The sequence below is a fragment of the Rhineura floridana genome, chromosome 4 (genome assembly GCF_030035675.1).
Source record: "Rhineura floridana isolate rRhiFlo1 chromosome 4, rRhiFlo1.hap2, whole genome shotgun sequence".
NCBI classification, from domain to species: domain Eukaryota; kingdom Metazoa; phylum Chordata; class Lepidosauria; order Squamata; family Rhineuridae; genus Rhineura; species Rhineura floridana.
In genome coordinates this window covers 177,654,027-177,726,115 of record NC_084483.1, presented here as the reverse complement: position 1 = coordinate 177,726,115, position 72,089 = coordinate 177,654,027, and the positions used below count along the sequence as shown (strand labels likewise).

The 72,089-nt window shown below is 41.7% G+C and overlaps 1 protein-coding gene and 1 non-coding gene across 2 annotated transcripts; one reads left to right on the top strand and one right to left on the bottom strand.

Annotated features, from left to right (window-relative positions):
* Window positions 1–41,655: 41,655 nt before the first annotated feature.
* LOC133384506 (E3 ubiquitin-protein ligase TRIM71-like) lies at window positions 41,656–43,975 on the top strand. Its single transcript, XM_061626451.1, has 3 exons — window positions 41,656–41,898; window positions 43,688–43,769; window positions 43,867–43,975. The coding sequence occupies exons 1-3, from the start codon at window positions 41,709–41,711 to the stop codon at window positions 43,880–43,882; spliced, it is 288 nt and encodes a 95-aa protein (XP_061482435.1). The 5' UTR covers window positions 41,656–41,708; the 3' UTR covers window positions 43,883–43,975.
* A 17,221-nt stretch (window positions 43,976–61,196) lies between these two features.
* On the bottom strand, window positions 61,197–61,315 carry LOC133384761 (5S ribosomal RNA). The gene has a single exon (XR_009762690.1). It is a non-coding gene; the product is annotated as a 5S ribosomal RNA (ribosomal RNA).
* Window positions 61,316–72,089: the final 10,774 nt, after the last annotated feature.

Sequence of the window (72,089 nt, the reverse complement as noted above, 5' to 3'; positions counted from 1 at the left end):
AAAACTGTCCGGAAATTACAACTGATACAAAATGCGGCGGCTCGACTACTTACGAATAGTCGCCGCCGAGATCACATCACACCTGTGTTGTTCGACCTACACTGGCTACCAGTTGTTTTCCGAGCCCAATTCAAGATGTTGGTATTGACCTTTAAATCCCTACACTGTTCCGGCCCAGTTTATCTCACGGAGCGCCTTCAACGCCACCAATTATGCCGCCCGACAAGATCGGCCACACAGGGCCTTCTCTCAATCCCGCCAACAAAAACAGCCAGATTGGCGGGTACAAGAGAGAGGGCATTCTCAGTGGCGGCCCCCACTCTTTGGAACTCCCTCCCACAAGATCTCCGGCACGCCTCTTCTTTAAATGTATTTCGGAAAGCCTTAAAGACCTGGCTCTTTCAGCAGGCCTTCGGGGTATCCGGGGAGGGTTAATTGTTATAACTGAAATGCCTCCTGCCCAGTTTTAATATTGTTGCTGCAGATGTGTTGTTTTTTACATTGTATTACTGTATTTTATCAAATGTATTTTAACAATTTTGTAAGTCGCCTAGAGTGGCCATTGGCCAGATAGGCGACGAAGAAATTAAATTTATTATTATTATTATTATTATTACAATCAGTTAATCTTAACTTGAAAATCTGGCAACAGTTAATGCTGGCAAGGCATTAACATTCATGTTCTTTTTTATTATTATTCATGAGAAAATGTATACTATCATTGCCTATTCAACAAACAGCATGCAAATACAGGTGAGCTTCATCAGATCAGTCTGTGTGTCTTATATGATAGAAATAAATCATATATGCAAAGTATGTATCAAAGTCATGAAACAAACTACCAGAACTACAGTAAAAGCCAAGTGTTAAACAAACACAGAGGTGTGCATGAATTGTGCTGTTTGCCTGAGGTTCATTTGGTCTAGGAGCGGGATGGGGAACCTGTGGTCCTCGGTATGTTATTGGACTGATAGCCAGGGTTGATGGGAGGTGGAGTCCAACAATATCGGCGTTGCAACAGCCCTAGAAGTCTGAGAGAAATTGTGAATGGAACTGTAGTTTCCCATGAACTGGAAAGCCAGCAATGGAGAAGCTTCATGTCATTTTCAAGCTTCATTTTTTTCAGCACACATTGGGGTTCTAGTTCAACATTATATGCCTCTGATTTTGTGAAACCAACAGGACAGCTGTTCCTTGGAAATAGCCTGTCACATGATTTCATTTCTCCCCCATTAGGTTTTTTCATTCTTCTTTTTTTAAAAATAAAAATATTTTTTTACTCATTTAACTGGGGTGCCAAAAACTGTCTAGAATGACATCTCTCCTATGGTAAGGAAGACAGCAATCACAAGATTTCCTTTTCTGTTAAACTCATTAGCCTGCAAGGAAAAATGAACCACTTTTGTGCCAGTCCACTCGATTCAATTCAGTGAAGACCATTTACAGAATGATGAATGATGTTATCATCTTTTTATAAACATTTTGCCATTGCATGAACATTTCTGCACCTTTTCAGATTGTGAGGAAGTATTTTGAGGAATATTGTATGAGACTTTATTAGCGTGCTCCAATGAACACAGTACCTTATTTGCTTATTTATTTATTAATACAGTTATATTCTGCCCTTTCCCCAAGCAATTAAGGTTGGCATACATGGGTCTTCACCCTCCCATTTTATCCTCACAGCAAACTGCATGGTAGGTTAGGCTAAAAGATGGTAATTTCAGACAGTTCAGGTGTGAGCAAATGAATCCTCAGAATTTTCCACGTCATTTGTGAGCAAAGAAATTGAAGAGAGCATTGCCCAACATTTCTCCAGAGGAAGAATAAATTATCCACCAGTTTTTTTTGGGGGGGGGGGGCCTCACTGTTAGCACTAGAAGGAGCACAACAAGCTTTCTTTTTTCCTACAGTTACTGGATTTTTTTGCTCCCTCTCCCCCCTGTAAAGAATATTCAAAGAGAATTCTGTAAAGTGACCTTCATTGACATGGGGTGTGAGAAAAAGGGAAATCTCAGAAAGTCTCCCAGAAAAATGTCTGAGAAATTCATCTTGGCACTAGTCGGAATAGCTTCTTTAAAGTCACATTGCTCATCATTACATTCTCCCTTCTCCTTTAGGGTAGTCCATGTAACTTTTCATTTTAGGTGACTCATGCAGTTCTTCAGCTTCCTATGGACCAGGTATGTAGGTTTTTCAGCCCAAATTAGTAATGCACCAATCCATATGGCTGGTAGGGACAGTGTTTGGTCATCATTGATCCTCAGTGGTCTATACTTAAAACTGGGTTTTGAAGGAAATAATATTAAGGTGGTATCAATGCCAGTCCTACTCAGAGTAGATCTACTGAAGTTAATAGACATGACTAACTCAGGTTCATTAATTTCAATGGGTTTACTCTGAGTAGGACTTAGCTGAACACAACCCTCAAATTTGTATGAGGGGATAATTAAGGCCTATGCATCAGCGGCATCACTAGCAGGAGTGCGGGGGGGTGCGGACCTCTGGTGCGCGCCCTCCCAAGGGCATGGACGAGGTGGCTGGGCTAGCGTGTGCGTGCGCATACATGCGCACTCGAGGCCAGCCACCCCATCCATGCCCCTGGGAGGGTGCACACTGGAGGGGCACCCAGCCGGAGAAGGCCTGGGAACGCCGGCGTGCCTCTCTCGCCCCGCTGACGCTGCTCCTGGTCTTACCCACCCGCCCGCCTCCAAGGAGGAGTTGGAGCAGCCTTGCCGGGCAACGGTGCAGGGCGGGGCAGCTCTGGGTGTCACCCCCTCATGGTGACACCCGGGTGTGGGCCGCACCCTCCGCACCCTGGTAGTGATGCCCCTGCTATGCATACTTTCTTTGTTTTTGAACTCAGTGGGACTTACTTGCAAGCAGGGATGCTTCAGAAATTTTATTTCTGAGAGTTTTAATATGATTTTGACTTCTAGGATTCATCTACATATCAGAACACATTTTTTTCTTTTGATTTTGCACTTCTGATACAGTTCTCTGCAAAAACGTGTATTTTAGGATAAAATATTTTAGAAATGCATACACTGAGAAAATATACATGTTTAAATATAAATGTTTGTGTATATTCTTTTTTCAAAAGATCATAGAATAATGTGGAAATAGAAAAGAATGAACCTCATTGTGAAATTTACATGGACTGAGCTATCCATCCCTGCTTATGAATAAACTTAGTTAGGCTGGGATTGCGCATATTATGGAGAATATCAGTAAGCATGGTGCAAAGCTTGAATTTTTCAGCATATCTTGAATGAAATCCATAGCTCTACAATGCTGCCAAAAAATAAAAATTGTGTCTCTGCCAGCATGCAGCTGTATAAGCCATTTTCCTGTGATTACCTCCTGTACTGTTTTACAAGCAAGAGAGCTTCTGTTTATAGAGAACGACAGACATCTGCACAGGAAAGGAAGATGCTATTTTTTACATATAAATAATATGAGTCGCTTCATCCAGCATTAGCTTGTTTTCTCAGAGGCATTTGTGCAATTTCTTGAAAAAACAAACAGTTGTCCAGCATGGAGGGTGGTTCCTTCCATAGAGACAAGTCATACTTGCAATGAACATGGGTGGGTTGTGGGGTAGGAGGCTGGAAAGCAGCTGGACTGTGGAAGATTCTAGCCCTATTCAGATTAGGGATGGAAAGATCTGTCAATTTCAGTTCTCTCATTTTCTCAGTCTTAAATACAGTTCTCCACATTTCTGCAGCCATTTGCTATTTTTTTACAAAAAAAAAAAACTCATGAAAATTCCCCAGCATTTCTGTGCGAATTTCTCTTGATAAACACACTTTTGTAGGCAGCTTTCATTAATGTACACTTTTTTGAAAGCAATTTCTCATCATATAATGCATTTTGTATGTTATTTTCATTCATATATTCATTTTTATGCACACTTTCCTCTAATACACAGTATGCATTTTTGTAAACGTTGGTTGGTGAACTGCATTGTAAAATTTGAATAAGTTTGAATTTTGAAGGATGGTTATGTTTCAGTTCTCATATTGATTCAGAAAGTGCAAATTTGATAGATTTGGCTTGAAAGGCAAATGGAATAGAGTTTCTTCCCCATCCCTAATTCCGACGACAATTGTGCACACATTGAAGAGGACAGCCTGCTGTCCCTCCTCCCAAAAACCTGTATGTGTTCAGTAAAAAGCTACAACAGAACTTAGGCATGTGAAATTGTAGGCATAATTCAGGGATCTGCCTTTTTCAGGGTTCCCCAATACCAAGGAGTGAGCCTATGCATGAACAACTCATATATGCCTAACCAAAGCACATCTTGGGCAGTATACAATTACACATTTATGCTAGTACAGTGACGTTTAGTTCAGAGCTTGGAAAAGTTACTTTTTTGAACTACAACTCCCATCAGCCCAATCCAGTGGCCATGCTGGCTGGGGCTGATGGGAGTTGTAGTTCAAAAAAGTAACTTTTCCAAGCTCTGGTTAGCTGCACAAAGTAAGTTCCCCATCTTCTCCTCTCCCTGCACCTCTCACTGCCCCCCAAATCTGCTCTGAAGGATTGGGAAAATCCAGAGCAACTTTAGGGAGTGGGGGGGGAGCATGCATGGAGAAGACAGGACAAGGAAGTTACATTGCCCAGCTAACAGTAATTGTGTTAGTGTTAAGTGTTTAGTTGGATGTTGCCCCTTGTGCTGAATGCATGGGGGTCAGGAGCAGGCAATCCCCCCCCCTGCTGCCAGTGTTTACTGAACATGTGAAAAGTTTCCATGAACTATCAAGAGTAAGAAATGAATTCATGGTTACCAGGGTGGTGCTGGGCTTGGATATGGAAGATCCAGATTTGCATCACCTCACCCCTCCCTGTCTCCTTCCCAGTAAATGACAATGACTCACCTTCTGGGATGCTACCATTGTGGTTCTGCCTCAGCCAGGGTGCTTCTCAGCCCTCAAAACCTGGTGGATAGCCTTGGCCAAACCAAGTTCCCTCAGCCTCATTTAACTCAAAGAGATGTAAGAGATAAAATGATTATATATTCCTGCCCTGAGACCTTGGAGAGCGAGAGTTGGAAAGTTCTAAAATAAATAACAAAATCAGGCAGTTAACTAAAACTCCTAACTGTCATGCATAGTCACGTTGTGGTATTTGTATGCCACCTCATAAGAAAAAGGTTACTGGAGTGGATTACAATAAATAAGCAAGAAAGCAATCTGAATACAAATAAGATACAAGACCAAAAAACTGAAGATCTTCCCAAGGGGATGAATCTTGCCAAATTTCAGAATGAGAGCTGCAAGAGAAGTTTGGGGTGGTCAAAAAGGTCTCCCTTAATGTTTTGTGGGCAATTATTATGAAAATAGCAGACATGAGAGAAATGCCTCTGCATAAGAAACCTGCCAATGCTCCAAAAATAGCTCCAGGTTGCTTAGGCGTCTTTAAAGTTGATTTTGAGTGGTGGCGGGGAAGGAAGAACTGATGGCAATGCGTTTTCCTCCCTGTTTTATTCACAGGCACCAATTAAATAACTTTTCACAGGTGCCCTAGCTAACGCAAGCGGTACTGGATGCAGAGAAGCAAGCACAGTGTTTTCATCTGAAGAATGGGCTGGGGTGGGTCTCGGAAAGTTCAATTTGATGGAATCATGGTTTCCCCAGCCCCCAAATCCTCCATAGTCATTTGCCTACACTGATTCAACTTCTGCTTTTTTGGAGGGGGGGAGCTTGCGAATGAGAGGGGGACTTCTCATTCTTACTCTGCCCTGGGTACCCCTTGCCCTTCCTGTCTGTCTTCGTGGACTCTACCTCTTCCTTAAGCAAGAGAGATTGCTGCTGCTTGTGCAGGGGCATTTGAAGGCTTCTGGTGGAGTACTGCCCTGGAACCTTCCCCCTAATCAGCAGTGTAAGCAGATGCCATAGCTGGACTCTGTTGCCATCTCAAAAGGATACCAGATTATGTTCCATTGCTCACTTCCACTACTAATCCTGCCAGCTTCCGAGCAGGGACGGGGAACCTGCAGCAGCTGCATATCATCACCACTCCTGCCTGCAACAGTTGAAGGCATGTTTCAGTTTGAGGAGGCAAGAACTCAGAACTGCCAGTGCTGCCGCCCCCTATCCATTTCCCCAACTCTGCCCTTGGACAGAAAGGATGGGGCATGAAATGAGGAACCGGCTTGGAATGATGGGTGGTCAGCAAAAGCCTCCAACATAACTCTTTCATATTGCTGCTCCTCAGAGACAGAACCACTTGTAAACAGCAAGAAGCATGAGACCAAGAGGATGTTTTATTGATGCCAGCATCCCTCCCCCAAAGCACTGGGGTTGGAGAGTCCGGGTAAATTATCCACTCTGATTACAAGCTGGACCTCTCAGAGACAACAAAGCTCTCCCCCACTTCTTCTCCCTGCCCTGGCATTTGCTCTTCCTTTTCCCTCCCCATGGGTGTGTTCCTTATTTGGTAAGCTTACAGCAGAGGCTGGTCCACCAGGGCATGTGGGGCACTGCCCCACCACCCTCAGTCTGCCCTCCACCAGCCGCCACGTGTCTGCCTTCATACTTACGAGTCCAGGAGGTGTCATCACAGCCTGCCAGCTTCTTCCTCCTTAATCTAAGTGTTGTTCTTGTAGAACTCGAAAGGGAGGTGGATGGGGACAAAACCAGAATCACTTGGCTCTGCCTGTCATTGGCTTGAGTGCTGCCTACTGTTTGGGCCTCTGGCATTCTGCCATGCCAGTCTCAATGGGCACAAGCCACTACTGTAACCTTAGATATATTAGTTTAGGTTGTTTTTACAGACACCTGACAGCATGTTGTAGTTGTTTGGCATCCGATTCACCGAGGCACCATGAGAGATTCTCATTTCGTCTCAGGATATCTCATAAATATCCTGCTTCACTTTGGAGAAACCCAGACACCCACCCACCCCAGCCATAGCCAGCTTTGGTTCAGGATTGAGGCTTTGTTCAAAACCTCTGCACACCCCTAATATCCAGTCATCATAACCCTTTGCACACCCTGGTTTGAATGACAAATGTTTCTTTAAGCTTGCAATGCAGCAAAACATCCACGGCCTATTAGAGCATCGTTTGCCCATCCATGGTTTTTCAAGCTGACTTGTTATAAATCAACAGCTTTCTGAAACCCAGGGTCTTCAATGTATACAGTGCAGTAATGGCCAAGTTAATCCCCAGAAGAATAACAGTGAAATGCTGTAAAACCATTGGACTCACACAGATAACCAAAACATTTTTGAAAGTTGACTTTTAATAGGCCAAATGTTTTATGAGAAAAGGGGAATAGACACCTACTAACAACTGTTTATTCTGAAGCAAGCAAACATCTAGGACATTTTCTTCTAAAAAACTGAGGTAAGTGGCTGATCTGCACAATCAGCCAAAAAGTGCCCTTTAAAAGATGGACTAATTTTATATAAGGCAGCTTTCTAGAAGGAAGGGCAATAGCTTAGGGGTAGAGCACCTGCTTTTTACATAGAAGGTGCTGGGTTTAATCCTTGGCATCTCCAGGTAAGACTGGAAGACACCCCTGGAGAGCTACTGCTAGGTGTAGACAATAGAGAGCTAAATGGGACCAATAGCTACACTCTGCATAAGGCAATTTCCTACGTTCCTGAACTCCAAAATGAGGAGGGTAGCCAAGCGGGAAGACCTGTTCCTATGATCCTGTTGCTGCTTTCTAAGATTGCAATCCAAGGCATGTTTACTTGGAATTAAGTCCCAATTAAAACAGTAGGATTCATTCCCTCACCATGGGTCATAGTAGAAAGTAAAACAAATTTTGAAAATTTTGTTTTGCATCCTTCCTCTGTTGTTCATATCCATATAAGGTTGTAAGCTTGATACCTGATTGCTACAATGCAGATTTGGAGAGAAACAGGTCTGCTTAAACCTCTTCCCTGATCAAACCTGTCAACCAGGTCTGTCCATATCTTCATGTTGTTTGGGGGAAATTACAGATACATGGCCCAGAACAGCTGGGAAACAGCCAAAGAAAAAAAGTGGCTTGCTGGATGGGACTGAAACACTGTGCTAGTGTCCTGGCAGGTGGATCACTTTGGCTTCCCAGTAGGGAGAGGAGGAGGACTAAGATGGCGGGGAGGTCAGTGTGGTGCAAGTGCAACTCTTTCTAAGATTTTTCTATGCTTTTATATGTCAAAATTCTTTACTCAGAGTCTCTGGAGGGACTTGCAGCAAAGGACTTATGCAGAGGTAAACAACATAAAATGCTCAAGTATCAAATGATAAACTTATTCTGTTTTTATGATATGTACACAAACATAAAAAAGATTTTACATAAATCACACAAAACAATAAAACAGAGCATCATCCTCCCAAAGTTTATTCTTTCAGGCTTTCACTACACAGCCTCTCCATTGGGTCACTCTCAGCACAAGTTGGGCCTCATCTGCATTATACATTTGAAGCACTCTTACACCACTTTAAACAGTTGTGGCTTCCCCAAAGAATCCTGGGAAGTTTAGCTTGCATCTCTCCACTTGTGCTCACCTTATATATTTGTAAATTCAAATATTACAGAAATGTAAAACTACCCTAAGTCTGCAGCCATCTCTCCTTCCAAAGGGAAATAAACCTAGGTGAGTGCTGCCTTTCCCCACCTTGAGAATTGGGTTGTACATTACAATCTAATGTGGTTAAGAAGTTTTGCTACCCTACTTGCATCTTGCATGCAAAGTCTTTCCAGTTAATTGGAAGATACTCTGCCAAACCAAAAACCTGCTTAAATCCATCTTTTATGGGAGCCAAGTTCTTTGCAGTTAAAGTTTTGGCAAAAAAGAGCTGTTCTTCATTCACCTCTGAATGCAGCAAAGTGCAGAGGACTTCCATGGCAAATATTCTTAAACTATAGTGTGCTTTACAATCTAGGATGTGACCTTGCAGATGTAGCTGTTAATCACTGTTAATGGATCATTCTTGATTTTCCAACTATTTCCTCCCTTTCCAGAAATACAAATCTGTATTACTGATCTTGTCATAGGCATCAGATCAGAAAATAAGCCAAAAGGTCCAGCTAGCCAATTTCATGTTGCTATTAAAATAAAGCTGTTGGACAGTGGTATACTGAAAGCTGACTGCTAGAGAGCGCAACTCCAGGGGCTTTTTCAGAGCAGGACATCATCTGCCAAAGTGTCAAGGTAACTGATGGACTCTCCTTGCTCTGACACGTGAGTGAGGTGATGATGAGGCTTTCAGGTTTGTTGTGACAAATTAGCATAGAGAAAATCAGATTATGAAGAAAAACAATGAAGCAGAGGCTGCATATCTCTTTCCTTTTCTTTGATAGGGTTCCTACCTCACACTCATAATTTAAAAGGTAACACTTCTTTGCAAAATTGTTTACGTTTCTGATTAGCAAAAGCTTGCATTTCAGCCGGCTGAAGATTTTTTATAGGTTCATTATGTTTCACAAGTTGATCCTCTGCAAGGAGAAGAAAACCACTGAGGCCAATGTAGTTTATTTCCAGAAAAGTAACAAAGGATTGCTGTCATACTGATGGGATATAAGCTATAGACTGCTGCTTTTTGGTGAGTGTAACAACTGGATCAATGCATCTGCTTGCATCTTTAGACTCTTCTTCGGGTGTGGCTGTGGGACCTGTTACAATGAGCTCCTGTACTTTAAAATTTACCTTACACTATTCCTGGCCATTGTCCCATTTCTCTTTTTCTTTTTAATAACTGGAGCTTTTTTCTTCTTATTTTTCTTTTCATATCATCATAAATGTAGAGAAGTCCTTGTAAAGCCACTTAGTCCTGCTCAGTTGGGAAACCCAGTGCCAGAGCATCCCTAAAAAGTAGCTGCCCAGCCTCTGTTTAACAACTTCCACAAGGAAGAATTAAGGATGGGGGAGGGATTTCAATTCAGTTCACATTTAAAGTCAAAACTACTCAATTTGCGCTTTCCAAAATAATACATTAATCGAAACACAACCATCCTTCAAACTTTGCACGTCTCTGAATTTTTCAGTGCCGTTCTCCAACCAAGTAATGTATACAAAAAAGCATATGCTGGGGTAAAGTATTGATAAAATCAGAGCTTGGAAAAGTTACTTTTTTGAACTACAACTCTCATCAGACCCAGCCAGCATGGCCACTGGATTGGGCTGATGGGAGTTGTAGTTCAAAAAAGTAACTTTGCCAAGCTCTGGATAAAATGCATTACAATTAGGGGTAGGTTCAGGGCCTGAGACTGATCCTGTATCTTTAGGAGAAGAGAAAGTCAGCCAAGTGCAGGTGTTCTTGCAACACTGTAATGGGGAAAACCACACGGTGGAATTCTCCCTTCCCTCTGCACAACTTTAAAGATATGGAAGACCTCTTGGAGGCTGGGCCTGGCAACCCTTATTAGGGGGAGTTGTTCTGAAAAAATGTGATTAGGCAAAATTGCAGACAAACATGTATTTTAGGAGAAATTTGCACTAAAATGCTGATAAATTTTTATGACTGTTTTTTTAAAAAACTGCAAACTGAAATGTGAAGAACTGCACTTAAGAGTAGAAAAATGAGAAACGGAGGGAAACCAAAATTGACAGATTCACCCATTCTTTAGGAAGAACCCACCATTCCTAGGAAATTGGATTGTCTAAATCTTCCCAAGCAATAATAATGGAAAATGAATTAGATATCCACAGCTTCATGTACTCCTGTCATATTGGAAGAACATCACCTCAGTGGTGATTGTATGTTACCTCAACTCCATTAAGTGTGTCTGTAATCTGTTTTGCATCCAACTTTCACACTACTTTTCCAGAGAGTTGACACTTCCCATTATGTTTCAGTACATTCCAGAACAGAAAAGTAAATTGACATATGCAGCATTTTGGACATCAGTTTTGGAAGGCAAACAGATCATTTAACAAGCTTGGAAAAGTTACTTTTTTGAACTACAACTCCCATCAGCCCCAGCCAGCATGGCCACTGGATTGGGCTGATGGGAGTTGTAGTTCAAAAAAGTAACTTTTCCAAGCTCTGGTTATATGCACATGGTTAATGACATTAAACTTTTGTCTTAAATTTCATGTATTCTTCTCCACTCTAATTCAAAGTTGCTTTCAAATTATGGGGTTTTTTTCAAGATAAGGGTTTTCTTGCATGTTTTGCCTGTAATATGTAACTTTCCTCTGCCCCATTTGCACTCCACATTTGAAGCAGTGTTATGCCACTTTAACAGTCATGGCTTCCCCCAAAGAATCCTGGGAACTGTAGTCTGTTAAGGGTGCTGAGAGTTGTTAGGAGACCCTTATTGCCCTCACAGAACTACAGTTCCCAGTTTCCTGGGAAGAGGGATTGATTGCTAAACCTTTTTCTCTCACTCAGGGCTCATCCAGATGACTGCAAAATGTGTGACACACCCGCTATGTGCGTTCATTATTTTTCGGTTGTCCAAATGACGTCTTGCGCTGTTACGCATTTCGCGGGTTAAATCCGCTCCTTGCAATACCGGCAAAAATGCGATTTGCTCTTTAAAATCGGGAATCATCCGCTGTGCCTTCAGGAGTTAGGATGCAATACCGCAGAATTTTTACAGCTGATGGGCGGTTCTTGGGCATTTCCCCTTGCCCCTTCTCCTCATTCCAGCCAATCACATATCTGCACTTTTGCGCATGTGTGCGAATAAGCCCGGGAAAATTGAACCAATCATCGCAATGGTGGGGTGTTGGGGGGGGTCTGCAACTACTGCGCAGATGCATTTTATTTTCTGCCAGCCTGCAAACTGGGTGGCCACTCCCGGTGAGATCTGCAATGCACAGCAAGCGAGAAAGGGGGGGTGGTTGGTTTCAGCCTGCCTCCGGAAAGCTTTGTCAATTTCATTGTACTTGCTGGGGGTTTTGCTTCAAATCAGAAAAGCATACATTCGTTTAAGTGTAATATCGCAAATACAAACTTAGAAAAGGGCTTCTGGTCGGTTTCAAGCCTGCTCCGGAAAGCTTTGTCAATTTCATTCTCGTGGGAAGGAAAGGGAGAAGGAGGGGGGGGTGACACGTTTCTTGCTTTTTTGGAGAAATAAGTGCAATTGCCAGCGTGTGTATCTCCTTAAATATCAATAAAGGCAGAAAAGCATACATTCATTTAAGCATAATATCGCAAATACAAACAAGGCAGGCGTGAAACCGACCAGCAGCCTTTCCTTCCCAGGCGAGAACTCCTTTACAGCCATATTGTGCTTCTTTGTAAAGGGGGAAAGGAGCATACGTAATTTTTTTGCTGACCAACTGGTTGATAGGGGGAGGTTTTAGAGGCGGAGCTTGGAAAAAGCGAAAATAATGTAGGGGTCTTACCGCTGCGTGTGCAGGTGCAAAAAATTGTTTTTTTTTAAATTGGGAAAGAGTGAACTAAAAGGAAAAGTGAGGACTATCAGATGACAAACCGAATATGGAAACCGTGGATTATCCCGCTCCGTTTGGATAAGCCCTCATTTACCTGAAGCTTTTAATTAAAATAGCCTGAAGTTGACTTAGTAATCTCTAGCCATGGGAGCATCTCATTCAGTTGCCTTAACATTTTGTCAAACCTTTAAGGAGAGGTAAGGGAGAAAGGTATGGATTGGGCCCCTAGTCTGGCCAGTCCAAAGAGATTGTTAGTCGTACTTCTCTGCTCTCAGGATATTCATATACGTGTCTCCGGCTTCAAAGTCAGGGAGAATGCAGAGGTGGTGGTAGTGATTATTTTATAAAAGGGGCACATCTCAGCTGAGACTGAGAGTACTTACTTGTTCCTTACACACACATACACACACACACCCCTTAGCAAACAATCAGAGGCATATCTGAGGTTCATAATCATACTGTTATGCTTCTGCATAAATGCTATTCTTGGCTATTCTCACAGTTGATCCAATTGAAAAAATTCATTCTGGACTGCAAGTAAGTGGCAAAACAATTTGCTGAAAATGTGAGCAAATGTATTATCCGCACACAACACCAGGGAGATGCATGCTTATGATTCAGCTCCTCCTCAGTGCTGCCAGGTACAATTCATGCTGGTGGAAAAAGTTACCAGAGGCTTTATGGCATGTCAAGAGAAATGTCTGCATCAGTCACAGGCACATAAATAGGGCCACTGCAGTGAACTGGCAAACTGTGAGGTACTATATTTGGGGGTGGTGGGTTTAGGGTCATGGGAGCAAATGTACCCTTGCTTTAGAGACCAGCAAAATGGAGAGGAGGAATGGATGATGACTCTTGTCTTGTTTTGGGAAGCTTATGGTAGCTGACTGCCAGAGGTTATTTGATGTGAGCCAAGCAAGCTAAGTGGGTGGTTTGGAAATAAAAACGAGGAACTCGTTTGAAATGTTGGTTGCAAACATGTCCCACAAGGTCACTTGACTAGACTTGGCAATTTGAGCATTGGCGTAGGGGACAGGAAGCATTTGTTTGGCTACAGTGGTGGAGAATATGATTTATTTTTTTAAATGACCTTTTAAAAATGCCCCTATTATTTGCAAAGACAGATTTTTGTGTGTTTCAATGAATTTAATGTATGCATCCTAAGAGGAAATGTACAGTCAAGGAGCTTTCTTATACCAGATCAGATGATTTCTTCATCTAGATCAGGGGTGAGGATGAGGAACCCCTGACCCATGGGCCTAATTGCTAGGCCTAGCATGGGTCCCAATTTGACTTGTGAAGCTGTTTTCCCCAGCCACACACCCAATCTGCACCACATATGATGCCATATGTGATATCAGATCTGGGGCAAGTAAGAATGTGGCTGCAAAAAAAAAAAGAAATTGGGTGCTTAAACTGAGCTCCCAATTGTTCCTTTGTAAGCAGGGCTAGCTGACCAGCGCGGACAGCAAGCCCTATTGGAAACTCCCTAGTGTATCCAAGAGAAAAATGCACCTTCAAAGGGGTTCACTTTCAGTACCATTCAGCTTGATGCCAGGGATCAAACTAGAACTTTCTATCACTTGTGGCTTGAATCAAGAGAACTGTTTTTTACCACATTACTGGTGTTAAGTAGCTTACCAGTGCCAGGAGGATTATGTCATCATTAACACTGCTATGTATAATATTTTTTACATACATTTCAGTTGTACCTTTTGCATTTCATTTCCCTCTAACCTCATTGCATACAACCTCCTACACACACAACCATGTTTATCTGCCAACTTCCACAGCAAGCAGCCTTACGTTAATTCAGACACTTTGCTTCATGTAGTTCAAGGATGGGAAACCTTTTTGTCTCTGGGGGTCCGCCTTGTGAGCCAACTTTGGCAGGTGGATGGGGCAACCCACCTGTATGGCATCATTATGACATCACATGATTGACGAGTGGGTTGTCCCCCACCAACCTGTCAAAATCCTTGCCGGGGGGGAGCCCCTCACTTGGGAACCAAAGTGCAAAGGGTGCAAGCCCTATGCTTAGCAAGGCTCCCTGCACTGCTTTCCACCTCTGATGTCAGGTGGCTGGGCATGGCTTCCCAAAATAACACTGCAAGCCAAATGGGGAGGACTGGAGGACCACATATGGCCCATGGGCCAGAGGTTCCCTACTCTGATCTAGTTCAGTATTTTCTACAATGATTGGCAGCAACTCTCCAGGATTCTGGACAGGATATTCCCAGCCTTACCTAGAGATGCCAGGGATTGAACCTGGGACCTTCTGCATGCAAAGATGGTGTCTTGCCAGCTGCCAGATATTAAAGACCCTCTCAAAGTCCTGCTTTTACTTGTTGCAGCCTCCTTAGATAGGTAACCCTTCTGGTAATGGGTTTCTTTTCATCTGTTCTTATCTGCTGCAGAGGAAGGCAATGGTAAACCACCTCTGAACACCGCTTACCATGAAAACCCTATTCATAGTGTTGCCATAAGTCAGGATCGACATGAAGGCACTCGATGTATCTGCTGCAATGAAGCTACTCTAGAGAGACTAATTTCATGATTCTAGCAGCTCTCATTTATTCTTCCAGAAGACAGCCATGTTAGTCCACTGTTGTAAAAACACACACACAAAACCAGCAGAGCCTGTAGTACCGTAAAGGTTAACCATCAAATACTAAATATTATGTGCCTCCACACCATCCCTTGGAGTAATAAGCTAGATATTATTACTTCTTGCCCCAGGGGATGGTCCAAAGGTGCATGGAGTCACCATCTTGCCTAAGCTAAGTAGAGCTAAGTCAGTACCTATATGCAGTGTTCCTGCTCTCTTTAAAAGGCTATGCTCTGTCTTTCCAGGCCTTTACCCCAACAGGCAGTGCCTTCTAACCCACACAGTAACTTTCTGCCACCAGAGCCTTTACTTTAGGTCCAAATACATTTCAGGATGTGAGGATATGTGTGAGGCAGCTGGATGGCTGCCTGTCGGGTATGCTTTAACTTGGATTCCTGTACAGTAGGGCCCCGCTTTACAACGATTCGCTTTACAGCAGTTCGCTAATACAGCGGTCTCAGTTAGACGCAATTAGACTAAAGCACCACTCATACGGCGCTTGTTCCGCTTTTACGGCGGTTTTCAGGCATCGCCCGCCATTCTATTCAATGAGTTCTGCATTTCAGCGGTTTTTGATTTACAGTGGGGGTCCGGAATGTAACCCGCCGTATGAGTGGGGCCCTACTATACTGAGCAGGGGATTATAGGCCCTTTCTAACTCTCCTATTCTGAGATTCTAAACCAGACCCTAACTGTCACTAAGCCCTGTTCTCTCTCTCTCACTCAAAACCTATCTCTTCCAGATCAAATCCCTATCTCTTCATTTTGTAGACCACAAACTACCATCTGAAAAAGTGGTTTCTTGCTCTTGAGAGTTTATGCCACAATAAATGTAATAGCTTTTTAAAAGGTGCTATAAGACTCTTTGTTGTTTTGTTTTTGAATCATATACCAATGAAAACCACAGAATCCATCTGCACGAATGAAATTCAAATCCCCTCTAGTTATAGCTGTACCATCTTACTTCTGTCTTTCTCTGTCTTTTAAATTTTAGACATTACTACTTTTTGTTTGCTTCTTATATTCCTTCTTGCATTTATGAGATTTATAAAATTCAGCAAGATAAACTAGGGGAAAGACTCTGAAATGTTTCAAAGGATTTCTTTATGAAACGAAGGGCTTCTGCTTCTATTCAAAGAGCAAAACGTACGACTTTGATGTCTTTCATATGTCTGTCTTAAAGAGAGAAAGAGAGAGAGCGCCTCTGTAGGGTGAAACTGGCTTGACTCCCTCATTGCTGCAGAAATCAGGATTAAAGGTCTAATCTGGAAGATATATTGCACACCAAACAGCAGATCCATTTAGGAGAACATTAAATGGCACTTAAACTAAACAATTGTCCTTGGGAGCTGTAGTTTATAGCAGACTGCTCTCTAATATCCATGCAGGGCTTTGAAAACAAGATGTCATTGTTTTATGAAAACACATACACGTTTAATCTTCCCCTCCTGAGACCGCTCTTGAGACTTCTGGCTGCTGTACTGGTGAACACCATGAAGGAAACAAATGGGTTTAGTGACAAAACAACTACTGTTACACATACTGTTAGATTTGATTTCCAAGATCATTTGCATGTGCTCCACAGAACATTTTCTGGTACAAATAAGCAAACCACATTTTCCCCCCAAGGATAAATGTCCCATTTGAGAGTGTTTGGAACAATGTTCCCACTCTTTTTATAGACAAAAAATATGAGAACCATTTTAAGCAATGTGAGAATGTCAGGAAAATGGTCAATTCTACATTCATTTGGTTTCTGCAGTATTACCTGTGTTCACATTTAGGGAACCATTTAGATACAGAAGCCAAAAATAAGGACCACCCAGCTTAGGGTGACAATTTTAATGCTGTGAGTATATGTAACAAAGAGACCAGTAACAAAATTCTTCTTGCTTTCTAAATCAAACAAATAGCTGCTCATGCAGGGCCAACCAGTAAGTATGAAGTCCCAGAAAGGTGAATGACATATTTAACTTGCTTACTCCACCCTCTATCAAATAATCCCCCAAAGCCTACAATTCAGTGAGGAGAACTGTGAGCAGCAGGGCATCTACTGTGGGATGGATGTCTGGTCATCCAGAAACTCCCACTTCCATTGGCTCAAGGACTTCACAGCCACCCTCATCAGCTTTATCAGGTGGAACCTTGAAGTCACAGCCACAGCATGGTGCCACTCCAAATATGGTTCCCTAACCTATTGAACTCATGCCCTGCTTGTGGACTTCCTGTGGGCATCCAGTTGGCTACTGTGACAACAGGATACTGGACTAGATGGGCCATTGGCCCAATGTAGCAGGCCTCTACTTAATTCCTTATGTCCCAGGAGCAGCATATCTCCTCCCATATGAGCCTGTCTACAAAGAATCCCATCTGCTCATTTGTGAAACTCAGGGAGAATTCAGAGAATCTAGAACTGCCTCCTCCCATGTGAGCCAATTCAAGACAACATTTTTCAAAATATTTATTTATGTTCATACATTTTTTATTCCATCTTTCTTCTGCCATGGAACCCAAAGTGGCATACATGTGTTTCCCAGCTAGTCATCTATCAAGACACTGACCAGACACAGACCTGCTTAGTTTTTAGTAAGGTGGTGGCCTCATGAGCAACTCATATGTAATATTTTTTACATATTAAAAAAATTAAAATTCAGTCAAAACAACAAAATCATGATAATGAAACAACAGGACAAAATCAGTCAAATGCCTTAGCTAAAAATGCCCACCAAAATAAAACTGTTTTCAAAATCCCAATTAAAAGCAAGCAGGGAGAATAAGCAATTCTCTGAACCTTGGCTGTGGTTCCAACTTCTCAGCAGGTCAGAACTGCTTCAGATAGCTCATTTATCAGGTCTCCAGGGACACCAGGAAATGGAAAGCTTCTGCCTCCAAAGAACAATGAAAATGTGCATGGGAAATGTTCGTACTGAGTTTTCAAGTTCCCCCATCAGACTCTTCACTCACTGGGTCACTCATGCTTAGCATCATGCTTATCACACGATAACACTGGGGTGTTTGCAATGCTGCTTTAAATTCTGTTTAACTACTTTTTAATTAAAAACAGCAGCTGATCCACTATGGAGGTTTTTGTACATGAAACTGTCTGCAAGAGAAAATTTGGTCTCAACTCTCCTTCTTTAAGCTTCTTCTTCTTCTTCTTCTTCTTCTTCTTCTTCTTCTTCTTTCTTGCTGCTGCTGGCAACACTTTTCTATCCTTAGGTGCTTCTGTTTTATTGTCATCCAGGCAAGTTTCAATAAGCGACATGTTCAATCCCGCCATTATGTTTTCTACTTTCATATTGGAATACTGGTGATGGACCAAAAACTATACTGAAATACAGTTCTCTTTCATGGTGCCTCTTCGTTTGTCCGGTCTCTTCATTTTTGGGATCCTGCTGTCCTTGTCAGCGCCGCCATGAAGACCACCCCACTCTTGTCCCCGCTCCTCTGTTTGCTCTTCCTGGGTTGGGCCTGCGTCGCCACCGATGTGGATATCGAGGAAGAGGAGGGCGTTCTAGTGCTTTGAGCGGGCGCTGGAGCAACACCCGAATATCCTGGTGGAGTTCTATGCACCCTGGTGTGGTCATTGTAAAGCTCTGGCACCAGAGTATATGAAGGTGGAAGCAAAACTGAAATCTGAGAATTCAGAGATCAGGCTGGCTAAAGTGGATGCAACAGAAGAATCAGAGCTTGCTCAACAGTTTGGTGTTCGAGGCTACCCTACTATCAAATTCTTCAAGAATGGTGATAAATCTTCTCCCAAAGAGTATACAGAATGCTCAACAAGGACAAAATCATTGATCAAGATCAAGACAACAAGGACAAAAGCAGCAACTGCTGAAAGGGGGAGGAGCCATCTTGCTACGAGACGTGAAAGACCTGCTGCTCAGGATGTCTATAGGCTACTGGGGATATTTTTAAGGAGTTCTTTTGGGGGTCAAGATTTAATTTTAGAGGTGCACGTTTGCTGTTTTAGGGAGTACAGCTTTGCATTTTTATTGTTAGATATTATTATGACGTATGTGGAGATTGCTTAATTCTACTGTATATTTATAGAGATGTTTTCATTAGTTTATTGCTTATGACTGTGGTTTGACTATATTTTGTTTTATTTTTGTAACTGTTAGAATGAATCATGTAATTTTTTGATGTTGTAAGCCGCGTTGAGCATGGCTCAGCTGTGGAAAGGTGGCATACAAATAAATGATGATGGTGGTGGTGGGGAATGCATGGTCCAGGCCACATGTTTCTGGACTCCAGGTCCTATCATCCCTGACTATTAGCCATGCTGGCTGAAGCTGATGGGAGTTGGAGTCCAGCAACATCTGAAGGGCTAAAGGTTCCCCATTCCTGTTTTTGTTCTTAGTACTTCAGTACTATGATGTACAGATCTATCTTCCTCTAGCAGGGGTGGAGAACCTGTGTCCCTCCAGATATTATTGGTCTCCAGCACCCATCAGTCCCAACCGGCATGGTCAAAGGTAATGAGAGCTGTAGTCCAACAACATTTGGAGGGCCACAGGTTCTCCACCCCCACTCTACAGGAACTGCTATGGGATTTTCTACTCCATCATGACTTTTGCTTCCCTTGCTTTTGCCTCTATATTGACAAATGTTCCTGCCTCGGACTCTAATACAAAGGCTCTGGGAACAAGGCTCCTGGTTGGTTCAGTTCCTAGTCAGTCCCTCATTTGACAGACCTCCTGAGATCCTGACAAAGTTGGTTGCCGGGCAGATGTTAAAAGGAACTCATAGATCATGGGGATGAAGGGGAGCTGGGAAGATGTGAACATAGTTCAGTGACATTCAAAAGTGGATGGGAGAAAGCCATAATCAAAAAGTTGATGGTGGGGTACAGGGCAAAGGAGGATTTCCCTACAGGAAGAAGATACAGGTAAGGAATATTTCCTCTCCATTCCATCTCATGATGGAGCGGGGGAGGAGACCATCCTTATTTGTGAATTTATATATCTTTTTCCCACCTTCTAAGGCTCCTAAAGTAATTCATAATAAAATATAAATACTCTAACAGAGGTTTTGCTACCAGATTTCTGCATATAGACACCATCTGACCAGAGCCTCTGGCTTGACAAAGGAGTATTTTAATATCCCACAAGATTCTAGTGATGTATTTTCATGGGAGTCAATTGTCAAGACAATCTTCCTCCAGCCTTCTGAACAGCTACAAAATACCTGAAAGGAAATTTGCCCTTCTTTCCCAACTTCTAGATAAGGATGATGTAATATAGGTGTCTTGTGTGTGGCTGACAACAATTGGAACAGTGGTATGAGTCAGAGATAGCATTTTTGGGGTGAGACATACTAAGAGACCTTTACATTTCTATTTTGTGTTTATATTGCAAGAAATCTCAAAATAATCTGAATGAATGATCATGTTCTGTATTCCCTCTCCTCCCTGCCCCACTCCACCCCCAAGATTCTGGCTGTTCACACACAATATACTTAAAACACATAACTTAACTGTGTTTACTCCCTCACAGAACTACAATTCCCAGCACCCTTAGCTAACTACAGTTCTCAGGATTCTTTGCCAAAACTTAAGAACTGGGAAGTCTTGGCCCATGAACGTCCCAAATGGAGGTCAGCTATTATCAAAGGTGCTGTGTACTTCGCAGAAGCACAAATACAGGGCAAAAGGGACAAATGAGCTAAGTGGAAGGCACGACAAACAAATCCTCATTGCGACCATCTTCCATCTGGAAACCTATGTCCTCACTGTGGGAGGCTGTGTGGATCCAGAATTGGCCTCCACAGCCACTGTTAAAGACCTTATCTTGGAAGACAATCTTACTCGGCCATGAGTGATCACCAATGTATGAATGATAGGTGTCTTGTGTGAGACTGATAACAATTGGAACAGTAGTTTCAGTCAGAGATAGCATTTTTAGGGTGAGGCATACTAAGAGACCTTTACATTTCTATTTTGTGTTTATATTACAAGAAATCTCAAAATAATCTGAATGAATGATCACGTTCTGTATTATCTCTCCTCCCTGCCCCACCCCCCCCCCAAGATTTTGGCTGTCCACACACAATATACTTAAAGCACATGACTTCCTGCAAAGAATCCTGGGAACTGCAGTTTACCCCTCACAGAACTACAATTCTCAGCATCTTTAGCTAACTACAGTTCTCAGGATTCTTTGCCAGACCTCATGTGCTTTAAATGTATGGTGTATACACAGCCTCTGACATTTGGTTAGATATGATTCCAAAGTATCTTAACTATGACATCCTAAAGTTATAGAATGCCGCATTTGTTTTTGTTTTTTTTAAAAAACACAACCCTCTTTGTTGTGTGTTAGCATATTTTTAGCTTTTCAAAAGACACTCCCAAGACAGAATCATATCCTTTCGACATCTCTTAATGGAGCATCCACACTCCCAGTACTAGTATTTGTCACTGACTTGATAATGGCTGCTTGTCTTCCAAGACTTTGATGTTGTACATAAGAGCAGTGGATCAATTGCATCCATTTTCCCCATTACCAGCCAAATATTTGGACACTTTCTGTTGAGTTGATTCAAGGCAGAACTATGCACTATATAGACATATTTAACCTTCAGGAGCTGAACATTTTGTGATCTGGGATAATTAATAGATGTTTATTCTAGCAGCATAAATGGAGGGGAAGAGTCCTTTCTTTCTTTTCTTCAGCAGGATAAATGAAGAGGGGATTGGATGGGTTATGTTATGACAAGAAAAAGGTTCAGAAGTGGCATATCCAAGTGAGGGAAGGCAGTTGTACATGGAAAGTGCTGTCCTAATGGCATGTTTGTTGGGAGATCTTTGAGTGGCGAAATGCATTAGTACTTGTTGTGTGTTCCCAGATTTAAGAAAGCAAATGGTTCTTGGCTGCTATGTTTGAGTCACTCAAGAAGGCCTGAAATATACTGCAACATGTGTCCTTTGGAAAGAGGAGTTCAGAAATTTCCAAAGTAAAATATTTATTTTAGAACCACTGTTACAGGAGGGAGCTTTCTCCCTCCTTATTTGTTTGAATAAACATGTACTATTGTGCGAGGATTATGTAGAAGGGACCACTTTGCTTGCCAGCTCTGTCATAGAGAACAGCAGTTAGAATTTCCAGATGGCTTCTTTTAAACACTATAGCCTGTTAGGTTACAGTTTCAGACATTACACAGAAGCAAACCTGAGTTTGCCACTCACCAGGGAGTTATGTTCAATCCAGAGGTATGTACCTCTATGATGCATGTTTACTATTTATGTATGCATTTATTTATTAATCAGTTAAAAGCTATACCACACCTTTTTTTCAGAAACTGAACTCAAAGCACCTTACAATAATAAAATATCAAACAATGTATATATAAAAAAACACTCCTAATAAAACAATGTTGTTGTTGGTGGTGGTGGTGGTGGTAGCAGTAGCAGTGGTGGTAGAAGTAGTAGTAGTAGTAGTAGTAGTAGTAGTAATAATAATAATAATAGTAATAATAATTAATATACCGCTTAATGCGAAGATGGCTTCCAAACATTTACAAAACACACAAACCAACTGCACAACATTGTTAAAATACAGAATAATTAAAATGTGCCGTAATTAAACACACAATAGAACAATTACATTTAAAAGATAAACTTTGATAATTAAACTATGCAACAAAACAATCCCATTAAAACAGTTCAACAATTAAAACAGGAGATATAAACAAAAATTGGAATGGATTTTGCTGATGACTGTGAGTTTTAACCATTTTTTAATGATAGTTTGTCATTTTGTTATAATTGGTGTTTATTTCATGAAACTGCTTTGGGATCATTATGACAATTAAGGTATATAAACACATTGTTACAACACATGTCCATGGGGCCTGAGTGTGTGTGAATCTACCACCCATGTGTCCCATTAAACACACCTCCTTGAGAGGAGGGGATCTTTTGCTAGGGATAAAACAAGCACTTTGCCCTGACGTGTGCCTAAATAGCGTGTGTATAACCCCAAAAATGCAGGTCCAAACCAGACTAAGGCCAAGCTTCCATTTATTTAGAGAAAAGAGAAAAATACCATTACAAAATTACTGGGTGCATGGCAGCATTAATCAGTAATATCCTAACCCATTCATAACTATAAACTAAAGAAATCAAAGGTCCCTGTTGCTATAAGGAATGACAGGTAGCAGAGATTACCTATCCTAGGCCCAGGAGTGGGCAATGGAATACAGCTGAAGTGGTGTGAAGGAGCTCTGACCAAAAAGCAGGAAGGAATCTCTTTGTCTCAAGGTTTGCACCAAGACACAGACTCCCTTCCTGTTCTGTGGCCTGCAGTCTTGCGCCACATTGCTTGAGAGTGTAGTTACACATTTTGGAGCTCAGCTCCATCACCGCCCCCTTGGTCTCCAGTGCCACTCTTAAGTACACTTTCCCTCTTATAAATCAATGTGAAAAGGAGGGGTCTGAGTATGAGGTGATCTCATGTTATGTGTGTGTGTCTTGCTGACACTCAGAAAAACTCAGGCTACTTTCTAATGCTTTCTTTGAACAATAGGATTGTTCTGGTGAGCTTGAGGGAAGCCTACCAAGGAAGAAGATAACATTTATTTCAGTTTCTTTTGGTTATTTTAGTTGCTTACAGAATGGCCTTGCTTCTGTCCCCAGTTCACAGTACTCCAGGAATGCACAAGTCAGAAAGCAGGGGGTATGGGGTGGGAATTGTAGTCCAGAATACTCCAGGGCCTTGCCACCCCTTCGACTCCACATGAACCAAAGTGGGCTTAGCCGAGCACTCTTAACAACTTATACTTTTAATGAAATGAAATAATTCATACAGCTAGAACAAACATTCATAATACCACAACTAGCACCAGAAAAGCCTTAACACAGCACACAGAAAACAAAACAAAAATGGTCAGCTAAAAGTCTTCTTAAATGACCAGACTTTAACCAGGTGCCTAAAGGTGTATAGTGTAGAGGATTAACAGATCTCACCTGGAAAGGCATTCCACAATGTAGGCGCCATCACTAAAAAGGCCCTGCTACTATTCACTGCCCACCATACAGCTGAGAGATCTGGACCAAGGCCTCAGATGCTAAAAGGAGCGGGCAGGGAGGAACATACAGAACATTAATGGGGAACCTATGGCCTTCCAGCTCCCATCAGCCTCACCCAGTATGGACAATGGCTAGAGGTGATGGATGTTGTAATCCAACAGCATCTAGAAGCCCAGATGTTTTATATTCCAGATGAAGAAGGCAGCCCTTAAGGTACCCAAGTCCCAAGCCACGATAGCACTCCTGACAACCATTGTGGCCAAACCAATGTAGGGGTGCTTTTGACATTTTCCTTATCTGAATTTCTCCTTATGTTTTGTAGTTAAGCATTACATGATCTTATCCCCATAGCAGACTCAATCCATTTGGAATTCTCCACTCTCCAAGTTTTTTAACTTGTGGATTATGTACAGAGCACTAGGCATGCACAGTTTTTAGTTCTTTCAGTCCATCCCTATCTCCCCCTCCACATGTAGATGAGCATTGATAAAACATTGCAAAACTACCTTGATATGATTGTACACAACTGCCTTAAGACTGGTAAAACACCATCCAAAAACAACATGCCAAGAACACTTGCGTACATCAGTGAAACACCACACAAAAAGGATATGGATGCAGTGATTCATATATGATCATGTCAAGCAGGGCCTGAGCATGGGTGTGTGTGCAGATTTTGCCAGGGCCCAGAGTTAGTGGCCTCTGGCCTAGGCTGCAACCTGATTGCTATGAGGGGGGGAAATGAGGCTAAATTGTAGATCATGTTCAAGGATATTTATGGAAACTTATGTATCTATGTACCTATTGTCCAGATGTCAGATTTGCAGAAGCTAATCAGGAGCAGTGTTAGAGCAGAACAAGCAGCATTCTGAACCACCGAAGACCCGGGTCCTTCTTCAGAACAGAAAAGGTATTCTTCTGCAGTAGGATGTAGATTGAAAGACAGAGAGATTTGTGCTTCTGTATTAGAGATGGAAGGATCTGTCAGTTTTGGCTTTCTCAGTTTCTGCAGTCTTAAATTCAGTTCTCCACATTTCTGTAGCAATTTGTAATTTTTAAAAATCGTCATGAAAATTCTTCAGCATTTTAGTGCAAATTCCTCCTAAGAAACACATTTTTGCATGCAGTTTTGATTAACATACTCATTACTACAAGTATTTTCTGTTATAATGCATGTTACGTTATTTTCACTCATTTATGCATACTTTCTCCTAATATATGCATTTTTGTAAACACTGGTTGGCTGTGGTTGGTTGGAGAACTGCATCACAAAATTTGGATAAGTTAGAATTTTGAAGGATGGCTGTGTTCGGAAGTGCCAATTTGATAGATTTGGCTTTCAACTCAAACTGAATCAAATTTCTTTCACATCCTTATTCTGTATGTGACAAGCCCTCTTAAGAACTACCAGTCTCCACATTCCTTGTGTGTAGTCAGGAGTGAAGGACAGCTGATGAGAGAGATAAATACCATCATAATCAAGGACTTTAATCCCAGCAGCAATAGGAGCCAATGCTGCTGGTAGGATTTAAGCCCAAAATATATGTGAGTAGCTGTCTAGTTCTTTCATACTTACAAAAAGAGTGTAGGAGAGGCAAGAATGGTTAAGCCACCTCACAATTTTATCTATTGAGTGTGAACTTTCAAGAGACATTGATTCTGGAAAGATTATTCAGGGGAAAAAAAGAAAGCTTTAAATAAAGCTTTGAATTGGTCTATTTATAAAATGCTTGCAGCTATGATGTTCCATTATAATAAATCAAAACATCTGCAAGGCAAAGCCTTTATTAGGACCAACCAAAAAGCTACAGAAGAGTAAGCAAGCTTTGTAGGGCTCTTCTTCAGGCTGGATGTTATGTTAAACAAAAGGGGGAAAGGAGTGTTAGGTGCAGGATAGGAAAACATCAGGGTGGACCCGATGGTGTCATTTCAGATTGTTCCAAATGTAATTTCAGGATTTAAAATAAAACTTCTTGCATGAGTCATGAGATCACATGAATAGAATGGGACTGTGGTATGTGCAGTGGGAAGTGACCCATATTACAGGTTTCTACTGGGCCCCAAGGAATGACGCTTGGGTCCGGATGTGCATTGGTAACGTAAGGCAAACAGTGCATGATCCAAGTCCAGAATTATTGTTAGAAATTATCCTGGAATTCAGGAGAGCCAAGGCAAACCAGAAGAATATGAAGAAATCTTCTCAACCTCAGCTGTACTTCTATGCTTCAGGGCCACAAGTTCCACCATGCTGCCATGGCCTCATTTCCCCATCAGTTGAGCACTTACATGCTGAAGCATAGCAGCTTGACAAGGCAGAGAAAGTGGTTCAGGGCTAGACTGTGCCCATCTGTTCTCCCTTCCTCTTATTTTGCTCCATGATACCTGGGACTCTGAACTGCCCTGAGCTTGGAGTGCATGCTGTTCCCAGCTACAGGAGTATGGCCTTTGTGTGAATTAATTATAAAATGGCAACCTTCATCTTAGGAAGGGCTGGACACGTGCCAGCCCAAGTCATTTTGCTCCCCATCCCTATTCCATGTACGGAAGCTGACTAGAGAGATGTAGATGTACTGCCCTCAAGTTGATTCTGACTTACGGCAACCCTGTAAATAGGGTTTTCATGAGGCCGAGAGGCAGTGACTGGCCCAAGGTCACCTAGTAAGCTTCATGGCTATGTGGGGATTCGAACCCATTCACCACTGCACCTGAGGACATGACATGCTGTGTGTGCCATGCAGCTCTGATCTCCACCAAAGGGTAATGGCCAATGGCTCAGAAGGCACATCAAGGGATGTTGCCACTGCTGCCCCCACCCCCAGCATCTGCCTCCTGAGATTATTGCCTCACTCTGCCTAATGGCAGCACCGTCCCTGTCAATATTTGGGAGTCCACTGCTCTCTTAAAATAGAGTTCCTCAACCATCAGGACTGGATGCCAGTGTTGTTAAACAATCCTAGCCATTAGTGTTTCCCTTTGATTTGGTTGGAACATTATGAAATTCATCCCAAAGGAAGTCTGGATGTGGGAGCAGAATGTAGAACGCTAACATGCCCAGTGTGGCACTTTCAGTGTTTCTCTTTGCAATCCTATTTTTCTTGATGAACAGCTGTAAACATTGGTATAAAACAGAACACATTTTCTTTTAACAGATGTTAAAAAGGGGGTGGTAAGCCACAAGAGTAAATGCCATAAGGAAGCCTGATTCCCTCAAGGATCTAACTTTGATTCTGCAACCTTCTACCCCCCCGCCAAAAAAAATCCCTTGGAATTAATTGTGTTCAAAATTAGGAGTTTTGACAACAGAATATAGTATTTTTGTATTTTTTTAAAGCTAGTTTCAAGGTTTGACATGAAAAGTGCTACATTGAACTATGTACTGCCCTTTGGCTTGCGAAACCCTTGGTTGATTCCTTGAATTTAATTGAAGGCTACAGTTCAGATGTAATGGTAAACCACCATGTGTGCTATAAGGATGAGTAGGCAGTAATCTCAAACATGTATTCCTATTTCCCCTTTCTCTCTCTGTCTTGTGAGAGAGGAGGAAGTTTAAAAGACCATTGTGATTGTTGAACAAACCAGTTTCCCACTACATCTAAATACAGCAAACTGTGGTTTGTTCAAAGTACAATTAGTTCAATCAAACCAGGGTCAAACAGTTGTTTAATATCCTGGTTAGTGAATGTGCAAATGAACGTGCAAGTGTACAAAGGTGGGCATCTTTCCACACAACTGGGAATTTTTTAAGGCTGTTCACATATTACACTGTACACAGTGTACAAGATGTCTCTATGCATGTACATGGGCTTGTGTGAAAGAGTGAACACCAGTTGATTTGTTCAGCTCAAGCACTGAGTACACAGACTGAGTACATTCATTAAAAGTTACATGTGAATAACTGTATAAGTATACAGGCTGCAGCAGATAAAAGACTTCCAATCGTCATGGTATCCATGTCGTTGGATCAAAGCCTTTTTCTGTCAAGATTGTGTGTTGATCATCGTGCACCAATCTCCCCACATAAAACAAGTTCACGCACAGGCGTCTTCCAAGCAAAACAAAACAAAACAAAAGCTCCATGGCGATCAGCAAATGGCAACAGGGGCAGGACTGTGTAATCTGGAAGCCCCTAGTCATGGACCGGTACATGGGCGGTGGATACAGACTCAGTCATCCTGGCTCAAGGACCGAGGCCGTTGAGTAGTTCGGCAGCTATATCCACGACTGAGCAGTCCTACATGTGCAGAGCATAATCTTGTTATTACAAACACACTCTTTTGCCAGAAAGATAAATTTAAAACATCATGGAAGCACCCTCGGTCGAAGCACTGGCATCTCCTGGATTACTTAATTGTCCGTGCCAGAGATCGTCGTGATGTACTCCTCACTAGGGCCATGACGAGTGCCGATGACTGCTAGACAGATCACTGATTAATTCCATCCACTATGGCCATTAATATTGTTCCTCAACGTAGGCTCCCAGGAAGAAAACCAAGGCGTAAAATGAACATCCACACCCTTCAAGATCCTATTAAGCAAGCTTGCTTTCAAACAACTCTCAAGAAACATCTACCTATGGAACTCCCTGAAAATGTCAAGGAACACTGGAGTAAACTGAAGACTTCCATTATTACAGCATGTGAACAAACTATTGGATACCAAACTAAGAAACATCAGGACTGGTTTGATGAGAATGATAGTGAGATTGAACATATCATTGACAAGAAAAGGAAAGCCTTCCAGATATGGCAGAAAGACATTAACTGTGCTGCTAAGAAAAAAATATATGCCCGTGCAAAGGCTGAGGTCCAAAGAAGAACTAGAGAACTTAAGAACACCTGGTGGATAAAGAAAGCTGAAAAAATCCAGCATTTTGCAGATGCTCATGATGCACGGAGCTTTTTTTAATGCCACAAAGGCCATCTACGGACCAACAAATTATGGTACAAATCCCTTATGTTCAATGGATGGTACCAAACTTCTAAAGGACAAAGAGTCTATTGCACTGTGTTGGAAAGAGCATTACTGCAACCTTCTTAATCGTAACTCTATCATGGCTGGTGAGGTCTTCTCGCAAATCTCACAACAACAAATCAGAGATGAGCTTGTAGTATCCCCTAATTTGGATGAAGTCAGTAAAGTCATTAATCAAATGAAGAATAATAAAGCTAGTGGACCTGATGGGATTCCTGCTGAAGTCTTTAAAGAAGGTGGGCCTGAATTTACACAATAACTTCATAAGCTCATTGAAAAAATCTGGATGAGGGAGGAGTCGCAGAAGACTTTAGGCATGCCATAACTATCACTCTTTTCAAGAAGGGTGATAGAACAGATTGTGCGAACTACCAAGGCATTTCTTTTCTAGCTACTGCAGGTAAAATCCTTGCAAGGAACCTCTCAAATCGCCCCCTACCTATCTCAGAAGATATCCTCCCTGAATCCCAAAATGGTTCCCGCCCTTCCAGGGGGACAGTGAACATGATCTTCACTGCACAACAGCTTCAAGAAAAATGCAGGGAGCAAAACCGACCTCTGTATATGGCGTTTATAGATGTGACTAAGGCCTTTGATACTGTAAATCGAACTGCTCTCTGGACCATCCTTCTGAAAATTGGATGCCCTGATAAATTTGTGAATATTTTGTAACTCCTCCATGACAACATGACAGTGACAATTTTGGATAACAATGGCTCTCAAAGTGATCTATTCAAAGTGGGATCAGGCGTCAAACAGGAATGCATCATTGCTCCGACCTTATTTGCTATCTCTCTGTAAAAGCTGACATTGATGCTGAAATTCAGCATCATCTGAGCTCTGCGAGTGCCACATTTTCCCGAATGAAGCGTAGAGTGTTCAAGGATTGAGATATTTGCAGGGAGACCAAAATGCTTATTTACAAAGCCATTGTACTACCAACCTTACTGTATGCCTGTGAAACATGGGCCATCTATAAATGCCACTCCCAACTTCTTGAAAGATTCCACCAACGCTGCCTCCAGAAAATTCTGAAAATTACTTGGGAAGATAGGCGGACTAATGTTAGTGTATTGGAAAAAGCAAAGACCACCAATGTTGAAACAATGATTCTCCAACATCGACTTCGCTGGACCAGCCATGTTGTTCGAATGCCTGATGACCATCTTCCAAAGCAGCTATTTTACTCCCAACTTAAGGAAGGAAAAGAGAATATCGGTGGACAGCAAAAAAGGTTTAAAGACTTTCTTAAAGCTAATCTAAAAAAATGTAACATGAGCATCGAGAACTGGGAAGCCTTGGCCCATGAGCATCCCAACTGGAGGTCGGCCATTATCTAAGGTGCTATGGACTTCGAAGAAGCACAAGTACAGGGCGAAAGGGACAAACGAGCTAAGCAGAAAGCACGTCAAGCAAACCCTCATTGTGACCATCTTCCATCTGGAAACCTATGTCCCCACTGTGAGAGGCTGTGTGGATCCAGAATTGGCCTCCACAGTCACTTACGGACCCACTGTTAAAGACCTTGCCCTGGAAGACAATCTTACTCAGCCACGAGTGATCGCCAGTGAATGAATGAATGAATGAATGAATGAATGAATGACAGCTCAATTATCTGTGAACAGAGGTACACAGATTGTACACTTGGTGAATGTAAATGCAAACACCACTTTACTCACTGAATATAACACATGAACCCACTCACAAGGAGCTGTCAGTAAAGGCATACTTGTACACTGTGACTCAGTGGGAGGGAAAATAACTCTAGATCAGGGATAAGGAATCTGTGGCCCTCCAGATATTATTGGACTCCAGTGCCTATCACCCCTAGCCAACCTTGCCAATGATCAGGGGTGATAGGAATTGTGGTCCAACAACATCTGGAGGGCCACAGGTTCCTCATCCCTGTTGTACATTGTGTGTAGAACCTGTTGCTGCAATACCATCCTTCCACATCTACTCACATTCATCCTCCACATCTGAAACGGGCGCTGATAGGTCCACAAGCCGAGAGAGAGAGAGACAGAGAGAGAGGTGGTCATTGTGTTTAAGCAATCAGTCTTGTATGTGAGGGGTTGGAGAAGCAGTTCTGGCTAAGAGTCCTGAGCAGGAATCTTTCTAGAGAATTTGATACAAGTAGGAATTCTAATGTATACATGGAACTTCTGCAAGGGCTCTCCAATACATTTACAAGGACCAAACTCTTATGTGATAGCTGTGCATTTATTTGCATCTGTCTCTTTCACACAGAAAAGGGGTTGGTTCCCCTCATCACAGGCAATGAGGAATATGAAGGGAGTGGGGTTGCATTCCCTTTCCGCACCTACGTTAGGCTGCTGAAATGAAGAAAGACAACCAGGAGTGAACTTTTGTGCAAAGGGACTGTGCAATTCCTAAGCTCAAAATGTGTTCAGGGGCGTCGTGTTCTTTAACTGTATGACTTTTGCACCTGTCTCTGCTCGGTAGATCTTGGGGTTCTAGAAGAAACAAAGTAGATTGGACAAGCCTGCAGCCTGCCTACCTACACACTGTGATGTATCTGTACTGTTGCAGATTGTCTGAACTGAACTACTTGTGTGTGTGTGCGTGTGTGTGTGTGTGTGTTGGAGGGGTTGGCCTGCACGAGTCAAATACAATCACATAGCATTAAGAATTTGAGACATGTGTTGCCATAACCCTAGCTATGCTTTATTAGCTTCCCATAAAGTTTGAGTCAGCCACAGCAGCGTATGAGTAACCGAGGTCTTTTTTCTCACAGTTTCATTCTGTGTATAGATGCTCAGAGAAACAGGCCCAGGCTCTTTCAACATGCCTAATGGTTTGTAGCTTTGGTACATTGTAAAAAGAAGAAAATAGTTCATCAGACTTTAGCTTGTCAGGTCTAACGATTTAGAGACACTGATTCACTTCGGGTTTGACTGTTGCCCTCCCGCTGGGCCAGCGTTGATGAATCACAACAGAAAATTGCTAGGAGCCGGGAAGAAAATAGATGGCCTTTGGAGCCTTTATGAGCTACAGGTCTTTGTCATGCCTCAACTAAATCCTAATTACTCTGATTAACAATACAAGCTTGTCAGTGCCAAGGCAAAAGCCAGTGTGCTAATTACAAGCCTTTCCTTATTTGCCGACATTCCATGCATCTCTTCTTTTCAAAATATTGCTAATGTTTTCGCATCCTTTCCTTTTCCCAGCCCCTGGTTGTTTCCAAAATAAGGTGAATTTGCCTGTCCAATCCTATTATCATCATTGTTGTTGTTGTTTCCAAAGAGTACAAATGTTAATACATGTACAATGTAGACAATAATACCCATTATCCTTTAAAAGAATTGCATCACTTAATTGTATAAATGACATAAGGAATTATATATGGATATAATTGGGAATGGGGGAGGAATTCAATTCAGTTTGCATCTGAAGGCAAATCTATCAAATTCGCACATTCCGAAACAGGTGAGACCTGAAATGCAGTCATCCTTCACAATTCGCACATATCCAAATTATGCAATGCAGTTCTCCAACCAACAGATGTTTACAAAACTGCATATATTAGGAGAAAGTGTGCATAAAAATGAATATATTAGTGAAACTAACATACCAAAATGCATTATGAGAACTTGTTTGCAAAAATGTGTACATTAGTCAAAACTGCCTGTAAAAATGTATTTTATTAGGAGGAATTTGCACTAATATATCGAAGAATTTCCACAAGAAAAAAAATGCAAATTGCTGTGAAATGTAGAGAAATAAATTTAGGATTGGAAAAAAATGAGAAACGGAGAGAACAAAAGCTGACAGATCCTTCCGTCCCTAAATGTAATATAATAAATATTATGTGTGTGTGTATATATATATATGCAATTGTTCTCTTTTTCTGCCTTCTCTTACCCTGATTAGATTTGCCAATTTGACCATGAATGCCATTCCCAAACTTTTCACGATCAAGAATATAAAGTGAGAGTTAAAGGGTCCTATCACACAGTTTTTACAAATCAGCCTTTTTGTGGCTGTTAATAAGTTACCATTTACACGTCATCCTCCTTTGCAGTGTCCTTAGGGTGTCCAAGCAGTATTTTAACTAAATCTCTGGGAAGATTGTATCCCAGAGTGTGATTGATTGATTGATTGATTGATTGATTGATTGATTGATTGATTGATTGATTGCACTTGTATACCGCCCCATAACCGAAGCTCTCTGGGCGGTTTACAGTGATCAAAAAACATTAAAACAAATATACAATTTAAAACACATATTTTAAAAACAATTTAAAACACAATTTTACAATTCAGAACAATATAAAAACACATGCTAAAATGCCTGGGAGAAGAGGAAAGTCTTGACCTAGTGCCGAAAAGATAACAGTGTTGGTGCCAGGCGCACCTCATGTGATACAATTCTAATAGAATTTCCCAGAATATTTTGGTTTGGGGATACTTCCAGATATATATGAATAACATTTGCATTTGGTGCATTGTATCTCCAGCACTGATTGCTTAATCCTGAATAAATCTTCCAAAAGGACTTAAGAATTCTTGAGCCAGTCACTATCTCTTGGTCTAACCTACATCACAAGATTGTTGTGAGGATATGAGCCGTGGGCTCTGGAAGAAAGGTGGGACATAACTATAACAAATAAATTTAATAATAATAATAAAATCATTTTGTAATATGAAACAGCACAGGGAAGTTTGCTATCCAATGCGGGATTTTCTTTTCTTTTTAAAAATATCACTGGGTCTGCTGAAAGAGCACAGTCTGATGCTTCATACAAGCCCCAGCTGGACATGTCCAAAGAGAGATATTGCTGATCAGGCAGAACCGTTGAGAACAGTACTACTCCTTTCAGCTAAATTTGCCTACAAAGCCAACTGAAATATAGCCAGGGAGCTGAGCTACACTCTAAATTCTAGTGATCGTTCATTAGTCATACAACACAGCATATAAAAAATGAGCAAACCACCAGAGAACTTAGCATGGGCTGCCTTCACCTTCTCCCGCCATCCCATAATTCAGTGCTGCAGGAAATACTAACTACAATTTATGGTGTGAGTTCTTGTTGAGAATATTATTCAGCTCACATTCCTCATCTATTTTTCTTTTTCTTCTTCCAAACCATCCATTTTAAAAAAAATAACTCCTTGAAGAGGCCATCAACCAAGCCTGTGTGAGCAATTTATTGGCATCCAGATAAACATTTTTTCAGGATTTTTAATTTTTTTTTTAAAAAAAGTGTCCCACCAATATACTTTGGAAAGTGTCTCAGTGGGATATTGTCTATGTGAAAAGAGTGCAGCAAAAACCAGGGATTTATGCAAAGTAAAGGTTTGTACAGAAGCTTGAAAAAGTTCCCTCCCCTTGCCCTGTTCCAACAAGAAGTCTGCGTCTGTGTTGGAATTGCTTTTTAATATGTTCTTAAACCTTTTTTAAAATGTTTTTAATCTTAGAAGATGTTTTGACAGCTTTTTTATAAAGAAATGTTTGTAAAGATGTTTTAATGTGTTTTGAAGTTTATTTTTATGATGTTTTAAAGTTTTTGGTGCTTTTGTTTGCCGCCCTGGGCTCCTGCTGGGAGGAAGGGTGGAATATAAATCAATCAATTAATTGATTAATTGATTAATTATTAATTAATTGATTAATTAATTAATAAGAAGGCTGTTGTGGGATCTAGCCTATATACGTTTACCTTCTAATAAAATAAAATATGGATTCCTTCTTTTTCTTTTTTCTTTTTAAATACGCATGAATTTGAATATGCATGAATTCAAAAAGCTTGAAAATGCCTATTTTGACATAAAGGTTTAATGCCAAGTCTACAACATGCTGGGTTAACATACCACACACTAAATGTTGCTGCTCAACCCAAAAAAGAATGGGTCTCCTTCAGGAAGCCTGCTCAGTCACCAAAATCCTTTTTTGAGCATTCTGGTGTTCATTTTGGCTGTTCAGAGTGATGAGTTTGGTTTATGCTAGCCAATTAGGAGGGCTTTGAGCTAGCAAGCATAAAACAAGGCTCCTCTCAGGTCCTGCTTGGGGGCTTCCTAGAGGCATCTGGTTGGCCACTGTGACAACAAGACACTGGACTAGATGGGCCTTTGGCCTGGTCCAGCAGGGATCTTCTTATATTCTTATGCACAGGACAATGGGACATGCTGGCTGAAGAAGGATGGAGTGCTCTGCCTCTCCTCAGCCAGCATGCCCCATATCCTGGGCTTCTACTGCCAAGTCTTCTCAAGTAGGGAGGCTGTCTGAGAGGAGACACCACCCATCCTGAGGAGACTTGGCTGCAGAAGCCATACCAGGCATGGAACTCGTCAGATGTCAGCCAGCCTGGCTGGATCCATACCATGAGGCTCTCTTTCTCAGCCACAGAGTGGGTGGTGAAATTTTGCCCTCTTCTGAAGGGCAATATCCTCTCCTCTCCATGCAGAAGGTCCCAGGTTCACTCACAAGCACCTCCAGGTAGGGCTGGTAGAGAACCCTGTTCGAAATCCTGAAGAGCTGCTGCCAGTGATTGTGGACAATAATGAGCTAGATGGACCTACGGTCTGACCCAGTAGAAGGTTCTTGTGTTCCAAAGACAGCCCTCCGCAGCTGACAAGAAACGTCACCTGCGAGGGGTGCCTGTCAGCCGTGGTTTGGGGAGTAAGGGCACGTGTACACAGTGTGCTAATGTGCAGTCATTGCTTGGAGTGCCGTACACATGACACCATCCCCACACCACCCCTGTTCCACACTATTTATCAATCTAACGTGCATTCTGAAGGAAACAGGCAAAATAGGAAGCAGTGCAGTAACTTCACCACCTCTGTATACTGATATATATCCCTGTATATCAGAATATCAACACACCAGTTTCCAGCCTCTCTCCTTTGAAAGACTGCAAAATGTGTGTGTGAGCATGTGTGTGTGTGTGTGGTAAACACTAACTGAGGGGAGGGGGTTTGGAAACACACCACCTGTGAGCACAGACCATGCACACAGAAGCTTCTGCTTTAGATGACATTATCACACACAGGTGTGTACAATTACAAACCGCTGTATGCAAAAGTGCCTTGTGAAAAAAATGACCCCTGTGCATTTCAAAGGCTATGTGTGTACACAGCCTAAGTGGCAGCAGCCAAGCCTCTGCATGCCAGCTGCTGGAAATCACAAGTGGGGAGAGTACTCAGGTCCTAATTCAGGTCCTGCTTGTAGGCTTCCTTGACTGGCCACTGTGAGAACAGGGTTGTTGGGCCTTTGGTCGGATTCAGCAGGGCTCTTTGCATGTTCATATGTTTTTAACGTGTGAAGTATCCTGTCTGTCAAAGGCAATCCAGTTGCTGCTACCTCATCTCCAGAGGATGGGCACCCTCACACACACACACGTGTTGAGCCACCTGTCAGTTAAGGAAGGGGAGGCTTTGAAGACTGCGCTGAGGACAATTCTTTCCTCATCTCTCCCTCAATGCTGGCTAATGGTAAGGAGGAGAGTAGAAAAACAGCAGACTGGAGGTGAATGTCCATCCCCAGATGACAGCCAGCCCCAGCGGTGTAGTCATCTAGGGACGCAGGAGGTCGTAGACCCATTACTTTTGGGGGAGTAGGGTCCCAGCCAGGTCCCTATGTATGAACCTAAGCCAATCAGCATGAAAGGGGAGCGTGTTAGCCACTGAGAAGAATCCTCGCCATTTCATGCTGACTGGAACAAATCAGAATGAAAGGAAGTGAGCCAGTCACTCAGAAGACTCTTCTCAATAGCTAACCCACAGCCTCTCCTTTCATGCTGATTGGCTCGCAAGATGACAGGGAGAGCAAGGGAGATAAATTATTATGATAAATTATTATTATTATTATTATTATTAGCAGCAGCAGCAGCAGCAGCAGCAGCAGCAGCTCATTGGTAGGGCATATGTTTTGCATGTGACGGTCCAAAATTCAACTTCTGGAAAAGGCTATTGCCTGGAATCCTGAAGAGCCAATGCTAGTCCACATCATCAGTACTGAGCAAGATGGTACCAAATGGCCTGAGTCAGTATAAGGCAGACTTGTGTGTTGCTAAAAGTGGGAAGAGTCTCAAGGGCCACAGTGACTCTAAAATTTATTTATGTATTTTATTTACAACATTTATATACCACTTTATTGTAAAAAATCTCAAAGGGGTTTACAGAAAGAATTAAAACAATACAATTATTGGCAAAAACAGTTAGAGACAGGTATTCAAAATAATAAAACCAACAATGAGTTAAAAACAGATTTAAAAACACAATAGCTTCTACATGCCTGGAAAGGCTTGCCTAAACAAAAATGATTTTAGCAGGTGCTGAAAAGAAGCTTCTGCCTAATGTCAATAGGCAAGGAGTTAGTTCCAAAGCTTAGATGTTGCCACATTAAAGGACTGATTTCTTACAAGAGCAGAACAAGTACTATGTGGCACCCATAACATGGAAGCACAGCTTGAACTTGGCCTGGTAGCAAATAAGCAACCAATGCAGATTTCAGAGCAGAAGTATTATGTGCTGATAGGATCTCACTCATGTCAGCAATCATGCCACAGCATTCTGCATTAACTGCAGTCCTGGGTCAGGTTGTACTGTTCTGTGACCTTGGCTGACTGGCTGCCAGGATTTTGTAAATTTTGGTTTTTGGTTATGAGTCCTGACTGGTTGTGGTATGCTAAGTTTTCTGCCTTACTCATAGGAATCTTGTTGTGGCTGGTATGGTATTGCATATAGGAAAGCATCATTGTCTTTTGTTTTTCTTTTCTATTTGCATTTCACTTATCTTTAACCTCACTCCCTTACATCCATAGAAGCAACAGCAGTGGTTCCATGCACTCAGTTCAACCCCCTTAAACCCATTGATGATGCACCTTGTTGGTTGCATGATGGTTTGTTTCTTGCCCAATAGTGGTAAAAGAGGATTCACATATTTGGAAGTGTGGCTGCAATTGTTGTTCCCAAAATGCTGCCTGTGAAACCATGTGTGCTTTCTCTCTGTCAATTATTACTCACTGGAATTGGATTGGCTGTCCAACTGAGTTTATAGCAGCCCACAGGGTAGACAGAAAGGGTAGAGAATCTTTTACTCATTTCTCAAACCTCTTTGTGCAGTGAAGGGTCAAATCTGTAAAGACATTTGGAGCAGCCATGTTAAAAGGTAGGGGCAGGGCATTCCAGACAGGAGGTTGCCAACCCTGCTTGGAGATGGATGTCTTTGCAGAGGATCCCTAGTCAAACGTTACCAACAGCACAATCCAACCCATATCTAAATTGTTTTTATATTGTTTTAAATTTTAAAATTGTGTTTTAAATTGTTTTTAAAATATGTGTTTTAAATTGTATATTTGTTTTCATGTTTTTGATTGCTGTAAACCGCCCAGAGAGCTTCGGCTATGGGGCGGTATACAAGTGAAATAATAAATAAAATAAATAAATAGATATCTACTCAGAAGTAAGTCCTATTGAGTTCTATGGGGCTTAGTAAATATGTTTAGAATTGCAGCCTTCAGGGGTATCCATCTTTACTCCCAAGTGCTCCCATCTAACATCTCCACAACACTAGACTCCTTTCTTCCTACAATGGCCTTCTGGTGACTGGCCTGGCCTGAGGGCACTTAAACCCTTCTTGCCGAAAGCAAGTAGGCTAGATTTAATGTTCCCTACCCAGGTTCCATCCTTTAGCTAAAATTTCTATCTTAATTTCCAATCAGAGAAATGTTTTTGTTTTAATTATATGCTCCAAGCAACTGTGGTTGATGCTTAATGTATCATGCTTAATGACATCACTAGGGCCCACCCCTGTGACATCACTATGGGCCCACCCCATTGACATCACTAGGGCCCACCCCTGAAATCTCAGGGTTTGGGATGCTTCTGACCTGGCAACCCTAGTTCTGCGGATTTTTACCTAGTGCAAATGACATCAAAGTGGAAACTGAAAAAGAAACATACTTTAAAGTGAATTGAAGCATGATCATTTTGCGTAGTTAGTACCCAAACAACCTGTAGAACCTTGCGAAAACGATTATAGGCACTTGCTTTTTGTCATCCTAGCTCATTGCAGACAGTACATTAAAAAAACTCAACCACCGAGCTCAGGTAGGTACTTGCCTCAGCTCAGCTTGGCGCCCTGAGTGACTGCGTGGCATCCTGGGGGGACCACCCAGCTTGACCACCACTAAGGCCAGCCCTGAGAATCTAGGCAATCGAGGCACTTAAAAGGGCATTTGTCACTAATTCCCCAACAGCTCTCAGGAAGCAATATACATGGTGAACCTACAAGAAAGAAACTTTTTGTTTATGTTGTTGGGAATCCTTGCTGAATAGGACTTACTTATGAACATTACTGAAGGATCTTGGTCACAACAAAGGGCACTGCTGAATAATATAGCACTATATTAATTGCTTGTATGGAACCCTTGGTTTAATTCTGCTTCTAGCCAAATTATGGAAAAGCAATGCCTCAGTAGTACTAAAGGACTCTAGTGTGGAACCCCACGGATTAGCTCTGTTTTCTTTCTGTAAAGAGGATTGTTGTCTGGATGCGAACACTTAGTAAGTCTGGGGCATTTTTTCTCCCTTTTGTTTGGGGCTGTAATACATACAGTGCTTATGATGTGTCTCTAGGTGTTGCTTTAGTGTAGTATCTAATGGTATGGTGCAGATATTAGCCTTGCTCAATGAAAGAGTTGCCCAATTGCTATCGGAGTAGGGGGAAAGTAGCACAGATATACTTCCTAAAACTAAGCAAATCATATAGGAGGATTTAAAAAGTTCACCAGTTTGCAGTGTCCCAAGCTCTCAGCTGGGTTTTGATATAATCAATTATCTAAGTCAGTGGTAGCCAACGTCGTGCCCTGGCCAGCATGGCCAAAAATCAGGAGTGATGGTAGTTGTAGTCAACAACATCTAGAGGACACCATGTTGGCTACTTCTGATTTAAGTGTAATTCACAGGAAGTGGGATGGGGAGCAGGTCACCATGGCTCTTTGGATTGGGTAAAATCATCCTGCTCCATGGATTTCACTGAGCGTGAGTACTCAGTTGCAAGTAATGTCTAGGTGAATCCCACTCTTCCTTCAAGCAGCTCAGGATGGGGTATAAGAGGCCATCGCACAGTGGCAGAGCTCATGTAAAAGATCCCAGGTTTAAGACTTCTGTCCAAAATCCTAGAACATCCTTTTTCAGCCCAAAGGCTACATTCCCTTCTGAGCAAGCTTCTGGGGGCCACCTGGCAGTGCTGGGCGAGGTCAGCGGCAAAAGTGGGCAGAGTAAAACAATGTAAATATTACCTGCATACAGTAGGTTAGTTCTGCAGACAGGCCTCTCTATCTTCCATGAAGGTGAGCAAGAGGCATTATCAGAGTTCGAGCACATTCCAGCCAAAGCAGAGCCAATGAAGATTGTGGCTGGGAGAGAAGGGGTGTGGCTGACATGGAGCCTAGGAGAGTTGTGATTGACAGGTGGACCGGTCTGGAGGGCGGCATTTGTGCCCCCACCCAGTGTAGGCAGTAATATTGAGCTAAGTGAACCAATGGTCTGACACAGTATGACAGCTTTGTATGTTACATTTTATTTTCACAACTATCCTATGAGATAGATTTATGATTTACTTCATTTAGTATATTTATATTCTGCCTATCTTTCATGGTGGAACTCAAGGTGGTGTACATGGGATTTTTTTATGTTTATTTTTTGTTTAGAAAAAACAAACCTTGGCCACCTCACATTTAAAGATAAGATTGCCCTCCCTTGAAAATTGTAAGAATTCACCTGTCCCTTGAAGATTAATCCAGTCTTCAGTGGTGTCTCCCCCCTCCCCCAAATAAAATTTTGAAAATTCCTGGGCTGAAGTATTCATTATAATTATTATAAATTAATATGGAAAGGCACAAATCACGGGACTTAGTGGGAGACAAAAGCGTCACTGCATCATTCAAATGCTTTTCTGGAAATGATTTTTAGATGAAGATAATTTATCCGATCTTGCATGCATTCCTCAAGGATTTGATATTTTATTTTTTATATTTTGATCTTGAGCCTAATATAAAACCAATTTCTGTCTCCTAAAAAAAAGAAACCAGGTCTTTTCAGGTCACAACTTCTCTTATGTTACTTAGTAACAAAGAGTTGTTAAAGTATGCCAATTTGATAATACAAAGTTTATGGCCAGAGGGTTAAAGGGGAGTTCCTAAAGGAATTCAGCAGACCTGGGTAGTAAATCAGCAGCCATGTTTTTGATAAATACCTCCTGAGCCCACTAATAGCTTCTCACTAGCGCTGAAAGTTGCAACAGTGGACTCCATATAGCACAGCAGATTAATGAAAGACGCAAGTAGAACTTGTTTACCATTTATTCTGGGCATGATTCGTTGAAACCTACCAATTCCCAGTTGCTAGTTGTGGGCCATGATTCATCTGAAAACATATATAAAATGCATCACACACAAATTAAGCAAGTTAAAAACAAATGTTTAGGCTGCATTCCAGTGCACACTTATCTGGGAGTAAGCCAAACTGAACACAGTGGAATTTACTTCTGAGTTAATGTGCATAGGATTGTGCTATCTGCTCCTAAATCCCTATACCTTAGAGCAGAGATAGGGAACCTGATGCCCTCCAGATGTTGTTGGAGTCAGACTACAACTCTTATCACCTCTTACCATTGGCCATTTTCCCTTTTTTCCTGGGGTTGATGGGAGTTGGAGTCCAAGAACTTCTAGAATTCCACAGGATTCCCAGCCTTGGCTTAGAGCAAATTCACACAATAAGTGTATGGGGGGGGGACTGCAGCCACCTCCCGTACCAGGTGGCGCACTGTGCCTAGATGATGGTGCACCTGAAGCCCAGCACGTAGCCCATGCCACCACCCACGCAGGCCCTCAGTCCGCACACTGTCACCGCCCATCACCACCTCCATCAGCACCACCACCACCGGCTCCACGCCAGGCTGCACAGTCATCAGGCAAGAGCAAGAAGGTTCTGGACATTGTATTGTTTGTATGATATTTTATGTTTTATTGTATATTTTATTGTATATTTTGTATGTTACTTTAATATTTTATATAAATTGCCATCTACCTTAGAGTTTATTCATAAAAACAAGTTTTAAGTTGTTTTTATGATGATGTAAGCAATTTTTGTTATGATGATGTGAGCAGTTCCCAGGTCCCTTCTTTGTTGCGAGACTCTGGGGGTGAGCTGTGTTTGGGTCCTGGGTGAGAGCCAGGATGAATCTATGGAGTTCTGGGTGAGAGACAGGACCCTGAGAGGGTATGTATGTTAGAAGCAGAAGGGACTGATATGGGGTTTATTTAATAGTAATCTGTATTGGTGCTACACTTGTTTATGTATTATTGTGTATTTTTGTAACATTTGTTGTCTAAACTTATTTTGTATTACTTTATATTTTGTAGCATTATAGGATGATAGTATGATTATTTCTGTATATTTTTGTCATTTCTATGGGCGTAAACCACCTTGAGTGCACTGATGCAGAAAGGAGGTATACAAATTTAGTTTGGACCCTGATTTGGTGCTTCAGAAAACAGCCCAGCTGAGATCTGAAAGCTTCAGAGGCTGTCTAATTTGGTCTGGGGTCCAAGGCCTAATCCACTTCAGAAAAATGAAGCTTCCTCGCAACTCCCACCACCCTGAATTATTATGCAGAAATTTAGAAAATGGCTATAAATTCCCCCCTGCCTGATAAAAGTGGATGAAATTTGCAGGCATAGTAGTCTCTCCAGTGTAGATAAAGCCTACAGAATTAAAGACAGATAAATCCTTTACATGTGTGCTGGGCATCATTAAAACAGGAATGTACTTTTTTAAATGAACTATTTATTTATTTATTTATGCATTTATATCCCACTTTTCCTCCAAGGAGCTCAAGGTGACATACATGGTTCTCCCCCTCTCCATTTTATCCTAACAACCACCCTGTGGAGTATATTAGACTGAGACACAGTGACTGGTCCGAAGTCACTGAGCTTCATGGTCAAGCAGGGATTTGAACCCTGGTCTCTCAGGCCCCAGTCTGATGCTCTAGGCACTATATCACACTAGCTCTTTTATTTTTCAGTAGAGTTTGCTTCCGCTGCTAACACTGTCAGCCTTGGGGGGGAGCAGGAACAAACCTGTTGCTGCTGCCACATATCAGTGACATCCACATTTAAAGCGCGTTACTTCACCCAAAGGATCCTGGGAACTGTCGCTTGTTAAGGGTACTGAGAATTGTAGCTCTATGAGGGGTAAACTACAGTTCCCAGGATTCTTGGTGTAAGAAATGTTCATTGAATGTGCTTTAAATGTATAGTGTGGATGTAACCATCATTTCTGCTCCTGCAAAGCAGGCAGTCTGCTATTGAGCTATGGCCTTTCACACTGAGGCCCCTTCTGACTGTCAGGCACATGGAACTTATTTTCTCTTTTCTTTTTTTCCTAGTTCCTAATGGTCTAGAATAGGAAAAGTGGGAAATTGTTTGAATTGGCAAAAGACCCTGGATCAGTGCATGAAATTGTTCTAGAAAGATGGCAGTGAGCTCAGCAGGAAATTTGGAACAGAGGCAGTTTCAGATCTGATTCATTTAGGGTATTTAACTACTGGTGCAGGTTAATCCAAATGAGTGAAGCCAGGCTCCCTAAGAAATGTCTAAATAAATGTCCAAAAGAATTGCCTGTATAATTTCTCAAAATTGTTATTTAATAAGGTTATAGTGTGGAAGAGTTTCTGAGCGTTTCTAATCCCAATATAGGAGCTGTTTTTAAACAACGAATTCTACACACCAGCATGCAGATGGATATAGCTGCCCTGTCTAATACAAGGTCCATGAAATGGTTAGTGAAGGCTAAAACCCAATTTCAGGAAGAAAAATGCCTGTTTCTCCCAATGAAAAGAGATTGATGCATGATCTTTACTTGTCTTTGATTTCAGCAAATGGATCCAATGATGCAACAAGGGAGATAATGGGACATCCCAGTGCAAGACTTTGTACATGTGGAGCAAATGAAGTGGAAGATCTGATCCACTATTTACTGGAATGTCGGTTGTATTCTAATATTATGGAACATTATTTATCCATTTTTTTTGACTGCATGAGAAATTGGGATGTCCAGGCCAAACTGGATTTTCTCTTAAATTGATCTTACCAGTTTATGATTCGGAGGGTTGTCCTCTTTGCAGTTAAGGTAGCCGGTTTAAGGGGAATAAAGTTTGATTAATCAGCCATGTAACTGCATGTAAGCCACCTGGGGCATTTATAATGTTTTTAATATTTTAATATCTTAATTTTTAAATCTTAGCTATTTGTTTTCAGATTTATGTATTCATCTATTGTTTTTTAAATATGCATTTGTTTTTCTTGTTTTTCATATGGTCTGAAGACTTATTCAATAAAATTTGATTGATTGATTGATTGAGTAGGAAACAGTAGATTAAAGAAATCAACAATAAAAGAAATGGTAGTGCATCCAGAGTCATGTCAGTGATTGATTCACAGGCTAAAAGTAGGCTAAAGTAATTAATTAAATTACCTGCTGAAAATAGTTGGCTAAAATCTAGGACTTAGCTAATTTCCCAAACACAGCAGTCACATAATACTTGAAAATACACTGTGAGACTCACTCTCTACATTCCACTGAGCTCTTTTTGAAGATTTTGTATGCAATATACACCCTATTCATTTACTTACAGCAGCTGGTTAACATATGAGGATTTACTGCATATTTTGTCTTCCATTTTTCCATTAATAAATGCATTGTGGGTGAAGGTTTAAGGATGCCAGTTTGGAGACACTTAAATAGCTCCAAATGTTATAAATTGGTGCTGAGTCTGTTAATAAGGCGTAAGGAAGGGTAGTGGGAAATATTTTGTCCTTGTGTATTAGCTCTGCTATGTAAAACATTGTAAAATCAGGGTGGGGAAAAAGGCTTGGATAATATTTAACAATTGGGAATTGAATATCTGCAGATCTCTGACTGATAAGCAACATTTGAGCCAAATAAATATTTGAGAATATTCCAAGAGGAAAATATTCATCTTAGGGTTGTTGGTTTTTCTGTGTTAACCCCACCCCACCCCCTGCTGAGATTTACAATATGTTTTTTCATCCTTTTACATATATATACATGGACCTGATCAAGTTAGACCTTTATGTGCACAGTTGAGTATTACTGGGGAGAGAGAAGGAGAGAGACAGAGACAGAGAGAGAAGGAACCAGTGCCAGAAAATACTTATACATTGACCAGCAGGTGCAGATGTAGGAAAGGAGGGCAACTGGATTGTGCCATATATACCTGAGCATCAAACACCATGCCAAGTCTTTGCTGCTGCAGTAACCACTGCCCTTGCCACCCATTCTGAGAAACATGGGAAGCTGCTTTATACTGAGTCAAACCATTGGCCCATTTAGCTCAGGATTGTTTACAATGACTGGCATCAGCTCTCCAGGATTTCAGACAGGCCTCACTCCCGGCTCTACCTGGAGATACAGAGGATTGAACCCAAGATCCTCTGCATGCAAAGCATGTGCTCTACCACTGAGCTATGGCTCTTCCCCATCCTTTTTCCAGAAATGTTATCTACTGATCTATATATCAACTATTTTAAGAGCAAAGTCAAGGAACCATGTTTGTCCACATGTAGCATGTACATGTAAACATATAGCAGGGGAGTGAGATCACGCCCAGAGTGCAGCTGCTGTGAAAAGAGCAAATTCCATTTTAGGAAGAGGAATCAAAATGTAGCTGCCAATATTATAACTCCTTTCATCAAATCCATGGTGTGACCACTCCTGGGATATTGTGTCCACTTCTGGTCACTGCACCTCAAGAAGGATATGGTAGAGTTGGAGAAGGTGCAGAAAAGGGCAGCCAACATGATTAAGAGGAGGAAATCCCTGATGAGGAAAGGTTATGACATTTGAGTGATTTTTTTTTCATTTTGGGGGGAAAGGTGAATAAGAGGACATGATAGAAATGGGTAAAATTAAAAATGGTATCAAGAAAGTGGATAGTTTTTCTCCCTCTCTCATGACTAGAACTTGGGATCACCCAATGAAGCTGAATCATGGGAGATACAGTAAAGATAAAAGGAAGTACTCCTTTACACAATGCATAGCTAAACTATGGAATCTGCTATCACGAGATATAATAGCAAACATGGATGGTTTGGTTTTAATAGGGGATTAGACAAATTTCATGAAGGATAATTTTATCCATGCCTGCTGGTCATGATGGCTGTGTATTACCACCAAGATGAGAGACAGCATCCCTCTGAATACTAGTCTCTGGGGAACAGCAGCAGGTAAAGGCTATTGCCCTCATGTCCTGCTTGTGGGCTTCTCAGAGGCATCTGGTTGGCCACTGTGGGAAACAGAATGCTGGATAGGTGTTTGGTTTGATACAACAACACTAGGTGGGGGAACCTTTGGCCCTCCAGATATTGTTGAACTACAACTCTATTATCCCTGACCATTGGGCATACTTGCTGGGGCTGATGAAGTTCTGGCTCAGCATCATCTGGAGGGCCGAAGGTTCCTCACACAAGGCTGTTCTTACATGTTCTTTTGTTGTCTGTGTCCAGCATGCTGTGAACTTTTCCTCTGTGTGCACATGATGAAGCAGACAATTGCTACATTAATGGTCACCCCACACTGAGTGGCCAATGACTGAGGCGGCACCATGCTAAATCAGGGTGTGGTAGGGAGGGAATATGCATACTTCTACAGAACAGGAATGGGGATCCTGCGGGTCAAATGTGGCTGTTCCTCACAAACCATGCCCACCTGTCCCACACCTGGCATCATATGAGATGTCAAGTGTGGGGAAGTTATTGACATGGCTACAAAGGGATAAGGAAGGTGTGAATAACTTGTGAAACCCACCAGATTGTATCATCATCCATTTATTGCACTCCACCAGCCCTGTATTGTAGCTAGACATGTGCTTGACAATCCTCCTGTTTTTGCAGTCCTAGGCAGGCAACAAAGCTTGCAGGGGGGTTTTCCCTGAACTTTTGGTGGATCATACATGGCTGGCATTACTGTGTGCATTACTAAGTCTGAATTAGGGATGGGTGAGAAATTCTATTCAGTTTGCATTTCAAGCCAAATCTATGAAATTCACACTTTCCCAAACAATATGAAAACCAAAACATAGCCATCCTTCGAAATTTGCACTTAATCAAATTTTGCAATGCATTTGCCAGCCAAATGATGTTTACAAACATGCATATGTGATGGGAAAGTGTGCATAAAAATAAATATATGAGTGAAAACAGCATACAAAAATGCATTATACGAGGAGAAATTACTTACAAAAATATGTACATTAGTCTAAATTGCCTATAAAGTGTGTTTATCAGGAGAAATTTGCACTAAAATGCTGGAGAATTTTCAGGAGAATTTTTGAAATAAAAAAATAGCAAATTGCTGCAGAAATGTGGAGAACTGAATTTAAGATTGGAAAAATGAGAACCTGAGTGAACTGAAATTGTCTGATGTTTCCATCCCTGGTCTGAATCAATGCTGGCGTCAGAGTAAGCTAGAAATGTTTTGTTGTTGTGACCATTTAGAAATTGTCACTCAGCAGCTTTTCTGAGAGGGCAAACAAATGAGTTTTAATGCTTTATTCACTAGGTTACCTTTGGGCAATATTAGATTAGATCAAAGGTCACCTCAGTGTTGGCCTTCATAGAGTGGGATGCTTGAATTATAAGAAAGAAGACCTGAGTTTGATTCCTGGCAATTAGAGTGATTCGTTACAATCAAACAAACTTGACTTTGACTTCTTGCTATCAGACTGAGCCTAGGAGAACTGAAAAAATAAAATGTCCTATAAGAAAGGGCATAGAACATTTGTAATTTAGGACTACCCGTGTTCTACCAAATCTATCTAAAGAAATGAAGCCTTTTGCATTAAATATTGCATTGATTGGGAAATGCTAAGAGATTCAGTGTAAGCAAAAATGTTGTCTGCCTCACAATTTGTTCGATTGCTTTTGGCTGGCATTGTACTTGGTTTTGTTAAAAATTAAAGAAATGACCTATTGCATAACCTGCTAGCTTTCTGAGTTCATTTCCTCCCTTCTTCTACAAAAAGAAAAGAAAAGAAAAGATAAAGAAAAGGAAAGATAAAGAGACAGGGACGTTGACTGCTTACAAAGTGCTCTGGCACAAAAGACAAATTAGGGCAGTTGAGGCTGCAGCTCGGACCTTGCAAAGTATCAGAAATGAAGATAAGTGAGAGACAGAAATGTTTTTTTTAGAAGCTTTGATATAGGTTCCCGGTTTATCTTAAAATGACTAGAGAGTCCATGACAGAACTCTGCAGCTGTTTCTTTCAGGTGTCCTTTCCATTGCTAAAGAGATGTCATCCTGGGTTTTTCCATGATTATACACAGGTAGACATCTTTCCACACAATTGGGAACCGTCCCAGGCTTGTTCATATAGTACACTGAACACAGGTACAAACTGCACAAGTTTACGTTGAATGTAACGTGTGAAAAAGTGTACGTTAAATGTAATGTGTTAATCCCCCTTTTGCCCTAGAGGAAAGCATTTCTACTTGTACAAGTTGTGCCATATCCTGTTTTGTTCTGGAGGTCCCCCAATCCTTAGGAGCAGCATTTGGGGGGTGGGGAGCTTCAGTACATATGGGAGATCAGGTGCCCCAACTTGCATGAGCAGAAACAGTTTCTGCTACAGCAGGGATGAAGAACATGTGGCACTCCTGGTGTTGCTTGGACTACAGCACCCCATCATCCCTGACTGTTAGGCATTCTAATTTATCATGATGCCTGAATGTCTCTATAATTTCCCCAGCTCACTGCAAAATGAATGCCCATGTTTCTAGTGACATTTCATAACTAAACTCTTTGTATGCTATCTTAGGGTGATTCATGATGTGAAGGTGAAATGAATGTGAACTAAAGCCTCTTATTTCCCACTGTTTAAGGATGTGGCCAAAACTACTTGTCATCTGGACTTTTTTATGGGTATCTGGTGTTTTGTCTAGACAGATATTGAAATTATGATTCCTTTGCTTGTACACAGAATTTCCTAACAGCTACTTTAATCGACTTGCAGTGGCTTATTTCCCATTGTGGAGCAAGCAAAGCCAGTGTGCAAGATCAAGAAATGCATGTGATTATTTTAAGTCCCTTCTACACAATCATTTTTTGAAATGAATAGTTTACTATTTTTAAAAAGAGAAATAGCCCACTTGTACTATCAAAAAAATCTCAGTATTTATACTGATATGCTCTGTGTTTGAATGCAACCACTTTCCAGACATTGTTTTTGAAGATGCCTTTGTCAGCTTCTAATTTGTTGTGCTGAGACCCAACTTCAGGTGCCTCCATTGCTGGAGGTACAGAAGGTGCTTTCTGTGGAAAAGACCATCTTGCTAGGAGCTCTGCAACTGTAGAATATCTCCCAAGGAAGGAAAGATCTGTCCGTTTCATTTCTCTCTGTTTCTCATTTTCCCAATCTTTTTCTCTTCTGCAGCAATTTGCAATTTATTTATTTTTAAATCCTCATTCTTCAGCATTTTAGATTCTCCTAATAAATTTCTCCTAATGAATACATTTTTGTATGTCAATTTGACTAATATAAACATATTTGCAGGCAATTTCTCCTAATATATGAATTTTTCTGTTATTTTCACTAATATATTCATTTTATGCACATTTCTCTGTAATATATGCATTTTGTAAACATGTTTTGGTTGGAGAACTGCATCACAAAATTTGGATAAATGTGAGTTTTGAAGGATGGCTGTGTTTCGGTTCTTGCATTGTTTTGGAAAGTGCAAATTTGACACATTTGGCTTTAATGCAAACCAAATCTAATTTCTGCCCTGACACTATGGATGGCCATATCTGTCAATTTCATTTTCCCTTGGTTTCTCATTTTTTCAGTCTTGCTCACTTCTCCACCTTTCACATCAATTTGTGATTTTTAAAAAAACAAATGTCCTCATGAAAAATTTTCAGCACTTTAGTGCAACTGTCTTCTAATATACACATTTTCATATGCAGCTTTGCCTAATATACACATTTTTGCAATTTCCTCTGATGCAATACATTTTTGTATGTTATTTTCACTAATATAATATATTTTTGTATGTTATGTCCACTAATATATGCATCTATATGCACACTTTACCAGAGCTTGGAAAAGTTACTTTTTTAAACTACAACTCCCATCAGCCCCAGCCAGCATGGCCACTGGATTGGGCTGATGGGAGTTGTAGTTCAAAAAAAGAAACTTTTCCAAGCTCTGCACTTTACCCTATTATATACATTTTGTTCACATTACATGGCTGGAGAACTGCACTGCAAAACTCAGAGAACTATGGATTTTGAAGGCTGGTTGTGTTTCAGAGTTTTTTAATAGAAAGAAAATTGCAAACTGATGTGGAAATGTGGGGAACTGATCTTAAGACTGGGTTTTTTCCAGTCTTGAGAAATGGAGAGAAACCAAAATGGACCCGTTCACCCATCCCTTACCAGCCAAGTCCTACCATTAGGCAGAACAGGGCAGCCACTTCAGGAAGCTGATTTGAGTATCATGAAAGGGCAGCAAATGGGTTGTGATTTATTTATTGTTTATTTTCTTCCAGGGCTTGTGCTGGTCTTGCTTACTACTATGCACTTTGACTTGGAGTAGGGTGATCCTGTTAGATGTTCTACCTCTGGCAGCAAAAATATTTTGGCCTGAGTCTGGCTGAGCCTCTCTCTGGCCATCAGCCATTTAATTTCAGTAGCAGGAGGAGGGGGGATTTGAAGGAGGGCTCCTGATGATGAACATAACATCCCTAATGACCAGCATTCAGGCTGACAAACGTGACCAGACTTCTTTGGTTACTATATATGAGAGGTGAGGAAGCACTGGCCACCTTGGCTCCACATCACAGCATTTCCTCTACTAGTTGCTACCAAAAAGACATGGGTAGAAGACGGGGGTTGGCAATGGGGACCTGTTGGGAGCTATACCATCAACTTGGGTGGGATCAAAATTAGGCCAAGCAATGTTCAACTTTTAAAAAAAATTCTCCTTCAGAAAAGGTTAAAGGCAGAAATCCATTTTTAACCTTGACACAGAAAGCAAGTCATTTAGCCCACCTTTTCCGGGGGGGGGGGATGCATCAAAGCCAACCCAAATACAAAAGGGGGAGGGAGGATGAACGGCCACCTAGAATATTTTCATATCCAACAATGGTTTGATTAAGTAGCCATCTGTAATAGTTGACAAAAAAATAAAAAAAACCCATGGGCTTAAGTACTGCACTGTTCTTCTGCATTTATTTTTCTTAGCTGACTCCCAGATTTTAACAATCAATCTTCTTGCAGTTTGGCTACCCTTTGGCCAGAAAGCTTCTTGCACCTGACAAATTATTCATATCTTTTATGTAAGGAAAGTCTAGGATTTGGGCCGACACATAAAGATTAGATTAGCTCTACTTCCGAGAATAGGATAATGCCATACCATGCTTATGACCTCACCCAGTTCCAGCATTTACAGTGCAAGCAAGCCTCATGTTCACTCAGAATTAAGCCCAATTTAGTTTAGTGGTACTTACTCCCAGATAAAGGTTTATAGGACCACAGCCTTAGTTTCTGTTTCAGAAATTGTTTTTGAGGGCGGCTTCAGATGTTACACAGTAGCAAAGCAGGGAAGAAGCCGGAATGGCTTGTGCTTTACCTTTCTGTACTGGAGATGATGTACCTATTTAGAATCATAGAATAGTCAAGTTGGAAGAGGCCTATAATGCCATCAAGCCCAACCCCCTGCTCAATGCAGGAATCCAACTTAAAGCAGACCTGTCCAGCTGCCTTTTGAATGCCTCCAGTGTTAGAGAGCCCACCGCCTCACTAGGTAATTGGTTCCATTGTCATACTGCTCTAACAGGAAGTTTTTCTAGATGTTCAGATGAAATCTGGCTTCCTGTAACCTGAGCCCATTATTCCATGTCCCGCACTCTGGGATGATCAATAAGAGATCCTGGCCCTCCTCTGTGTGAGAATATTTCAAGTACTTGAAGAGTACAATCATATCTCCCCTCAGTCTTCTCGTCTCCAGGCTAAACATGCCCAGTTCTTTCCGTCTCTCCTCATAGGGCTTTGTTTCCAGTCCCCTGATCAGCTTTGTTGTCCTCCTCTGACCCAGTTCCAGTTTGCCTACATCCTTCTCAAAGTGGGGTGTCCAGAACTGGAAGCAGTACTCAAGATAAGGTCTAGCCAGTGCCAAATAGAGGGGAACTAATACTTCATGCAATTTGTAAACTATACTTCTGTTAATGCAGCCTAAAATAGCATTTGTCTTTTTTGCAACCACATCACACTGTATGCTCATATTCAGCTTGTGATCAACAATTCCAAGATCCTTCTCGCATGTAGCATTGCTGAGCCAAGTATCCCGTAACTGTGCATTTGGGGTTTTTTCCCCTAGGTATTGAACTTTGCACTTATCCCTGTCAAATTTCATTCTGTTGTTTTCAGCCCAATGTTCCAGCCTATCAAGATCACTTTGAATTTTGTTTCTGATTTCCAGAGTATTAGCTAGCCCTCCCAATTTTGTATCATCTGCAAATCTGATAAGTATTCCCTGCACCTCATCATCCAAATCATTATTAAAAATGTTGAAGAGCACTGGGCCCAGGACCAAGCCCTGTGCTACCCCATTTGTTACCTCTCCCCAATTTGAGAAGGAACCATCGATAAGCACTATTTGAGTACAGTTCTGTAGCCAATTGTGGATCTACCTGATAGTTGTTCCATCCAGCCCTCATTTAGCTATCTTGCTAATCAGAATATCATGGGGCACTTTGTCAAAAGCTTTGCTGAAGTCAAGATATACTATGTCCACAGCATTCCCACAGTCTACCAGAGACCTTACAATATGTAACAGGAAGGTTAAAGTGGGGGTGGGGAACCTGTGGCCCTCCAGATGTTGTTGGATTCGAACTCCCAGCAGTCCCAGCCAGCATGGTGAATGGTCAGAGGTAATGGGAATTGTAGTCCAACAAATGCCACAGGTTCCTTGTCCCTGCTTGTTATGGGCTCTGCAGAGCGTCCCTGGAGTGGTCAGGAAGAGGAGGTCTTGGACCTGGGGGAGGGACCCAGTAGGTTACAGCAGCAGGAGGAGGCTGAAATAGGAGAAAGCTTCAGCACTTTAGACAGTGACAGTACTGCCCCCTTGTTTTCAGTTCCAACTGAAGAAACACTGCTGCCTGGCAATGAGCCAGCCCCTGTTCCTCCTCCCTCTCCTTTGTCACCCCAGGCACTGCTCACACCTCCACTTGAATGGGCATATGGGAATCAGAGGCTGGACCAGAGACAGTGTCCAAGGAACATCTGCATAACCTTCCCCATCACCAAGGACACGCTGTCAGATGTGCAGACAGGCACAGTTATCTCCCACTCTTCACCCTGTTTGTAGGAGCACCTGTTTGCTAACTCAGTCCCATTCAGAGGTACCTTTCCCAAGCAAATAGAGAGCCCACCCTGAGCCTTCTAAAAGAGTCTTGAGGGGCATGTCTAGTTGCTGCAATAACATCTTAGCTCAAGTAGTCGTGCTCTGTACCGCTTTGTAGAGACGCAGAATCCTGTGTAACCTGTAAGCTGGTTGATGAAACTCTCTAAGTTGAAATTCCACATTAAACAAAATGGAGAAAAACACACCAATGAGTCTGAGCCCTAATCCAGTGGGGTTGGCCAGGACACTGCTGTACAGGGCAAACTCATGAGCTTTCACTTCAGATGTCATGAAGGGAGTGCAAATAGTAACAAGTCATGGACATCACTCACACTTTAACTCTCCTTCTGTGAGATGTCTGAAGCCACTTTGTTACCAGGAATTCTACCTCTTTCTTTTTCAACTTCTACATTCTGTGTTGGATCACAGTAGCTGTATGGAGAGAGGTAACTGTTGGCTTCAGCTATTGAAGATCAATAAGATCAATGCTGGGCATTTATCATCTATGAACAGAAGAGAGCAGCATGAGGCAGTCTATATTTGGATCCTAACTAGGCTTCCACTGATGGGAGCATTCCCTGAGGAGGATTCATTCTTAGGGTGCTGTCACCAGAAGGGAGGGAGGCACCCTTCACAGACTGCTTTACCTCCCTGAAGCCTCTTGTGTTCCTCCCCCCAAAAAACCTACTCTGGAGGGTTGGATCCACCAGAATAGCATAAGAGGCGGCACAGAGTGAAGGAGTAATCAGCCAAAATTGCCTTCCCCACTTCTGTTAGCAGGATCCTCTGCTGGATCTCAATCCTGCCCAGGAACAGAAGGATCCCTTTTGTTCACGGGCCCCTCTTTGGATCCAAGCAGATATAACTATCTGTTCAGATAATCTTAACGATGAATGAGTATATCCAATGATGGGGTCTTCATGTCCTCCAAATTCAATAGTGTACTTTGGCAAGTGGTGGAGCGTTTTTTGCCTTCAGCTCTGCAGTTCCTGTCTGATGCGACACGCATGGCTTCAAGGAGGTAATATTTCAAGGCCTTCATTATGGCAAACAAGGCCTCTTTCTTACATGAGCCATCAGGTCCATCCTTAGATTTTCTTTTCAAGGTCTTTTCCTTGGACTTGTTTTGAAGGGAACAAATGCAACCAGCACAGGCCATGCTCCTTAAAGTAACACTATCACAAAGTATGGGCTATTTTATTTAATAAGATGTTATTAATTTTAGAAACAACTCTGGAGTCAATCTCCCTGCCAAGCAGACAGGCTTGTTTTTATATCACGGTAATGAATAGCACCTTCAGCCTTGACTGTTAGAGACTCTAATAATGTTGAGTTGGCATCACTCTCGTGTTTTAAGGTCTTTTATTTCCGCACCAGAAAAGAACTGAAAGATTTTATCAAGGCATAGTGTACATTCCAGTAGAATGGACAATTTCTTTATTGTGAAAAGGGAAGCTTTTTTTAAAAAGTAAAATCTATACATCCTACATATAAACCAAAAACAATCTCTAAATACAGCTGTATTGTGTTGCTTCCACAGTTATTTAAACACAGGAGCCTAGCCAAGGAATATACAAATGATTCATAAAAATATGGCCATGCTACACATATGTGTACCACATGGACCATTTTGTGTCAGTTTCAAACATGGAGAGGCACTCCACACGCATCCACACACCCCTCATGATTTCTCAAACTCTTTTAACAGCACAGTCCTAAGGCCTGCTTAAGATGGTTAAACCAAGATTGCAGGGAGTGTTAGGACATTATTCTATGCAGATAGCACCAATGTTCAGAAGTGAAGGCTTCTTCTTTTCTTTCTTTCTTTTTTTAAAAAAATGCAGATATGTAGCTCCGTAAGTGTGGAAGATTTCCATTAGCTTGTTTTAACATTGCATGATAAAGACTCCAGCTGTGCAATATTTCCTCACAAATATAAGGGGGCATATGTATTAGCACATATTTTAGGAGTGTTAATCACCCTGGCCTTTGTGTATTCCTGTCATTATTCAAGTGTGGAATTTTGTACTGGGCATGTAAACTGTCTGAGATGCTCAGCCTTCCTTTTTGTAGCAGGTTTTGTAGCTGTAAAGATAGTCTTGGGAAACTATGGTGAAAGTTTGATGCACTTCTCCAGGTACCACCAGGAAATAAGTTTCATTTGAGGAGAGGGCCTTTTCAGTGCTGGCATACTTGCTATAGAATGTTCTGTCTATTCTGTCTAGAGAGCTTGCCTGGCACCTACATTATGGTCTTTTCAGTGCCAGTGAAAACATTCACAAATTTTTTTTTTACAAAGCAGTCATACAGCCATAGTTTTGGAAGAGACCTATAAGGTCATCAAGTCCAACCCCCTGCTTAATGCAGGAATCCAACTTAAAGCATACCCAACAGGTGGCTGTCCAGCTGCCTCTTGAAGGTCTCCAGTGTTGGAGAGCCCACCACATCCCTAGGTAATTGGTTCCATTGCAGTACTGTTCTAACAGTTAGGAAGTTTTGTTCATTTGAAATCTGGCTTCCTGTAACTTGAGCCCATTATTCCATGTCCTGCACTCTGGGATAATCAAGAAGAGATCCTGGCTGTCCTCTGCATGGCAACTTTTCAAGTGCTTGAAGAGTGCTATCGTATCTCCCCTCAGTCTTCTGCTCTCCAGGCGAAGCATGCACAGTTCTTTCAGTCTCTCCTCAGAGGGATTTGTTTCCATCCCTTGATCATCCTCATTGCCCTCCTCTGAACCCATTCCAGTTTGTCCGCATCCTTCTTAAAGTGCTGTATCCAGAACTGGGTGCAGTACTCAAGATGAGGTCTAACCAGCGCAGAATAGAGAGGGGACAGGGGAGTGAAAACCCAAGGTGGATGACCAAAAAATCTAAAGACCAGCTGGGCTTGAGCTATCAGGGTAGAAGGCAGGGGTAGAATTTTCCTGTTTTCCTTCTTCCTTTTTACCCAGTGTTTTTTTTGTTTACTTGTTTCTCAGATTTTCCCTCCCATTAGTTGCAATGGTGAGCGAATTAAGTACATCATCTCCAGGGCTAGCATACTTCTACCCCTCCCTCCAGTTCTGGGGGTGTGGTGGGAAATGGAGGTCTTTGGATCCAGCAGATATAAAGCCTCCTCTGAACACACACCCCACAACACTCTGGGGATTTTTCTGCTACCATCGGTGCCCTGATGGTAGAGTGGCAAGAGCAGCAGAAGCAGTGAAGACAGGTGGCCTTGATGTCACTGGAGGAGTGAATCCGCTCCGGGTTTTAGTCTGAACTTTCAAAGAGCTGTCCAGAGTGCTTTCAGTTCAGACTACAATCACTGCTCCACTGATATCAGAGCCCAGAGCTTCCACTCTCCACTGAGTGGGGGTTTCCATGCCCAAAATTGCAACAGTGGACCTCCATGAGCAGAGATGGAGATCCATAGTAGCCTTTGGCCTCTGATCTACCCTTCTAGGAACCACAGGATTGCACCTGCAGTCTTACATATTCTTAGCACTTTTAGATATGTTATACTGCTGTTGTTCCTTTTTGCTGCTGGTTTAGCCTGATTTTATTTTGTTGTTGGTATTATTCTGTTTTTAGATGTTTAGGATGTATATTTGTACTTTATGGTTTTGGTTTCTTTACTTGTAACTCTCCACCATCCTGAGAACTTTTGTTATTGGGTGGTATATAAGAAGAAAGTCAGTTTGGTGAAAATTCTGAATTAAGGAGAGAGGGGAGTCACTGTAGATGTGGTCAAGGAATGGAGCCTCACAGCACTGTAAACTGTAAGCAGGGAGATTTGTGATGCTTGAAAGCCTAGGTACCTTCTCTCATCAAAGAGACATTGGCTGCATTTGGATGTCATCATATACCATGGTTTATCATAACTGTAATGAGCCTAGGCAAGCCTCAGGCTCACATGATCCCCTGCCCCTGCCTTCCTTCAGTATATTTGCCAGAGGGGTTTGGAAGGAGTCCTGTCATCTGAACCAAACAAACTTGTTAATTTTAACTATGGCTTGTTTGAAACAAGTCAATTTCAAAGCACAGTTCATGAAGCTGACTTGTTTCAACAAACCATGGTTAAGACTGACCACAGTTTAGGATTTGGCTCTGTAGCTAATTGAAATTAGAAGCAAAATCTTCCAATCTGCTGGTGGCCACACTGCAGGATTGAGGAGGGAGATTTTCTAAGTCGGAGACTCACCTAGGCTTGTTCCTGTCAAGATAAACCATAGGTTATTGTGATGTCTGAATATAACCATTTAGTCAATCACTCCTAAAAGACATCCTGAGAATAATTTTCTTTCTTTCTTTAAGAATATTAAGATTAGAATTTGGCTCAGCAATTTTATATTTCCTGCCCTAAATGCACAGACCTCTAGCTGACCTTTGATCAATAGAAGTGGTGGGAACAAGACCTGGATTGTGCCATTCTACAAGAGAAAGATGGGATTTATAGAGCTGACACTTTTTGCCTTTTTTTTTTTAGAAAAGGTGAACATTTTTCAGGCATGCCAAACATAACTCATTAGGAAGAAAGTTGCACAGACTTATAAACTTTAAAGCAGTGCCAGACAGGGAACCTGGAATGCTTTATCTGATATTACATTTCCCTCTAAAATTTCATGGGCAAGCTCATTAAAACACAAGAGTCTAGAGATCAATGTTAGCAGTAATGGGGTAAGGAGGACTTAAAACTATTGAGAAGTCCTAAGAGTGACATAACTTGATAGGGCAACAGGGCCCTTCCCTCAGGCACAACTTGGAGAAGGTTGCAACTGAGCATCAAAAACATAAATAGAACAGCTTCCCAGGGAAGGCCCACTCTGCTACCACACTTATGGGCCACAAATTACATGTTAAATGTGCTGGCACCCTAAACTAAAATTTAGTGTGGCCATGTGCTCTACTTAAGGCGGTTCTTTATTTGAAGGTGTCCTCTAGCGGGAGGGTCTAAGTCCGCTTTAAAAATAAAGAACCATAAGCAGGGAAAAGTTGCACCTCAACAAATAGCAGCTGGACAACAGACTTGAGCAGACACACAGGTCACCTGGTCACAGTCTTCCCCACAATGGTGAGTTGTATTGAATTTTGATTTAAATTACAGTAATTATTTCCAGATATGCATATTTATTTATTTATTAAATTTATTAGTCGCCCATCTGGCTGGCAATCCAGCCACTCTGGGCGATGTACAAAATTAAATCATATCATTACATTAAAATATTAAAATCTCAACCAATAATAATAAAACCTAACCCACCTCAAAAGCCTGTTTGAAGAGCCACGTCTTCAAGGCCCGGTGGAAGCTCATCATAGAAGGGACATGACGAAGATCATCTGGGAGGGAATTCCACAGAGTGGGGGCCACAATTGAAAAAGCCCTCTCCCTAGTCACCAGTCTAGCTGTTTTAACTGGTGGGATGGAGAGAAGGTCTTTCGAGGCTGATCTAGTTGAGAGGCATTGCTGATATAGACATATAAATGAACATATGCAAATATGCAAATCAGTGTGGGTTCCCCCCCTCATCTTCTTTGGTGATGCATTTCCTTTCTTGTAACCACCTTAACAATGTTTATAGTTGATGATTGCCTTAAGTGATCCTTGCTCAGAGAGCCTCTAAATGTTTGTTTGAGGGAACTGTCTGCTTGGCTTTTGGCCAGAGCATTTTGAAAGGCATTGTTACTGGGTGTCCATTTTTTCGTTCACATGGATTGTATGTGGAAGCCTCTCCATCATGTACAATGTGATGTTCCTGTAGGTTAAGAATCTGTAAATATGGTAAGTGCGGGTCTATTAGGTGATGTATGGTAATTGACTGAGAGAGAAAGGGGGAGTACATGGGTGAGAAGCTGAAGTATGCTGGATGATGATTGGCTGAGTGGCTGGCTGGCTGAAGGTATAAATGGGGGTTGAGTTGGTTAAGGGGAGAAGTTGTTGAGTTGGTTGGAGTGAGGTCGTTTGGTGAGGGTTGGTTGGCAGAGTTCTGAGGGAAGTTTGGATTGTATTTGGCTGATATTTAAAGAGTATATATATGAACAGAAACATAAAGAGTGACCATATATGAAACCATACACTTATGAAACATTCCTAAAGTAATCTTGTTATTTGCTGTTATTAGTAAATAAATACTTATTTGGTTTACCAAAGGCCTGATCCTTGGCTGGGGGAATATACAGACCAGAAGGGAGGGCAAGGTAATTACCAAGGCTGAACAGAAACTGTATCTAATGGTGGCAGCGGTGAAGGGAGATATTGTAACAAGTCAAGTATCCAGAGCAACCCAGAGTTGTATGCTTTATATATAAAGATACAAGGGGGCTGGGAACAGCATAGGCACACAGTCACAAAGTAACAAGCTATAGAGAGACTGAGGCAAGGTCTCTGGGAGTATTGGTTACAGAAAGTGACTGGTGATGCTGCCTAGCAGTGGGATCTAGTGAGATCTGTGCTAGAGAGGAGTGAGAAACCATATAAAGGACGGTCCTGACTGGTGGTGTCCCTGGTGGTGCCTAGTGAAAGGCAGTAGCCACAAGCAGGTGGAACCTGACAGGGAGAACAGGGGAAGGACGTCGCATACAAGCCCTCACATTCAAACTTTTTAAAAAAGGAAGTGAATACAGCCTTGTAACTGGATTTACACACGTTAAAACTAGCCTAGCAAAATGCTTACTAGCCTGCTTACCCACCCACCAGTAAATACATGATTTAAAAAGCAAAACCATCATCATTATCATCTCTAAAACTTTAATTTCAAAACTTAGAAAACTTTGGTTAAAAACACCAAAGTTCTAGTATTACAAAAATATATTTGGGGATTATATATATATATTTCCAGCAACATAAAAAGATATTTAAAAATTGCATATAGCACACAACAAGAACTAAAAACTCTGAATCCTCTAATGCCAGAACTTTAAGATCACAGAAGAATTGTTCTGGGATTAGACAGGACTGAACAGAATATATTTGTATTGTGTAGGAATAATGCTTTACCTTTCTGCAAAGGAGATGTTCTCCCCCTCCCTGTGCACCCCGAAAAAGTTATTTAGAAGAGCAAGGCTTTGCAGCTGGAGCTGGACATCCACACACACACATACTGTACATCATTTCATACCTCTAGTCAGTGTTTCTGTGGCTTCCAATCTGAATGTGTGTTCTTGGTTTATTGATTAACTGTTACATGTCCATTTGTGTCCACTGGGTGTATGAAAGCTAGGACTGGGTGTCCATTTTGGACACACAGCTGTTAACTTTAAGAATGCCTTGCTTTTGGCTGTTCTTTTCCTGTTCCTTCACTGTACTATATCATATCTCTGTTTTTTAAAGTGTGCTTTTTACCTTAAATGTGAAAGCCACCTTGAAGGTTTATTGGACTTAAGGGATTCTACCCTTAGCATTGGCTTGAGGAGGAAGCTTAGCTCAGGGACAGAGCGCAGGTGTCACAAGCAGAAGGTCCTAGGTACAATCCCTGGCATCTCAACACAGAACAAAAAGAGACAGCCAGGTAGCAAGGGATGTCAATTATCTGTGCCTGAAAGCCTAGAGAGCTTCTGGGGAGGGGGGAATGGTAAAATATGTTAACTAATAAAAGGAAGGGTGGGATATAACTTTAATAAATAAATAAATAATACTGACAGTTATTAATATAATGTTAAAAGTATATGGCCCACATCCAATATTGTTGTTGTATACCTTCAAGTCAATTATGACTTATGGCAACCCTATGAATCTTTTTTTTATATGTTCATAGGGTTTTCATGGTAAGAGGTATTCAGAGGTGGTTTACCATTGCCTTCCTCTAAGCCTACGGCACCCGGTATTCCCAGGCGGTCTCCCATCCAAGTACTAACCAGGCCTGACCCTGCTTAGCTTCCGATATCAGACGAGATCGGACCTGTTAAGAGTAGTATGGCCGTAGGCTTTATCCAATGTTAGCCACTCTCAAAACAGACTTATTGAAATGAATGGACTTGATTAATTTGAGTTCATTGACTGCTCAGTGGTAGAGTGCATGTTCTGCATGCAAAAAGGCCCAGGTTCAGTCCCTAGTATCCCTGCCTGAAATCCTGGACAGTCCTTGCCAATCAGACTCTAGACCAGCCTTTCCCAACCAGTGTGCCTCCAGATGTTGTTGGACCACAACTCCCATCAGCCTCAGCCAGCATTGCCAATGGTCAGGAAAGATGGGAGTTGTGGTCCAACAACATCTGGAGGCACACTGGTTGGGAAAGGCTGCTCTAGACAATACGGAGCTGGATGGACCAATGGTCTGACTCAGTATAAGGCAGCTTCTCAGTTTTCTTAATGGATCTACATTGAGTATGACTGAGTTGGAAACAGGGCCAGCCCAAGACATTTTCCTGTGCGAGGTGAACAAGGTGCCCTCCGCCCTGCCATTTCACATACAGAAGCCAGCTGGACTAGCAGTTGAATCTTACTGTAACACTTCCTCCAGCACAACTGAAAGCTCAGGCTAGATTGGAGGGTGCAGGATAGGCCATAGGATGCCCACAGCACTATCCTTCAAAGGATCAGAATGGCCAGGGGCTCAGGAGAAACGGCCAGATGGCTGCCCCCCTGCCCCCAGCGTCTGCTGCCTCAGATAATTGCCTCACTGTGCCTAATGGGTGTGCCTGCCCTAGTTGGATATCACCCTATGTTTTCTTTGCAGTCCACTATGCTAAAGCATGTTTTCGAGATGACGGATGAAAAGCCAGAGATTTGCTTTCTTACTGAAAGAAGCAGCAGCAGCTGGGACAGAGTGGATCCACTGAAACTTCTTACTGGCTGTGTGGCCACATCTTAATAACAGTGCAAACCTATGCATGCTTACTCAGAAGCAAGTCCCATTGTGTGTAGTAAGTAAAAGGCTAGGATTAGGGATGGGGGAGGAGAAATATGATTCAAGTGACATTTAAAGGCAAATCTACCTAATTCACATTTTCCAAAGCAATACACCAACTGCAACACAAAACTGCATCCCTTTGAAACGTAAATGTCTCCAAATACTCCAGTCAAGTCATCTGTACAAAACGGTACCCTTTACTAGGGGAAAGTGTGCATAAAAATGTATATATTAGTGAAAACAGCATATAAAATGCATTATATTAGAGAAAATTGCTTTGTAAAGTATATGTATGTTGGGCAAAATTGCATACAAAAATGTGCACACTAGGAGAAATCCCCGCTACAATGCTGATGAATTTTCATGAGGACTTTTTTAAAATCACAAGCTGATGTGAAAATGTGGAGAACTGAATTTAAGATTGGAAAGCCGAGAAAACAACATTGACAGATTTGCCGTGGGATTGCAGCCTTAAGCACGTATACTGCTGGGAGGGAGAGGGGATCAAAGATATGTGCTACAGCCATAGAATATACCGTAGTTTTTATATGATAGCTTGCAATAGCAGTCTATCTGAGCATTGAGAATGTAGTTATTTCAATAGCGATTCTCGAAAAGATCCACTACCAGTCTTGTTACCACATTGCCAGTTTGGCAGTGGGTGGGTGTGTGCAAATTGGGAGTCTGTTCCATTCCTAGAAAACTAACGAGTTAACGGCACTGAGTCCTAAATGAAAACATTATACACCTTGAACTTTCTATGCAGTGTAACTTAACTGGAAACATATGTCAGAACAAACCTGCCTTGCATCATTAGACAGGAAACAATGCATTCTCGGATCCAGACAATGTGCAACAGACATGCCACATATGTAGCTCTTATCGTGCAAAGTACATATTCACTTTGGCTTGGCTGTCAGATATTCTAAGCCATGGAAAATGCCACAGGAGATAAGACATACATTTCATTGTTCACCCGACAGATTCCAAATGCTGCCTGCTCAGAGGTATGGCTTCTTATCAGAGCTCATTTGCGTCAAAAGCAGTCAGCTTTCAGTAAGGGTTGCTGGTGCCTCTACCTGTGGAGGCTTTCAATGTGAAAAAATAGACATCACATGAAAAATAGACATCAAAAGTAATGCTGATCTAGGTTTGCTTGATTTGTTCAGTTTGATACTAGACAGTGAAATAGGCACCTAGAAATTAAAATAATGTCATAAAATAGGAAGCCACTAATAAATCAGGACTTTTTTGTGTAACTCTTCTAACTGGTGTGGCGTGGAGTAACATCACCTCTTTTTTTTTGCTGCCTGTTGCAGCCATTATCAAGATATGAGTACCAGCACCTCATTTTTCACACACACCCCAAAACACCTGCTAATAATAATGGACGGAATACAACTAAGACATATCAGAGAAGACCCATTCGGTGGTATTCACTGATAGTACTACTTAAAGCAGACCCACTGACATTAATAGACAGGACCAATTTAGGTTTATTAATTTCAGTGGGTCTACTCTGAATAGGCCTGAGTTGAATACAACCCATCAAAATAAATGGATATGACTTATTTCAGTAGGTCTACTCTGAGTATGATTTGAAAAATGGAAATGGACTACCTTCAAGTCGATCCTGACTTATGGCGATAGGGTTTTCATGGTAAGCGGTATTCAGAGGGGGTTTACCATTGCCTTCCTCTGAGGCTGAGAGGCAGTGACTGGCCCAAGGTCACCCAGTGAGCTTCATGGCTGTGTGGGGATTCAAACCCTGGTCTCCCAAGTCATAGTCCAGTACCTTAACCACTACACCACACTGGCTCTCACAAATATGATGTAGTTGGATACAATTCTATCTACTCAGTATTCATGTATTGATAGGGTTGCCAGGTCAGAAGCATCCCAAACCCTGAGATTTCAGGAGTAAGCCCTAGTGATGTCATTTGTTGTTGTTGTTGTTATGTACCTTCAAGTCGATCATGACTTATGGCAACCCTATGAATCAGCGGCCTCCAATAGCATCTGTCATGAACCACCGTGTTCAGAGCTTGTAAGTTCAGGTCTGCAGCTTCCTTTATGGAATCAATCCATCTCTTGTTAGGCCTTCCTCTTTTTCTACTCCCTGCTGTTTTTCCCAGCATTCTTGTCTTTTCTAGTGAATCATGTCTTCTCATGATGTATCCAAAGTATGATAACCTCAGTTTCATCATTTTAGCTTCTGGTTTAATTAGTTCTAACACCCAATTATTGGTCTTTTTCTCAGTCCATGGTATCCGCAAAGTTCTCCTCCAACAGCACATTTCAAATAAGTTGATTTTTCTCTTATCTGCTTTTTTCACTCTCCAACTTTCACATCCATACACAGAGATTGGAAATACCATGGTCTGAATTATCCTGACTTTAGTGTTCAGTGATACATCTTTGCATTTGAGGACCTTTTCTAGTTCTCTCACAGCTGCCCTCCCCAGTCCTATCCTTCTCATTTCTTGACTATTGTCTCCATTTGGGTTAATGACTGTGCCAAGGTATTGATAATCCTTGACAGGTTCAATGTCCTCATTGTCAACTGTAAAGTTGCATAAATCTTCTGTTGTCATTACTTTAGTCTTTTTGACTTTCAGCTGTAGTCCTGCTTTTGTGCTTTCCTCTTGAACTTTCATCAGCATTAGTTTCAAATCATTACTAGTTTCTGCTAGTAGTATGGTATCGTCTGCATATCTTAAATTGTTGATATTTCTCCCTCCAATTTTCACACCTCCTTCATCTTGACTCAAACAAACAAAAATCTCTGATTGGAAATTAAGATAGAAATTTTAGCTAAATGAGGGTCCAGCTGAAGTGACAGGATGATTTCTTCTCACTTGCTTAGGGAGCCTGGGTAGGGAACATTTATGTTAGCCTGCTTGCTTCTGGTAAAGAGGTTAGATGGAACCACTTAGGAGTAAAGATGGATGCCCCTGAAGGCTGCAATTCTAAGCATACTTACTAAGAGCCATAGAACTCAACAGGACTTACTTCTGAGTAGATATGGTCAGAATTGTACTGCTGGTAAGGCTTGACTAGGGATCCACGACAAAGATTTTGATATCCAAGCAGGGTCGGCAACCCCCTGCCTGCAATGCCCTGCCTGCCTTTTAATGTGGCTGCTCCAAACTTCTTTACAGATTTGGACCTTCACTGCAGAGAGAGGTTTGAAAAAAGAGTAAGAGTTAAGAAGATTCTCTAGCCTTTTCTGCTTACTGTGTGGGCTGCTATAAACTCACTTTGACAGCCAACCCAATTCCAGTGAGTAATGACTGACAGAGAGAAAACACACATGGTTTGGTCTACCTTCATGGACAGTAGCTTGGGAGCAGAACTTAGAAAAGTTACTTTTTTAAACTACAACTCCCATCAGCCCCAGCCAGCATGGCCACTGGATTGGGCTGATGGTAGTTGTAGTTCAAAAAAGTAACTTTTCCAAGCTCTGCTTGGGAGCAACAGCAGTTGAAGCCACGCTTCCCAGTATGTGAATTCTCTTTTACCACTGTTGGGCAAGAAACAAACCATCATGCAAATAACAAGGTGCATCATCAGTGGCTTTAAGGGGGTTGAGTTGAGCACATGGAAACACTGTTGTTGCTTCTATGGATGTAAGGGGGTGATGTCAGAGGTAAATGAAATACAAATAGAAAAAGAAAAGATAGTGATGATTTCCTAAATGCAATACCATTCCAACCACAGCAAGATTCCTATGAATAAAACAGAAAACTCAGCATTGCACAACCAGTCTGGTTCCCAGCCAACACTAAAAATTCCTGACAGCCAATCAGCCAAGAAATCCCAAGCAGCACAACGTGATCTGGAGGCTGACAGTGCAGAATGCTGTGGCATGATGGCTGACATGAGTGAGACTCTATCAACACATTATGCCTCTGCTCTGAAATCTGCACTGGTTGCCAATTTGCCATTAGGCCAAGTTCAAGATGGTTTTCCATGTTATCAGTTCAAAGGCCATCTATGGACCAACAAATTATGGTACAAATCCCTTACGTTCAATGGATGGTACCAAACTTCTTAAGGATAAAGAGTCTATTGCACTGTGCTGGAAAGATCATTACCACAACCTCCTTAATTGTAACTCTATCATGGCTGGTGAGGTCTTCTCACAAATTCCACAACAACAAACTAGAGACGAGCTTGCAGTGTCCCCTAATTTGGATGAAGTCAGTAAAGACATCAATCAAATGAAGAACAACAAAGCTAGTGGACCTGATGGGATTCCTGCTGAAGTATTTAAAGAAGGTGGGCATTTACACAACAACTTCATAAGCTCATCGAAAAAATCTGGATGAGAGAGGAATTCCAGGAAGACTTTAGGGATGCCATAATTATCACCCTTTTTAAGAAGGATGATAGAACAGATTGTGGGAACTATTGAGGTATCTCTCTTCTTGCTACTACAGATAAACTCCTTGCAAGTCCCCTCACAAATCACCTCCTACCAGTCTCAGAGAATGTCCTCCCCGAATCTCAAAATGGTTTCCGCCCTTCCAGAAGGTCAGTGGACATGATCTTCACTGCACAACAGCTTCAAGAAAAATGCCGGGAGCAGAATCGACCTTTATATATGGCATTTATAGATCTGACTAAGGCCTTTGATACTGTAAATCGAACTACTCTCTGGACCATCCTTCTGAAAACTGGATGCCCCGATAAATTTGTGAATATTTTGTGACTCCTTGATGAAACATGACAGCGGCAATTTTGGATAACAATGGCTTTCAGAGCAATCCATTCAAAGTCGGATCAGGCGTAACACAGGGATATGTCATTGCTCCTACCTTATTTGCTATCTTCATTGCTATGATTCTACACCTTATTGAGGGGAAACTTCCTACTGGTGTGGAAATCATATATCGAAGAGATGGAAAGCTTTTTAATCTCAGTAAGCTGAAAGCAAAAAGTAAGGTAATGTCAACCTCTGTCGTAGAACTTCAGTATGCCGATGATAATATAGTCTCCGCACATTCAGAGAAAGATCTTCAAACTATCCTAAATATATTTGCAGAAGCATATGGAAACCTTGGGCTGTCACTTAATATTAAAAAAACCAAAGTGCTTCATCAACAGGTGCAAACTAGTCCCTCTGTAGCACCATCAATCCAGCTTAATGGTGCGATGCTGGAGAATGTTGATCACTTCCCCTATCTTGGCAACCATCTCTCTGTAAAATCTGACATCAATGCTGAAATTCAACATCGTCTGAGCTCTGCAGGTGCCACATTCTCCCAAATGAAGCGTAGAGTGTTCGAGGATAGGGATATTTGCAGGGAGACCAAAATGCTTATTTACAAAGCCATGGTACTACCAACCTTACTGTACGCCTGTGAAACATGGACCATTTATAAACGCCACTCCCAACCTCTTGAAAGATTCCACCAACACTGCCTCCGGAAAATTCTGTAAATTACTTGGGAAGATAGACAGACTAATGTTAGCATTTTGGAAGAAGCAAAGACTACCAGTGTTGAAACAATGATCCTTCAACATCAACTTCGCTGGACTGGCCATGTTGTTCGTATGCCTGATGACCATCTTCCAAACTAGCTACTTTACTCCCAACTTAAGGATGGAAAATGGAATATCAGTGGACAGCAAATCTTAGAAAAGTAACATGAGCATCGAGAACTGGGAAGTCTTGCCTCATGAACATCCCAAATGGAGGTCGGCCATTATCAAAGGTGTTATGGACTTTGAAGAAGCACCAATACAGGGTGAACAGGACAGATGAGCTAAGCATAAGGCACGTCAAACAAATCCTCATTGTGACCATCTTCCCTCTGGAAACCTATGTCCTCACTGTGGGAGGCTGTGGATCCAGAATTGGCCTCCACCGTCACTTATGTACCCACTGTTAAAGACCTTATCTTGGAAGACAATCTTACTCGGCCACGAGTGATCACCAATGAATGCATGAAAATGACCTTCATTGTACTCTTTATGGCACCTGCTAAAAACATTTTTGTTTAGGCATGTAGAAGGTATTACATTTTTTATCTCTTTTTAACTTATTTTTGGTTTTTTTATTTTGCATGTTTTTAAATACCTGTCTTTAACTCTTTTGGCCAATAATTTCATTGTTTAATTCCTTCTGTAAACTGCTTTGAGGGTTTTTTTTTTACAATAAAGCGATATATTAGACTATATTAGAAGCTCAACAGGAGTGCATACCACATACCGCATACCGCAGATCAGAAAAGGTACCACCAGGGCCAAGAAGATGCCAGCATGGTTAACGAGCAGAGTCAAGGAAGCTCTTAGAGGCAAAAAGTGTTCCTTCAGAAAATGGAAGTCTTGTCCGAATGAAGAAAATAAAAAAGGACACAAACTCTGGCAAAAGAAATGCAAGAAGACAATAAGGGATGCTAAAAAAGAATTTGAGGAGCACATTGCTAAGAGCATAAAAACCAACAACAAAAAATTCTATAAATACATTCAAAGCAGGAGACCATCTAGGAAGCCGATTGGACCCTTGGATGATAAGGGAGTCAAAGGCATACTAAAGAATGATAAGGAGATTGCAGAGAAGCTAAATGAATTCTTTGCATCTGTCTTCACAGTGGAAGATATAGGGCAGAACCCTGAACCTAAACTAACATTTGCAGGAAGGGATTCTGAGGAACTGAGACAAATAGTGGTAACGAGAGAGGATGTTCTAGGCTTAATGGACAATATAAAAACTGACAAATCACCAGGCCCAGATGGCATCCACCCGAGAGTTCTTAAAGAACTCAAATGTGAAATTGCTGATCTGCTAACTAAAATATGTAACTTGTCCCTCGGGTCCTCCTCTGTGCCTGAGGACTGGAAAGTGGCAAATGTAACGCCAATCTTCAAAAAGAGATCCAGAGGGGATCCCGGAAATTACAGGCCAGTTAGCTTAACTTCTGTCCCTGGAAAACTGGTAGAAAGTATGATTAAAGCTAGATTAACTAAGCACATAGAAGAACAAGCCTTGCTGAAGCAGAGCCAGCATGGCTTCTGCAAGGGAATGTCCTGTCTCAGTAACCTACTAGAATTCTTTGAGAGTGTCAACAAGCATATAGATAGAGGTGATCCAGTGGACATAGTGTACTTAGACTTTCAAAAAGTGTTTGACAAGGTACCTCACCAAAGACTTCTGAGGAAGCTTAGCAGTCATGGAATAAGAGGTCCTCTTGTGGATAAGAAATTGGTTAAGAAGCAGAAAGCAGAGAGTAGGAATAAATGGACTGTTCTCCCAATGGAGGGCTGTAGAAAGTGGAGTCCCTCAAGGATTGGTATTTGGACCTGTACTTTTCAACTTGTTCATTAATGACCTAGAATTAGGAGTGAGCAGTGAAGTGGCCAAGTTTGCTGACGACACTAAATTGTTCAGGGTTGTTAAAACAAAAAGGGATTGCAAAGAGCTCCAAAAAGACCTCTCCAAACTGAGTGAATGGGCGGAAAAATGGCAAATGCAATTCAACATAAACAAGTGTAAAATTATGCATATTGGAGCAAAAAATCTGAACTTCACATATACGCTCATGGGGTCTGAACTGGCGGTGACCGACCAAGACAGAGACCTCGGGGTTGTAGTGGACAGCACAATGAAAATGTCGACCCAGTGTGCGGCAGCTGTGAAAAAGGCAAATTCCATGCTAGCGATAATTAGGAAAGGTATTGAAAATAAAACAGCCAATATCATAATGCCATTGTATAAATCTATGGTGCGGCCGCATTTGGAATACTGTGTACAGTTCTGGTCGCCTCATCTCAAAAAGGATATTCTAGAGTTGGAAAAGGTTCAGAAGAGGGCAACCAGAATGATCAAGGGGATGGAGCGACTCCCTTACGAGGAAAGGTTGCAGCATTTGGGGCTTTTTAGTTTAGAGAAAAGGCGGGTCAGAGGAGACATGATAGAAGTGTATAAAATTATGCATGGCATTGAGAAAGTGGATAGAGAAAAGTTCTTCTCCCTCTCTCATAATACTAGAACTCGTGGACATTCAAAGAAGCTGAATGTTGGAGATTCAGGACAGACAAAAGGAAGTACTTCTTTACTCAGCGCATAGTTAAACTATGGAATTTGCTCCCACCAGATGCAGTAATGGCCACCAGCTTGGATGGCTTTAAAAGAAGATTAGACAAATTCATGGAGGACGGGGCTATCAATGGTTACTAGCTGTGATGGCTGTGCTCTGCCATCCTAGTCAGAGGCAGCATGCTTCTGAAAACCAGTTGCCGGAAGCCTCAGGAGGGGAGAGTGTTCTTGCACTCAGGTCCTGCTTGCGGGCTTCCCCCAGGCACCTGGTTGGCCACTGTGAGAACAGGATGCTGGACTAGATGGGGCACTGGCCTGATCCAGCAGGCTCTTATGTTCTTATGTTCTTATATAAATGTTGTAAATAAAATACATAAATAAATTTCAGAATCACTATGGCCCTTGGCCTGTTTCCTCTTTTAGGAACAAACAAATCTGCCTTATACAGACACAGGCCATGTGGTACCATCTAGCTCAGTACTGATGACATGGACTAGCATTGGGTCTCCAAGATTCCAGGCAATAGTCTTTTCCAGAAATTGGATTTTGGACTTTTGTATGCAAAGCATGTGCCCTACCACTGAGATACAGCCCTTCCCCTGTGTAAAATTGTTCTTTTCAATTCACTAATGAATGCACAGCATACCTAAGGCAGATCCACACCACACATTTAAAGCACTTTCAACACACATTTGAATCCCACCACAGAATCATGGGAACTATAACTGTGAGTGGGAAACTACACTGCCCAGGATTCTTTGGGGGACGTCTTGCACTTTAAATGCAAGCTGGATGTGCTTTAAATGTATTTTGTGGATCTAATTCATAAACCTTGCCTGCATGTAAATCAGTTTAATTAATTTTTAATATGGAAATCAGTTACAAAGTCAACTGGGTGACCATGAGCTACTCACCATATTTCAGCCCAATCTGCCCCTCGGGGTGAAAACAACAGAGGGGGACCATTACAACCAAAGAAAAAGGGTACACTTAACATGTAGAGGAAATAATAATGTATAACCACTTACTACACGAACACAATTTTGCTATGTTCACTCAAAAGTCCCATTGATTTGCAGTACAATCCTAACCATGTCTACTCAAAAGTAAGTCCTATTGAATTCAATGGGGCTTACTCCCGGTATGTGGCATTAGCATTGTATCTTTACTTCCAGAAAAGTAAGTATAGATTAAAGTTTCATTTTGGGAAGGTTTCAAAGCAGGCTATCAAATAGAAAAATAAACTGCCCTCTGCAACAGCCCACGCATGTACACTTCTTTTAAATTTCTGTTCAAAAAATTATTTGAAAGATAAAATGTATAATATGCTATTTTTGCAAATAATTTAAAAAACCCTACACTTTTATTATAATTATAACTGAAATTTTTTACAGTAAACAGTTGCCTACCAAGATCCTGCTGTGATTTTTTTTGTTCTACATCTCCTGACCTGCACACACAGAAAAAGGGACTTTTGCTGAACGCTATAAACCAGGAAAAGACAACAATGTTCTGGCTTTGCAATGAGTTCTAGCTATTGCCCGGAGGTCAACAAATCCCTTGTCAATCACAACCCTGACTTCATTTATTGGCTACAAACCTGAAAGGGTGGAGTTAGAGCATCCAGCTAAGAACTCATTCAACAGAAGTTGCAGGGGGGAGGCTGATGTTTTAGTGTAATCTCTTGAACCAGACCCCCTAGAAAATTACTTTTTAAAAAAAGTGAAAGCTGAGAGTCCCGAGATTGGGGTGAGTCACCCAGAGAGGACCCCAAAAATCAGGAGTCTCTGGGCAAAAACTGGAGA

Bases quoted from the DNA above. Each gene is read 5' to 3' on its own strand.
- LOC133384506 (XM_061626451.1), top strand. From the start codon at position 41,709: ATGGGGGGGGGACTGCAGCCACCTCCCGTACCAGGTGGCGCACTGTGC. The intron at 41,899-43,687 runs GCAAGAGCAAGA...ATCCCAATATAG, and splicing joins CCAGGCTGCACAGTCATCAG to GAGCTGTTTTTAAACAACGA.